General features: G+C 45.1%; 4 protein-coding genes and 1 pseudogene across 5 annotated transcripts; 1 reads left to right on the forward strand and 4 right to left on the reverse strand.

The window, feature by feature from the left end:
* Positions 1-6,770: 6,770 nt before the first annotated feature.
* On the reverse strand, positions 6,771-11,567 carry LOC310798898 (cilia- and flagella-associated protein 74-like; the record flags this gene model as incomplete). Its single annotated transcript, XM_083661458.1, has 1 exon — positions 6,771-11,567. One exon carries the CDS (start codon positions 11,565-11,567, stop codon positions 6,771-6,773), a length of 4,797 nt encoding a protein of 1,598 aa, XP_083517584.1.
* A 7,161-nt stretch (positions 11,568-18,728) lies between these two features.
* On the forward strand, positions 18,729-21,591 carry LOC310798900 (nucleoside diphosphate kinase homolog 5-like; the record flags this gene model as incomplete). Its single annotated transcript, XM_083661460.1, has 2 exons — positions 18,729-19,376; positions 21,541-21,591. 2 exons carry the CDS (start codon positions 18,729-18,731, stop codon positions 21,589-21,591), a joined length of 699 nt encoding a protein of 232 aa, XP_083517586.1.
* A 364-nt stretch (positions 21,592-21,955) lies between these two features.
* LOC310798901 (cytochrome b5 domain-containing protein 1-like) lies at positions 21,956-22,609 on the reverse strand (the record flags this gene model as incomplete). Its single annotated transcript, XM_083661461.1, has 1 exon — positions 21,956-22,609. The coding sequence occupies one exon, from the start codon at positions 22,607-22,609 to the stop codon at positions 21,956-21,958; it is 654 nt and encodes a 217-aa protein (XP_083517587.1).
* A 10,997-nt stretch (positions 22,610-33,606) lies between these two features.
* LOC310798902 (zinc finger C2HC domain-containing protein 1A pseudogene) lies at positions 33,607-34,464 on the reverse strand (annotated as a pseudogene). The gene has a single exon. The product of its transcript is annotated as a zinc finger C2HC domain-containing protein 1A pseudogene (transcript).
* Positions 34,465-56,449: 21,985 nt separating this feature from the next.
* Positions 56,450-60,505, reverse strand: LOC310798611 (protein S100-A6-like). Its single transcript, XM_083661154.1, has 3 exons — positions 60,346-60,505; positions 59,000-59,154; positions 56,450-56,791 (listed from the first exon to the last, which is right to left on the reverse strand). Exons 2-3 carry the CDS (start codon positions 59,144-59,146, stop codon positions 56,615-56,617), a joined length of 324 nt encoding a protein of 107 aa, XP_083517280.1. The 5' UTR covers positions 59,147-59,154; positions 60,346-60,505; the 3' UTR covers positions 56,450-56,614.
* Between the last annotated feature and the right edge of the window lie 11,584 nt (positions 60,506-72,089).

Below are 72,089 nucleotides of genomic sequence, written 5' to 3' on the forward strand. Positions count from 1 at the left end.
TTCGTCTTCCCGGGGGAGACAGGAAGTCACGGCATCTTGTCCCACTTGTAAACTTTCTGTGCTTTTTAAACTTGTGTGTGAGAGCAAGGCAAGGTTCAGTCCCCAGCGGGACGTCCCATTATAGAACTGAAAGTCTCCACGCCACTGTGAGGCGCTTTGGAAGAGGAAGCCGTTTCATTTTTCACAGCTGGCCTGGGAAAATAGCAAATGCGCAAGAGCGAAGCATCAGAGTTTAGTTTTTACATAAAAAATATTTTATCTGCCTAAAGCACAAATTGGGGGGGGGGGGGTGACATGAAAATATCAATAAACAAATTGATCTGTTCTCCATCATCAGTCAACGTAATCTCAGAAAAAACAGGAAATGAACACGACCTTGAAACCGGCGATTTACGTGTTGTGGACACAAAAACGTGCCTTCATGACAACCTGAATTGCGTTCCTCCACCACGAATGTATATTTCTCCACCACGGATTTGAAAACACTATAGATTTGAAAACACTATAGATTTGAAAACACTATAGATTTGAAAACACTATAGATTTGAAAACACTATAGATTTGAAAACACTATAGATTTGAAAACACTATAGATTTGAAAACACTATAGATTTGAAAACACTATAGATTTGAAAACACTATAGATTTGAAAACACTATAGATTTGAAAACACTATAGATTTGAAAACACTATAGATTTGAAGGGCAGTTCGGAGCCCGGTCGTTGTTGTGGTGTGTGTTTGTTAGGGCTGGGCAATATAATCGATACGGCAATATATCGCAATATTTTATTTCCCGATACTGTATCAATACTTGGATGCGAAGTATCGCGATATTACCTCTGCATCTGGTGATTCCCACCCCTAATCGATACTGTATCGATATTTCCCATATCGATGCGTTCAGTTAACACTCAACACTCAGTAGTTTTGACTAAATTTGTCCACTAACTTATCAGTATAAAGTGATGTACATATTATTACACTGATAATGGTGGTACACAATGTGTTGTATCTTTAGCTCTATTATTTAATTTTGAGTAAATTCTGTAGAATATCGCAATATGTATCGCATTGCAATATATCGTGATACAATCGTATCGTGACCCAAGTATCGTGATACGTATCGTATCGTGAGATCCTTGCCAATACCCAGCCCTAGTGTTTGTGTGTGTGTGTGTGTGTGCGTGCGTGTGTGCGTGCGTGCGTGCGTGTGTGTGTGTGTGCACGGTCATTTATACTGTAACAGCAAAAGTAAGTACTTTTACTGTTCCAGTATAAATGACCGTGTCATGGTTCCCACTAGTCAAAATGAAGTATAACTTCTATCTTTCTAGAGACATATCGTTTGAATGATTCATCTTAGATGTGTCTTTACCACAGTCAGCAGAAAAAGTCAAGGAAGTCAAAGTCGGTAAAAGGACGCCATTTAGCACGTTCATGGGGTCGCCTGGCTGGAGTGAGATTTTGATGGCATCAGCTCAATCATGCACGCGTTTCATCACGTGTGCGTGACTCCATTCATCATCAGGCTTCAAACAGTATGCAGCTTGAGGTTACACGTGGCAGGAACACACACACACACACTAGGGATGTCACGATACTAGAATTTCTACTTCGATACTGATACCCAGGAAAATATCGATACTCGATACCATTTTAGATACCATGCGGCGGGATGACAACACATCAAGAGGCATAAAAGATAAACAAAGACTTTGACCTTACACAGCAGATTGCACCTGCTCTAGTCATCAGCCTATCAGATTCAGAACACAGCAGATTGCACCTGCTCTAGTGATCAGCCTATCAGAATACTTTGAATTTGTTGAAGCAAAAGATACCCACCAATGACAGGGAGGGAGAAATCAGTGGCGTGTCTGATTTTTCATTAAGAGAAAGCACTGCTGATATTGATACAGCTGCAAATGAGTATTGTATCCGTTTCAAATTTTTTGTACTGATACTTATCGATACCTGTTGCAAATGAGTATTGTATCCGTTTCAAATTTTTAGTATTGACTTTTATCGATACTATCGATACTTTTGACAACCCTAACACACACACACACACACACACACACACACAAAGGAAGAGGTTTATAGACGGCGTTCACGGAATTGTGTTGCTAGGCAACAGTTTGAAACCTAGCTTATTTCCTGTTGCACTATGTCTCGCAACGGGGGCCCCGAGCATACGAATTTCACACGTGCATATACTTCTCCAACGGAGCGACAATAAAAAAATCATCCTAGTCAGATTTGTACTGTGCAATTTTCACTGCAGTTAGATTCATTGAAGAAAGTTGATTTAACAAAGCGATGAATCACTTTATTCAAATTGAAGATTTGACTTTTTATTTTATTTAAATTTTTTAGTCATGATGACATCATGGCAGACATTCAAATATTCATAGAAAAACCTCAATAGAATATTGAGTTTTGGCCCGTGCAGGATCTGTGCTTCTTCTGGCCCTCCTCAGCCATCTCAAGCTGCGTTCACACCGACCTATTAAAGTTTTTCGCTGGCATCGAGTTTACATACAAAGTCAATGCAAACGAGCGATTGAGCGTAGATTCGCCCGGGAGAAAAATCGCTGGGCGTCCGAGCGACAGAGACAGAGCGATGGGGAGAAAATACGCTCGTTGCCCGAGATGAAATATCCCAACTCGAGCGAAATTAAACGCTGGCATCAGTCGCTCGCTGTTCAACGCTGATTGGCTGCCGTGTGAGAGTGAGTCAAGGATCACACTGGCTTGGAACAAACCGCTGGTTTATTGTGTGGCAACAAACCGCATTGACAGCTGATTGACAGGCTGACAGCTGACATGAAGTGAAGTCTGTACTACCGGTATAGAGCTCGCGTTAGGAGCACGCTGATAGGCTTAGCTTGTAAACAGCTACGGTGGCTCGTAGTGGACAAATATCATGACATTGCATAACGCTATAGCCCCCAGATGTCCGTCAATTATTCGAGCGACAGAGCGAAAATTAAATATCTCGGTGTGAACACAGCTTTACAGACCCCCCCCCCCCCCCCTTCTGGCTTCCTTTTTCGCAATCTCCATTTCCATTGGCTGTTGATAATTGTCGTTAGGATTCAAGTCTTTGGCGAGCGCAAAGCACCGCAAAAGCATGTGACATCATGAATACAGCTAATGGAATCTACATCACAGTTCAAACCCACTTCTCAATGTCAGATTACAAAGGAAGAACGAGAACACAAGGACAAACATCTGACCCCATATCTACACTCAGCGCCAGTCACTTTATGCATAATTAGAATTGCCGCTTTGTTCATTTTATTGCACTTTTCTGCCATCACTATTTGCACTATCTGACTTTTATTACAGTGATTACAGTGACCTTATTTATGACCCCTACGTAGTAGTATTTTATTGTATGTTTTTTTATGTATTTTATCTTCGTATTCTTTGTCATGTGTTGTCTCCTATCTGTATATTGAGTGCACCGTGGATCGTGAGATACGGAATTTCGATGCTCTGTATGTCTTGTACATATGGTAGTGATGGACAATAAAATTGACTTTGACTTTGACTTTGACACGCACATGTACACACACACACACACAGACGCACACGCACACGCACACGCACACACACACATCATTACAAAATTGGTGTCCAATCTCACGGCAGTTTGTGAAATAGTTGTGGTATTTCATGTGCATGGACACACCATCTGTCCATTTTTGAGTTTTTTTTACCCTTCAAAAAGAGCCAAATTAATGAGTGAAAAAGAAAATGCATTAGTCCATTCATCAGACTGTAGGCAGATGTGACTGTCAGTTTATTAGTGGTCCAGGGAGGGAAATATGAATAGCTTTAATTTTAAAAAAAAAGTGTTAAATTGGCAGCAAATACTATATTACCCCTAATACCTCCTGGAAGAGAGACGTCTGCATAATCCAGAGATGAAAAGACAATATAACAAAGGGGAGGAAATATCTGCTAGACTACACAGCTGCAGAGTATTTAATGTTCAATATATATGCAGTATTTGGGAGATAATAGACTTCACACTGACTACGTTTACACGCACACACTATTCTGCTTTTTGCCCTTATACCCAAAAAGACAATATTCCTGCTAGTACATGGCTAATGAAAATGAACACTCCACTAATATTCCCCTTTACATCCAGCCTTTCAAGCTCCAATTACTGTGACGTAGCCTCCTCTTCTCTACTCTCTCTCGCTCCAACGTGTGTGTATGACCTGCTGCTCTCACACGCACGCCGGGGAGAGAGAGAGATAGAAGATAGAAACAGCCAGGGAGAGAGAGAGAGAGAGAGACGCAGATAGAAACAGTCGGGGAGAGGTAGAGATAGAAGATAGAAACAGTCAGGGAGAGAGAGAGATGCAGATAGTCAGGGAGAGAGAAAAAAGAAGAAGAAAAAGAAAGAAAATGTACCATGAGCACACTGTGGGTCCAAACAGCCAATTATCTGCTTTATTTCTCTTCACCTCCACAGACGTTACTCGAGCTACCGAGGAAATCCCAGGAGTTGCTGTACGTTTTTCTAAAGTTGATTGTGTTATTAAACGAAGCCAGGGGCTTACGGGTCATTTTGTTCCAGGGACGAGCTAATTGGAGGCTGATTGGAGAAGCCGTCAGTCTCTCATAAAAACCTTGGTCCCACCAGGCCCGTCTGCACCAGGCCCGTCTGCACCAAGCCCGTCTGCACCAGGCCCGTCTGCGCGGCTTTGCCCTGTCCTCTGCACGGCGGCATGCCCCACCGTACGCGTTTCAGAAGCGGAGCGCTTCCGAGCGCTGCCTGGCAGCTAGATGCAGGATCGCGCGGGATTTACGAGACCGCGCGATCCTGTGTGTACAACGGGGGTGGATGTAAAGAGCACAACACACAAACAACAGTCTGTCGTTGACTTGCTTTTGATTTGGTCATTTTCCCTTGATTGCTGTGCTTCTACCATGGGTAAGTAGGCTGAAATTATTTATTTATTTGTCATACAGACAGTGCCTGTTAGCAGGAGGAGAACTCTTGCATTTCTTCGTCTACTTGAAAGACTACAGGGGGGGGGGGGGGGGGGGAGAAGGAGAAGGAGTCGGTATGGGTCTGCACACTGTGTTTTATTATGAAAATCGACCGGATTCTCGTGCAGTTGCTGTGTCTGACTTCCGGGCTGAACCATCTGCTCTGTGCAGCTTGACGCAGCTTCCAGGCGTCATCCGTGAAAAATTGAACTGCCGCGTATCTTTAGCGGAGCGGGGCGTCAAGCCGCTTCTGGGACGCTTCTGATACGCTTCTGATACGCACCGTTGCGTGCCTGGTGGGATCACACACGTTGACTAAAATGCCCGCGAGCAGCTCCGACGACCGGACGACAGAGACGGAAGGCGTACGTGACGGAACGCGTACGTGACGTGCCAGGTGGGATCCAGCCGTTAGTCTGTCTTCCACACCTGTGTCTGCAGCCTCCTAAAAAGGCTGTTGGAGCCGCAACGGTTTTACCGATTATCAACCCACCTTGTATCATTATAATCTCGGTAATATAAGCGCATGGGCAGTGTTTACCTTCTCTCTCTGTTTTCCTCACAGCAAAAAAAGCCTCCATTTCTCGAGCCCTCCCCCCCCGCCCCTGCCAGCAGCAACTCATTAAAGCTGCGATGCAATTCTGATAATAATGTTATCACAGTGATATCATTGGCTTCTTTATTTCCTGTCCTACACTATTGGATGAACTGATTAATCAGGTGGGCCTGATCATTGTTGTGACTGCAGCACACCTGACATTAATCAGTTCATCCAATAGTGTAGGGCAGGAAATAAAGAAGCTGTACTAATTTCAGGAAGTAGTGGAGTTGTGCATGTAGCCCATTGCTAAACCTAAACGAGTGGGCTGGTTTACAAACCGTCTATGGCAACGATCCAGCAAGGACTGGTAGGCAGAGAAGGATTCTTGTAGGGAGATGCTAATGGGTGGTGATGAGTGATGATGACCAGCAGGTGTGATGATTCTCCTGATTAGCAGGTGTGCAGAGACTCCCACAGGTGTCATGGATGTGGAGTTGTGACAGAAGCTCCGCTCCCCCTGTCAGGTGAAAAGAAGCGCCTGGCAACTGCGCATGTGTCGGAGGAAGCATGGTGCTAGTCTCGGCTGATTTAATGAGACACGAACAAGACAGAAGTGATAAACAACATTCACTAAGATGTTGCGCGGCGCAGCCATCTTGGATTTTTAAGGTTGGGGCTGCTGAGGCTCCTACGAGTTCGGAATGGGAAATACCAGCTCTGGTGACGTCACCGTCCCACCTCATGACCTTTGAACCGAAAGATGACCAGTTCCCAGTTATAAAGGAATGCACGATAAGTGACATACTACAGAATCTCCACCTCAAATGTCTCATGTCTTTGTCTGTTGTCAGTGTGTGTGTGTGTGTGAGAGAGAGAGAAAGAGCAGCAGTGGGAAGCCATTGGCTGGCGTCCAGGTGGGGGGGCAAGGTCAGGAGCGAATCAGGTCAAGGCCAGCAGTCTCACATAGTCAGTCAGACCCTCTGAATCAAGTCAGCATTTCCAGGTTTTCCCCATACAAAAAAGTCTGATTGGCTGGCCTGTAACGGAAGTCCCGCTGTCTGCGTGCACTGGTGAATTGTTCAAAAAATACCGTTCCACAAGTTGCGTCACGCAGATAAGGAGGTCCGTGGGTTGGTCAATTCATACATCTATGACGCATTTTGTTTTGGTTCTTAGACACTTTTCAAAAGTTGAACCACAGACGTAGATATTTATCTACGGCCGTGAGACAAAAGCCAGCAGGGTGACGCTGTAGACGTCCGTCTCATCTCCCTTTAAGGTCAGATGCACACACGCCTGCACCACCTCGTTGGGCCTGTATCCGCTGTGTGGAGTCCATGTGATGGTGACGGTAACTCTCTGTCCGGCCTCCACGCTGCCTTTGCTGGGCTCCACGCTGAAGCATTTTGCTTGCTTCGCGGGCGCTACGCTATCCCAGACGAAATCACCATTCTTCTTGGTGGCTCTTGTGGTGAGGATGCAGCCCACCTCCAGCACCCTGACGGCAGGCTTGACGGCCCCGTCGATGTAGTCCGCCCGCAAGGTCACCAGTGCAGGGATGCTGCTGCTGGGCTTCTCCGGCCGCTCTGACTCTGCGAGGTGAGGTTTAGCAGACTTTAGCGGAGGGAGGAGGGACTCGTCGGTCAGCTGGTCTCCTCCAGACAGATACATGTTGTGCGAACAGGCCCCTCCCTTCAGATCCATAACGCGCACTTTACTCTTATTCGTGAGCTCCACCGTGAGTGTGTCCGAGTAGTTGTCAGACTGGTGGTCAGGCTGGAAGGTGACAGTGATGGCCTGGCTCTTCCCGGCAGCGATGGCACCTTCTAATGGCATCACACTGAACACACTCAGGCCACTGTGGTTCTGGGTTCCCACAGTGGACTTGTTCTGGGTACAGTCTGGGTACAGGCTGGCCAGCAGCACCCTGAAGCCCACCGCCACCGCACAGTAGTTCTGCAACTTGAGGACCTTCGAGATGCTCTCTCTCTCCAGCGTGTAGCCGAAGTTGAGCGGGCCCGAGGCAGGGGAGGCGGTGATGATGGGCAGCACGCCCTCGCCCCACACAGTCACCTCCATGGTCATCGTGGGGCTACGCACCTCGAGAGTCTCACGGTATTTCTCCCCTAGAGCTGGACTGAAGGCCAGCAGCAGAGTGTGTTTCTCTCCAGGTCTTATACACCTGAGAGCATTGAGCACGCAGAAGGGACCGTTTACATCCAGCATTGACGACGTCAGTTCCAAAGGTTCCTTGGAAATATTCTGAACTGTAAACTTTTTCACAACTTTCTGTCCGACCGCCACTTGATTAAAGTGTATGGTGTTTTGTCCATTGCTCGGTGCCGCAACTAGGGCGGGCCGTGTGGTAGGGCAATGCAGCTCCAAGTAGAGAGTATTGAGGGGACTCCATGCTGGCTGGGCCTGTGGGTCTTCAGCTAGAGGGTCTCCATCTGACACGAAGCAGGGGATGATGTACTTTCTGTAGCGCGGGGTGAATGAAGAGAGCAGAGAGGCACGGCCTTCCTCATACTCCTCTGACCCTGGCTTTATGGAGGCAGGGTCAGGGGACGTGGTCGGCAGTTCGGTCCTGGGGCTGACGGGCACCTTGCCGTCCTTTGGCTTCACAGCCTGTTTCCCCTTAGTACTTCTACTGGCCTCTGCCGCTTTCTCCTGTTCGATCTGTCGCAGTCTCTCTAACTCCTCCTGCTCACGGAGCAACTTGGCATGATGGAGACGCACCACCTCCTCCCTGATCTCCTGGTCCAACACTCTGGGTCTAAACGTTACCTGGACCAGGCACCTCTCTCCAGGCAGCACCGGTCCTGCAGACGGGGTGACACTGATCTCAGAATCCTCTGGCGGGGTGAAGGAGAAGAGCCTGGGCACCGCAGAGGCCACAGGGTTGACCAGGTAGAGTAGAGCACTGGCCTGGTCCCCTACTGCTGTGGCCCCAAACTGCAGCAGGGAGTGGGACAGCTCCAGTGGAGGGCGGACGCCAACTCCTTGGCACGATAGAGGGAATTCTCTGTTAAGTCCAGATTTGCAGTTGAGCTGAAAGTGATACTCTTTAGCCTTCTTGGCACTGAATATCAGATCAATCTCCAGGGTCTCTAGTGGGAGGAGAGTGCCAAAGCCATCATTCGGTTGTACCTCAATAACCTCTGGAATGCCCAAAAAACCAAAGTCCTGAGGCAGCAGGGAGAGATTTGTGAGTTGAACACTGGTCTTGACTGACTGGTAGATGGAGCAGAAGCCAAAGTCCACCTGAGTCCTGTCAAACTGCAGGTCCGAGGAGGTGATGACTGCATGGACCGTGAAGGGCACAGGGCGCACCTGATCTGATACTTGCACTGTCAGTGGGACCTCCAACACTGCCGTATCTCGGTCGAAAAACGTCTTGGCGTCCGTGGATAAAGAAAGTCTGGGCAGGAACTTGAGTTGGGCATTAAAGCTGGAATTAGCCTGAATGAAGCCCATCTTTGGTAAGATATCCATGTGGTTCCGCATTTCCTGAGACACCTCAAACATCAGCTTCAAGGCCATGGTTGCTCTGCTTTGGACCATGATGTTGGCTTGATAGAGGCGGTCAAACATGCAGATCTTCAGGTCAATGCTGGGCTGAGCCACCCATACAGGGACACTATCCGCCACACCCATCACCGTGATAGATATTGGTTTACTAGTTAAGTCAGAGAATTTGATGGAAAAGTCCATCTTCGCCTCCCCTGGAATGGTCGGTGTGAACAGGACCTCCAGCTTGACGCTTTCAAAAGGTCCAATCTCCCCCTCTCTCACCTGTCCTAGAGTGAAGTCATTAGAGTCTGATGTGCTCTGGTCCATCTGGGCTTCCACATCTGATGGCAAATCAGCATCTGCAACAGCCTCTGGACCTGCAGCTGGTGCCTCTAGCTGTTTCTGGTGCGAGGCCACTGAAAGCTCCTGACTCTCTTGCTCTGATGGGAGTTCTTTGGTGCTCTTTGACGTAGAGCTCTTCTGGTTGTCAGATGATGCGTTTTTACTAATAGCCTCATGCTGTGTGTTGGTAGAGGCCTGCGATGGCATCTGGACTCGGCTATTTTCTGGACTGAGACACGTAGAGGTGTCCAGGTTGAAGAGGGTAGCCAGTGCCCCACTGTTGGTCAAGGTGATAGTCCGTGAAATAGTCTGGCCCACCACGTGCGTACCGAAGTCAATGAAGTGGCTATCGACCTCCAGGTGACATCTCTTTATGGTGCATCTGATGGGCACAGAGAAGGGCCCCACTGCTGAGGCAAACTGGACCTCTCCTTCCAGATCTGCATTGATCATAGGTTGGAAGACAGCCTGCATGTCACAGGCCATCCCACTTGACAGAGCCCCAGGAGGCTCAAAGTTGATGGAGATAAAGTGCACCAGCTGTGCGGAGACTCCCAGGAGCCTGCAGTTGTTTGTGCAGTAGCTGATGTTCGTCAGAATGATCTTCTTCTTGTATGTTTTCCCTACTTCAAAATCCTTGAAGAGAATAACCTCTGGTTTACTGATGAATGCCGGTCCTTTCAACTCTTTCCCACAAATAGCTCTTTTAGGCAAGTTGACCTCAGCAGCTATCAAAGGCACTTCCTGCTTTACTTCTTGCAGCAACTTGGCCTTCTCATCCAGGCTCTTCTTGTAGTTTTGGTCCCACAGTCCAGAAAACTCGGGCTCAACCAGGTTGTCGGTGGGACTTTGCTGCTCCTCGTCCAGGTCATCAGTGTCAGAAGGAGCTGCTGAGGAGGAGCTGCTGTTGTCACTGACCTCTCTCTGTGTGCTGGCTCTCTGCTCCGTGGCTAAGGCTGGGCTCGGATCCAGGCAGCACAGCAGCTTCTCTCTGGTCCTCCCCATGTACGAGGACTTGTCTGCGGTTGTGGGCTCGGACAGCAGCACTCGGTGTCGCTTCCTTCTCTCCACCAGCTGCTCCTCCTGCTGGATTTTGGCCATGATCTCCACCCTGTTTGACTTCTGCCTCTCCTTGAATTCATCTTTTGTTCGTTGAAACTCCTCGAGTTTTTTCTGTTGGTACACATGCTTGTTAGTGTTGATGCCTTGGTCCTGCAGGGATTCTCTCAGTTGTCGTTCTTCCCGCTCTTTCTTCTTGGCATTCGCCTTGGCTCTTCTTTGCTGCACCCTAAAGTTATCTTGGGTGGCTGCTATGTTAGATTTCAGGGACTGGACAGCTTGCATCCTCTTTTGCATTGCCTCCGTGTTCTGCTGCTCCTTCTCAGCCTCTTGCTCATGCATCCATTTAATGGTCTCTTTCAGGTACTTGTCAAAGTTCTTGCGGCTTGCCCGGGCCTCGTCTATTTTGTTCTGACATTGAGTCTCCTCTTTCCTGTGCATGGCTGCCTGTTTATCCATGAGACGCTGCATCTCGAGCTGTCGGTTGTGGCTGGCATGTTTCTCCTGCTGCAGCCTCACCGCTGCACTCTGGGCCTTCAGGTCCCGAAAGACCCGCTCCTCCTCCTCCACCTCCCGTCGAAGTGAGGAGAACCTGCCGAGCTTCACCTCCACCTGATACAGCACCAGTTCTTGTTGCTTCAAGTTGGTGTCGATGAGGCCCTCCAGCTCCTCTTCTCTCAGCAGCTCCTGACACAGACGGTTATGCTGGTCTCGCAAACTAAACACTTTCACACTATTGTCTGCCTCTTTCTGTCGTTGCAGCTCTTCCTCTAAGTTATCCCTCTGCTTCTCCAAGTCGTCAATGTTCTGATGACAGACTTTAAGCTCTTCTCGGGCCTTAAGCAAATCATGCTCCTTCTGTCGGTGAAAGCAGTCCAGCTGGTCCAGGTTTCGTCTCATCTTGAACATCCGCGCTGTCTCGGCATACCTCCTCTCCCTGCCATCACCGGCCACCACTGCAAGCTCACCGTCACTGTCCTCCTCGTACAACTGTTCCAACCAGTCACCTGTCCATTCATCCCCAGTCTCCTCATCAGTCCAGAGGCAGACTCTGTTGTTGCTACTTGCAGACCTGTGTGATGAGTCTGTTGTGTCCATTTCTCCTCACTTAGGCCGTTTCCTAGCATTAACTTTGCAAAATATACCAAAGATAACTGCCATCAGTGAATGATGTCATCAGATGTTATCAGATGTTATCTCGAGCAATTGTGATGTAATCAGTGATTATGTCATCAGTGATGTCACTATATAGATATACTATAGGGCAGTGATACTCAACTGGCGGCCCGAGGGCGCGGGCGCCCCCTGTGTGGCCCGCGATGGAATTGCAATTTTTTTTTTTTTTTTTTACAGTGGACCTGAACGCAACATGCAAGATACCCGCTGAATAAGTGTCCAAATGTTCATGTAATTTTGGCCAATACTCACACTTCTGTTATAGCATTTCAGTCTGGAATATGGAATCTCTTTCAATAATCTATGATTTAGCTGCTAAATTGTCAAATACCGCCGTCTGTTCGCTATAGGCACTTATGTATGTACTTAACCTAAGTAACTATCCGGTGTGCACAACATGTATAATATGTAATGTATATTGATTGTTTATTAACTGGCCCCTGCCTTCTATCATTTCACGAAAGTGGCCCCCGGGCAAAGCAAGTTGAGTATCCCTGCTATAGGGTATCGGCCCCTTCGGGGCCGAAGCCAATGCATGGGCGACGGGCCTCACTGATGACATCATCACTGATGACTAGGGGTGGGACAAAATATCGATACTCACGATATCGCGATATTTCCACTTGCGATACGTTATCGCTACACTGGCGCCAAGTATCGATATTTTAATAAAATATGCAGAATCTTGAAACTGATTCCCCGCAAGCCATTTCGATAAACAGAGTCACTACTTCATAGGGTTGTCAAAAATATTGATACTTCTGTACTTACTCGATACTAAACATTTTAAGCCCATACAATACCCCTTTGCTACAGTATCGAGTTTATCGATACCAGCAGCGCTTCCACACTGCATCCTCCACACACACCCCAGCACCGCTGCAGCTGAGCTGAGCTCAGCCCCACCTCCCTCCTCTCTGTGCTCTTGTTGTCGCTAGCAAAACAGTGTGTTTACCCAATGAGTCAATGAAAGAGCCTTGTCAACATGGCAGCAGATCCTCCGCGACCAGTTTTGGTCTCTATTAAGGAATTTCAAGAGGTAAGCTCCTGTTTCAACGATACCTATAAGCACATTTATCATAAATGTTAACGTAACATAACGTTCCCTCAGAATTAGCCGTTTAGCCACATTTAGCTGCCATTTGCTAAGCTATTCCAAATAATGTTACATAGAGCTAGCTGCTACCGGCTTGCCCGGTTAATCAAATGTTAATTTAACAAGATCCAAAATGATTTTGCGCGCCTGACAAGTGTGATGTTTCTCTTATAGTCCCAGACTGAAGCTGAGGAAAGTCATCCTGCAACAACTGATCTGAACACACAGTATTTGAACACACAGTATTTGAACACACAGTATTTGAACACACAGTATTTGAACAGCAACGAAAATAGTCACAAGAAGCAAAGGAGATAAATGGGGATGTAGGAGAGTATTTATGCGCATTTATTATTATTATTATTATTATTATTATTATTATTATTATTATTATTATTTAGATTGATAGGTTTTCTTTTATATCAGACACAGGTTTGTAAACAACATCAGCTGTTAAAGACACGTCACACACCATCTAGTGACACCTCTGAAGAAGACGGAAGTATTACCGTCGAAACATGTCAGGTAGGAATACAAACCTGTGTCTGATATAAAAGAAAACCTATCAATCTAAGTAAAGTATAGACACTATGAACCTTTTTGGATTATTATTATTATTATTATGGATCAGGCCTGTTTACACCGTGTAGAGACCTCTGTTCCAACTGGACCACTGCTTTGCTTTGGAGCAGCAGAGACAGAAGCACACTGATGGTAGTAACTTTACCCTGCAATTTATAACTGAGTTCTGGACATGCAGAGCTGGTGTTTGGACTGTGTTGGACTGAACTCTGAGCATAATGGCTACTGGGAGCAGCAGCTTGAGGGAGGCTTTAGAGGAAATTGTAGCCTACACAAAACATGGAAACTGGAACCCCCTGCCCCCACTACTTAAGACAATTAAAAAATATATATTGTGAATATATGCCATTGTTCTCATGTTTTAATAAAAAAAAGCCTCTTGTTGTAATTTTTCGTCTGTGGTATTGAAAATTGTATAGAGTATCTATTTCCTGGGTATTGATAGGCTATCGAAGTTGAAATTCTAGTATTGTGACAACATGACGCCTCGTGGTGGCAAAGTGAGTGAGTGATGTCAATCAGTCATGTCAATTCTGCTAATACACGCATAATACCTGCTTTTTGCCTTTTAGGGGTATTTTTTCCTCTTCAGTTACACAGATATCGTGATGTATCGTAGGTGAAATTTCTTCCAATATATCGATTATCGCAGAATCGCTGTATCGTGATAATATCGTTATCGGGGGCTAAGTATCGTGACCACATCGTATCGTGAGTTACTCTGCGATTCCCACCCCTACTGGTGACGCGTATGGTGATGAGTTATCCAGCCCCGATTCAGTAGGGCCTGTAGGTATTCTTTGACTTCTTGATGTAACGGTTTTGGAACAGACATATACAGTATGTCCTCCTTACTGCGGTGGTGTCATGTAGTGTGATGTGGAGCTTCAAGGAAGGAATTAATCCAATGTCATCATCATTGTAAGCGGGCGCATGACACTCCTCTCTCAGTAGCTGTCTCACAGTCTCTCTTTGCTCATCACTTAAGTGACTGAGGTCGACTGAACCGGCTTCTTTGTTTTTGTCTCTGCTTATTTGACTTGAGGTGGAGACAGCGCAGAGGCAGGCAGGCATGATGGAGCCCGTGTATGTCGGTCGGCAGCGAGCACAGTCATTTGTCTGCCACAGTGTTGGGAGGTGAATGAATCTGCCTTCTTTTCCTTCCACCACATTTGTCTGGGGGGAGAGGGGTTAGGAGCCGGTGGCTCCTGTCATCTTCAGGCTTGCTGGGACCTCTGTCCTTTTCAGATTGCATGGTGGAGGTGCTTGTTTGGGCCATCATCACAAGGGACGGCTGGTTGGCTGTTGGCTCTGTTTGTCCATCTACTTGGTCATCTGAAGCTCCCTGTCGAGGAGTGGGTTGACTTGAGCTGGAGGTGTAGTAGTGTATATAACGGGCACACACCCTTGAGCCCAGGAGTCTGCATTCGCTGGCAGAGGCTCCGAGTCTTCTGTCCTGGAGGCCTCCTCTGGTCCTTCTCCTTCATCTCGGTGGAGGAATTGCCAGTCCAGGACGTGAAGCAGGCAGTCCTTGGCCCAGGACGTGGAGAAGGGCAGCAGCTGTCTCTGAATGTACGCCTTGAAACAGGCCTCCATGACCTGGCTCAGCAGCTCCTCCATGACCTCTGCCACTGCCTCCTCTGCCTCCTCCTGCCTCAACATCTCTACCCACTGGGCTTGAGTGAGGCGATCTGGGACCCTCTCGTCCACATCCAGGTCCTGGGGTCGAGCTTGAGCAGATGGCTTTTGCCCACCCTTGTCAGCACGCTTGCCTGCAGCGGCGGGCATCTTGGTTCAGAGGCTTTTAAGAATAACACCTGCAAATGACCCCAAGTGATATTTATCACATCACCCTGGCTTTTCTGTGTGGTGTGTATCGCATCACTCGCTGATGACTGCACTCACTGAGTGAGTGACATCACTGATGAGATCACAATTTCTCCAGTAACATCGCTGATGACATCACAATTGCTCAAGTGACATCCCAAATTACAGTATCACTGATGAAATCACTGATGACATCAATCACTAATGACATCATCACCAATGACATCACAAGTGCACGAGTGACATCACTGATGATGACACAATCACAGAAGACATCACAATTCCTCGAGTAAGATCACAGATGACAACCCATGACGTTTCAACCTCTCGCTCATCTTCAGACATAAAACATACATAGACAGACGGCATCTTAAATAACCCTTCCCCTCGGTCACATGACTCACATGGTCATCACATGACCTTGGTGGAAGTGATAGAGAATGCACTTAAATCAATACATGCCAATAAATATATACAGATATGGATCTATAGCAACGTTTCAGGGAGGGAGACCTCTTGTCACGCCCACTCATTCATTCACCCCCTTTTCCCCGCTTCCAACTGGTGTCAGCTGTTCAAGGGCGGCAACGTTTTGCTTAAACCAATCAGAGTAAGACACACCTTGCTATTCCGCCTATCATAGCCATCCATAACTGTCAAAGTTAAAAGCGCTCTCCTCTTGTGCTGTCTGCTGCTGTCTTTCAGTGCGTTCTCTGTGACCCTCCTCCATCCCACTCACATCCAGTCCTCTCTGAGGTCTTCAGAAGCCTTCTCCATCAAGACCACGACCTTCTCCCCCACCACCACCAGGTCTAGACTCCACGGGGGGGGGGGGGGGGGGGGGGGGTATTCCATCCATGATGGAGTCTAATCGCCAAAGATATTCTTAATGTTGCCTAAAGGCTCATGTTTAATCATTGTTACTAAATCATTGTTAATCTAGAAATGTGTCTCTCCTGATTGAAATGTACAAATATAATACAATCAAATATAGAAAAAAGCCCTCACAGCACATAAGAAAATCCCGTCAGGCCAGAAGGCCGTCATACCTAAAAATGGCCAGATATAAAAAAGAGAGATGTCATTGAGTCATCAAAAGAGGAAACAACAAAATCCACAAGGTTACACTATATCACCATATGGACAGCACAGGAATCAGGAACCACAGCCAAAGAAAGCATCACAGTAATATTTAATTTCACAAAAAAGGTCTGATACTAAAGTCCTCATCCAGACCTCGGGGAGTGAGTGTGTCGAGTGTATAAATCCAAAACAATTCTCTCCTCAGGAGCATATAGAATCAACAACCCCTCCTCTCCTAGGGCATTTGAGGGCCTCGATGCCAACATATTTCAGAGTGGATATGTTATGGCAGGCTTCTGCAAAATGGACAGCAACTGGACCTTTAGGATCCTGGTTGTGGATGGCACTGCTGTGTTAATGGACAGCAACTGGACTTTTAGGATCCTGATTGCGGATGGCACTGCTGTGTTCAGTGATCCTGGTTTTGAGGGCTCTTGTTTTTCCAATGTATTCGAGGCCGCAGGCCAGAGCCATTTAAGCATATATTACACGCGTGCTCGATTCCTACTGCAGCTCGCCAAGCTGGCCCTGCAGTAGTGATGTGGTGTTCGGGAACGATCCAAATCTATTTGCTATGAACGAAGGGAACCATATGCCTACTTGAGAGTCGTTCTTTTGATCAGTGTGCCCAAATTTCCCTGCCTGCCGCTCCCCAGCACCACACACAGTAGACCTCCCTCCCTCCCTCTGCTAGCCCACACTGAGCAGGGAGGATAGGTGCACTCGTTAATTGCTACCGGAGCATGCTGTAACTGGCCTGGGTGGGCGGACTCAGCTTAATATCAAAACAGGCTACACCGTGGAGTGCATCTGAAGACTTTCTGAGCAGCGAAGTGTTGCATGAATTGCATTCAAGGAAAGCCAACTTTATTTACACAACACATTTCATAGAAGTAAATTCACTGACTAAGCAGATGGACCTTGTGTCATGTTTACAATGCAGATCATTGACATTAGGTCTGGAAATATGAGTAGCAGCGCTGGAGCGGGTGGGAAGAGCCGCTCCGTGAGCGTGGAGCGTTAACTATCACTGCTCCACTCCGCTCACATGCTCTGGTGTACAGTATGTGTCCTTCGCGTATCTCGAGAACGGTCCATCAAACTAGGCAGATGCGCCGCTGGGGAATTTTGTGCGATTCCACCGATTACAACACGGTTTTCCTGCATAAGTTTGCATCCATTAACACCCATTATCATGATGACATATTTGCTTGAATGACATCACAAACCCCTGAGTGACATCACTGATGACATCATCATACACTCGATGATGACATCACTACCATTCCCAGTGATGCCATGATTCTATGCACTAGCAATCTCACGCACCACGCGCGCTCGATTCCTAGCTAGCATCACAGGCTCGCAGCCTCGCCCACTGCGCGTCGCATACGCAGCTTGGCCGCTACGCAGCTCGGCCGCTACGCCCCATCACTTCTGCATTGCCTGCAATAGCCTCACCCAGAGCAATCTACAGTAGTATAGAGTGGCGTCAGCAGAGGACCAAAATGCATGACTCAGTAGCCAATGAATAGCCAGGAAGGGTGCTCGCGCTAAGTTTGAATGCTAAAATAACGCCGATAATATACAATTTGATTCTTTACTTAAACGTCGGACCCTTTTAAAGTACATCACAAACTGTCCATTTTGGTGCAACTTGACAGCGCTGCTTAATCCAGGACCAGTGGCGGACTGCATAATCGGGCACGTCGGGCAAATGCCCGGTGGCCTGGCCTGGCATGGCCTGGCAAAAAATTTTTTTTTTTTTTTTTTTTTTTTTTTTTTTTTTGCAGGCCAGGCCAGGCCACTCACTAAACAGCAGGCCAGGCGCCGCCTACTGGTTTACTAGTGGTTTTATTACTTTATTCAGGTTTAAAGTGGGTGCATCTCATTGTAAAATTGGACTTGGCCCAAATTGGGCTTCAAACGGGCTTTAAACGACCCAAATCTGGCTTCAAACGCCCCAAATTGAGCTTCAAACGCCCCAAATTTTTCGCCGCCGCCCTCCGGACGCCGGCACGTGCGTCGGCCCGTATCGGCCTGGCCTGCTTGGTATCTAAATGCCCGGCCTGAATTATGATCCCAGTCCGCCCCTGTCCAGGACCTTACTTCCGGGAACTCTTGAGAGTAAAAAAACTGGTCAATTGGAGTGAACGGAGATGTCGCGACTCTTCTATATAAATGGTTCTGGCCTGAAATTACCGAATTAAAAAATCTGGCTCCGTCAGGTCACCCGCATGGGTGCTCTTTACACTTCCTGAAAGTTTCAGCCCGATCACACATAAAACGGCATAGCTGTGGCCGGCCAAAATTCTGCTCACACACACGCACGCATACACACACGGACACTTCTTGCACACTTCTCATTTTTTGATATTGTCAGTCATTTATGACAGACACTGATGATGTCATAGAGATTGTGACATCATCAATGATGCCATAAAGGCTTCCCTTCAGAGGCTATATAAGCTAACAGATCCTTTGTGTTGAGCAAGATGGACGAAACTCAACAGATGAACATACCATGTTCTCGCATATACGTGGAGAGAACTCTGGCACTAATCAAACCAGATGCCGTCAACAAAGCACAGGAGATCGAGAACATCATCCTCAAATCTGGCTTCTCTATTCTGCAGAGGCGGAAGCTACAGCTGAGCACAGAGCAGTGCAGTGACTTCTATGCAGAGCAGCTCTTCTTCCCCACCTTGACTGCCTTCATGAGCTCCGGTCCCATCATTGCGCTGACACTGTCCCGGGACAATGCCATCGCCCACTGGAAGGCCATCATCGGGCCGGTCAACAGCGCAAAGGCCCGGGAGACCCACCCCGAATGCCTGAGGGCAAAGTACGGCACCGACGAGCTGCGTAACGCGCTGCACGGCAGCGACTCCTTCGCCGCCGCCGTCCGGGAGATCAAGTACATGTTCCCCAACACGGTGATCGAGCCCATCCCCCGGGGAGAGGCGGCCAAAGAGTACCTGAGCAAGTACGTCAACCCAACCCTGCTCCGTGGACTCACCGAGCTCTGCAAGCAGAAGCCACTCAAACCCTGCATTTGGCTCGCTAACTGGCTGGTCGCAAACAATCCAAACAAGCCACACATATACGACGGAGTCCTTGCAGAAGGAGCAGAGGGAGAACAGGTCAGACAGAGTGGAGAATATGTCATTTCACAGACGCGCACTTGTCAAAAATGCTAATAAACAGCTTAAATTTGTGAAAATGTAAATACCCGCTTCATAATTTCCCATCTATTCCAATACTCAATGGCCATGTGCAGTTTCAGATCACTGGGCCAACCTGTGGCCGAAATAAATGGATTCAGACAAGTTCAGTGAGTGATATTTCAACCCGTTCTCACTCCGAGCGCGTAGCATATTGACGCTTTGTCACGTCCCTTGTGCGTTGCTTGTTACTAACACGGTACCCTTGAGCGACCCATGAAACGACTTGGGTGTGGCCCTGCTGGAGCTAACCTCTCCCAGCCCCCATGCCTAAACCTAACCTCCCCCAGACCCTATCCCTAACCTCTCCCACCCCCCACGCCTAAACCTAACCTCCCCCAGACCCTAACCCTAAACTCTCCCACCCCCCACGCCTAAACCTAACCTCCCCCAGACCCTAACCCTAAACCTAGCCTCTCCCACCCCCCACGCCTAAACCTAACCTCCCCCCAGACCCTAACCCTAAACCTAACCTCTCCCACCCCACCCCCCACGCCTAAACCTAATGTCGGCATTGCGGGCGGGTGGACCCCGTTGGGACGGGGGAGCAGTTGCCATGAGCGTCAAAGATGACTTCCATGGGTTTACATTGGAGTTTAGTTGGAAAGTCCAAGTCGTTTCATGGGTCGCTCAAGGGTACCGTGTTAGTAACAAGCGACGCACAAGGGACGGGACAAAGCGTCAATATGCTGCGCGCTCGGAGTGAGAACGTGTTGGATATTTCAGTCACTCACTCACTCGTTTTATACCCTGGGCTAGTGCAGTGCATGTTCACTCGAGGAATTGTCATCAGTGAGGTCATCTGTGATGAGTAGCAATTTGATGTCATCCGTGATATCAGTGATGTCATCGGTGGCCGTCTACGTGTGTGGCCATTTCGCCACTCAGTGTTGGACTGCCCTCACTCAACTCACGGTTACACAAACTCTACCAGTCCTACTTACATGTATAGCCTATGCAGGGAAGGATTTGTGCCATCACTGATGATGTCACAGTGCATGACAGAATGCTCAGTTATTTGCACCAGTTTTGGCGTTCAGCGCAAACCTGTGTTCTGAGCACTAGTTCACACCCAGGGATGCAGGCACTACAACTAGCAGATTGCCAAAAATTGCAAAAATGCCAACAGATTACATTTGGGGAAATTGCTTGTGCTCAATGCTCATGTGTACGCGACGCGTGACTTCTGTGTTCACACGTGACTTCTGTGTTCACACGTGATTACATGCAAAGACTGTTCTGAATGGTCGGATCACACACAATTCGGCATTGCACTCCATCAGAACCAGTTCAGTGGTCTTGTGGTCTGAGTGTCCGCCCTGAGACTGGGAGGTCGTGAGTTCGATCCCTGGCCGAGTCATACCAAAGACTATAAAAATGGGACCCATTTGCCTCCCTGCTTGGCACTCAGCATCAAAGGGTTGGAATTGGGGGGGTTAGATCACCATGTGATTCCCGAGCGCGCTCACCGCTCCCCCAGGGGATGGGTCAAATGCGGAGAACAAATTTCACACATTGTGTGACAATCAGTGGGACTTTACCTTTACCTTTACCTTAGCCCCCAGTAGCGCAACCACTAAGGTCGAAGTCAATTAGATTCTCGAGATACGCAAAGGATACATATATCACGCGGATGGTCCCAGAATTAACCCAGCGGAGTTATGGGGCCACCCAGTGTGAAATCTCCACTGTAGCCGCGAGCTGAAAGTCCTGCGTTGTTGTCACAGAATGGGGGCAGTATTGCCCAATTTATGTTTCGTTGCTCGACACTTTTGAAACTGTCTCTTATAGACAGATATGCACGTCAGAAGAAAAAACGTGTCGTACCTGGAGAATGTAATGTTCCCGAACACTGTCATATTTTGTCGCGCACTGATTGGCTAGAGAAGAGTTCCGTCAGTGTAGCGGTGTCTGACAGCCAGCCTGCCCGGGGGAAAACCGGCAGGGGTCATTATTGTCGGCGGAGTGGAGGTCTGGAGGAGCGGAACGATTCTCTGAAAAGAGTAGTGAGCAGTTGTCTGTCAAAACCGATGCGTATATACACGACATTCTAAATTGAACCCCTGCTCACTTCCTGTTGTAGTGTTTGCTAGTACAGGACATCTCCGAAAACATCGAGGCAGAGCAGGACTGACAATTCTGTGAAAACTGTCTACAGATACGAGCGCCTGTGGTTGTTTTTGCATTTAGGACTCAGGCAGTTAACAAAATGTTCCTCCTCGGATCGATTAGAGCCGAGGGGAGATGCTGTTCCTTCAGGAGGGGTGTGGCGGGAGGGGCTGGCTCGTGGTTGCTACGGAGACGACTGAAACCTTTCGCCGAAGTATGAATTAGAAACGTGCGTCTCTTTTATTGTTGTCAAGAGACACTTATCAAAAAGGTTGAGCGCCCTGCTATAAATCAACCTATGGCGGCCGTGGCTTTACCATTCTCAGTAGAGCCCTCCTGTCTGAAGGCGTCTTCCTTCTCTACCCATCCCGACACGAGCAGGTGGGGGGTCAGCACTCGGTGAGGTCGTCGTTGAAGTGGAGGCAGAGGGACGGGGTGAAGAGGTCACAGTCCATGCGGTTCCTGCAGAGCTCCTCGTCCTGGTCGTGCATGCCGTTCTGGCCCAGCGTCTTGCTCATGTCCAGGCAGACTCCGTCCTGCTTCCAGGTGTAGCTGCAGGCGTGCGAGTTGTAGCGCAGGTAGCGCTGCAGGATCTGCTCCAGCGTCTCCTCCGCGCACACCTCCAGCCGCTGCTCCTGGCTGCTCAGGGTGTTGATGATGCGTATCCACCTGGTCTTGGCAGAGAGCAGTCCCACCTCGTACTGGGCGTCCTTCCACCAGGGCTGGCCGAAATCGTTGACCCAGTCGGTGCGCGGGCACGGAGGGGGCACGTGCACAAAGCGCCCGCGGGGGGTGTAGTACTTGACACAGCAGGTCAGGGGGTCAACGTGTGTCAGGACATCTTTGGTTTTCGGGTCAAACCAGTGGCTGATGTCTTTTCCCGCACACTCGATGATGGGCATCAGAAGACCATCGCCTTTGTGTTGGTTCATCAAAGGGGTGAGGTCACACACCGTACCCAAGAATGACACCCACAGGTCTTCGATGGTATTGTGAGCAGACACTTCCCTGGGAGTGAAATACTTTGGTCTCAGCGATTGCATCTGCCGCCTGTACGTTCTGTCCACAACGGAGACATGACCTTTATTAATGAGTTATGACATCACTGATGTCACAATGTCTATGGCATTGATAGTATAAGAAGGTCTATGACATCATCGGTGATTTAAGAGATAACTGATGATGTCACAATGCCCATGGAATCATTAGCATCTATGCCATCATCAGTGTGCTATGACATCACTGATGATGTCTCTGCCCACTACAGCACCAAGGACTTTCACAGGTCAGTTTTAATTTATTTATTCATCAGGAATAGCCCCATTGAGATTAAAGAATAGCTTTTTAAAGGGGGTCCTGGGCGGGTTCACACCAGAAAGTCCGGGTCCTTGGTTCGGGCCAGAGAAGAGGATGATACATTGTTTCGTTTTTCAGCTGGTTGGGTTTGCGTTCACAAGACCAAAATCCACTAGTCCTGCCCACACCAACCAAAGTCACGTGGGCAGAAATCTCCTTCTGTTATCCACCTTATATTTTTGTGAGGCCCCGCTGTAAAATAATTCTGGGAGCAATATCCAGTCTAGAACGTGAGCAGCTGTGTGTTTATGTTGGCTTGACGCTGCCTGGATACTACTCTGCACTGTATGAGCGAGAAGCGCCCGGCTAGCGGGGTAATCTGCACTGCAGCCCATGACTGCAGCGCGTGCCTCCTCGCATCGCATTTCCTTGTCGAACTCCGACGTTAAAAGTTTGCTCGTTACAAAATAACACTAGTTTTGGGAATGTAGCCTAATAATGTTTTCTATTGCATCCGCTAACCTGTTGCTCATTGAACAAGTCGGCATTTATCAGCTCAGCTGCAACGTTTACAGACGGGTACATTAGACGCGCTGTGTTGTGTCAAGCTAGACGTAACGGGGGAAGAGGACAGCAGAAGGAAGCGGCACCCATGGTGCATCATGGCCGCCAAAAATAAGGTGGATTGGCCATACAATTTGTCGGGGCAAAAGTAAACAAACCCTGCCACTAGTCATTTTTGTCTGTTTGTGATGTCGCTGGTAACGAGACGAGATAAGCTAGCTAACTGCAAGCAGCTTCTTCTTCCGCGGTAGCTTCCAAAACAGGAAATCAACATCAAAAAATCACGTGCTTCCTCTGACTAGTCCGGGTGGGGTTCACACCAGAAATGGGCCGCTCCAGAGTTCGAGCGCGATTTTTAGTCCACACCAGAGATCGAGTAGGAGCGTTCACACCGACCCTACGGACCGTACTAAAGGGGAAAGATTCCGATAGACCGGACTAAACAAGGCTGGTGTGAACCCGCCCAAATAAAGCCAGGGAAAGGGGAGTTGGAAATCCGGGGATCAGACAGGGCAGTCTGAGGCATGGATGACAAGGGGGTCCAGGCAGAGGACTGACTGGCGGAGAGGTCCAGGGGCAGGGGAGGAAGTCCAGGGTGGGTGGCAGGCCGGGCAAGACTGGGGCAGGCAGGTGAGGCTGGGCAGGTGACTGATAGTAATCCTGTCTCTTTGTGTAAGGGGCCGAACACACCATACCCCCAACCTACGCTGAGGCAACGCAGCGGTGAGGCAGTTTCATTTCAGTGTCCTTGTTAACAGGCGAGATCGATCACACCAGCAGCGCGCCATGCTGAAGCCATGCTGAAGCTATCCTGCAGTGATAGCTTCTGTTCTATTTTTCAAGCGTGCAGCGTGCCACACGGGAGCAGCCATGCAGGCATTGTGTTTGTGAGCGGGGGGCAGGGCAAGAGAGTGCTTCTGGTGTGGCAACAAGGCTCCTGCTCGAAGCTTCCGTGAAGCGCTGCTTCAGTGCTGCTTCTGAGTAGCGCCCCCTGTGAACCGAGCGTGAGTGGCTACAGCACCTGAGCTTTGCGTATTGGAGATTTAGTTGACCTTGCCGTGTGCCTGAGCCGTGTGCCTGAGCCGGCCAAGTAGCTCTATATTTCCTGCCCTCTTTCGCAGTAGTTTGTTTTGTTTTGTATTTTTGCTCTAAGTCCAGTACTAAAACGCATTTCCTGCCTCTGCTGCCTCTGTCATCTTTGTGTGGGTCCACACCTTCACACACACCGTTACAGTCTGTCTGTCTGTCAGTCAGTCAGTCTGTCTGTCTGTCTGTCTGTCTGCCTGTCTGCCTGCCTGCCTGCCTGTCTGCCTGCCTGTCTGTCTGCCTGCCTGCCTGTCTGCCTGCCTGCCTGTCTGTCTGCCTGCCTGCCTGTCTGCCTGCCTGCCTGCCTGTCTGTCTGCCTGCCTGCCTGCCTGCCTGTCTGCCTGCCTGCCTGTCTGTCTGTCTGTCTGTCTGTGTCTGTCTGTCTGTCTGTCTTTCTGCCTGTCTGCCTGTCTGTCTGTCTGTCTGCCTGCCTGCCTGTCTGTCTGCCTGTCTGTCGGTCTGCCTGTCTGTCTGTCTGTCAGTCTGCCTGCCTGCCTGCCTGCCTGTCTGTCTGCCTGCCTGTCTGTCTGTCTGTCTGTCTGCCTGCCTGCCTGTCTGCCTGCCTGTCTGTCTGTCTGTCTGTCTGTGTCTGTCTGTCTGCCTGCCTGTCTGTCTGATTGTATGTCTGTCTGTCTGATTGTATGTCTGTCTGTCTGTCTGTCTGTCTGTACAGTAACTAACGGCTGAAATAGTGTCACACGGACGTGACGTGTCACTGAGGCAGAGCGTTTCTTTTTGACCTGCTCAGCAGGTGGGCTGCGTGCAGCTGTGGCTTTCTGATTTCAATTGAGTTTTGCCAATCAGCCCCCCCATGTACCCAAATGTTTCACAGCTAATTTCTCAATCAATGGCAACAACTTTCCTATTTAGAGGTTTTCACTCAATTAACCATCTCAATACAACCACTGCCATGTCCCAAACGACTGAACATGAATAGCTCATGAGACTCTGACATTAGATTGATTTAGCATTTGTGACTGTGCCGGATAGCTACAACCCCCAGCCAGAGGGGGGAATTAGCTTCACTTGAATAAAAGTTCACTGAAGTAGAAGCTTGATTTAGCAGTCTGACAAACCCTGCTGCTGTGAGGGAGATTTAACTTACCATACTGTTGAATTCAATGTGAGAGAGACAGTTAAACATGATTACATTTAGTTAAATACGGTTCAAATTAAGCTGTTAGACCCGGTCGGCAGTAGCAGCTGCAGATAATTGTGGCTGGGGGAGCTAACTCATTTACAGCAGGTGCTAACTTTTTTCTCTACAAATTATATATGTATATAAATTATACATATACATATATACCGTTTGACGACCCAAACAAAAGCTCCTGCGACCCACCTGTGGGTCCCTGGGCCCAGTCTATGGGAAACACTGAGTTAGCTAACGTTAGCCACACATAATCCGAGCCTAGGCCAGACGGGATCATGTCTATGTTCCCCGGGTGCTATGTTCCCCGGGTTCTATATTCCCCGTTTTTCACTAACCTCTCCCAGCCCCCACGCCAAACCTAACCTCCCCCCATGCCTAAACCTAACCTCCCCCAGACCCTAACCCAAAACCTAACCTCTCCCACCCCCACGCCTAAACCTAAGGTCGGCATTGCGGGTGGTCGGCATAGCGGGTGGACACCATTTGGGAAAAGCGGGAACATAGGACCCGGGGAACATAGGGATGACCCCGGCCAGACAACAGCGGCTGTAATCTCCCAGTTGTACTAACCAGAGATAATACCAGACTCTGTGTGAACATCCTCCCCCACCCCCATTAGGTAACTTTTCACAACGGGCACACTCTGTGTTAGCCGATGCTATTGCATTGCTACCATAACTAACGTTAGCGTTAGTTACCGCTATCGAGGTCCAGATGAAAATCCCAAACATACACAAGCACAGCGTGACATATTATCAAGCTCCTTACTTGGAATAACACATAATACAACACAAACAGTATTATGCTTCTATTTGTTTATTTTTTGGGCTGTCTTTGTGCAGAGCAAATTCCCTGAGGGGCAACCAACGTTTCATTCATTCATACAACCTAATGTTAGATATCACAAAGTGGCTAAACACTTAAGCTGCGTTCACACCGACCTATTAAAGTTTTTCGCTGTCATCGAGTTTACATACAAAGTCAATGGGAACGAGCGATTGAGCGTATATTCGCCCAGGAGAAAAATCGCTGGGCGTCCGTGCGACAGAGACAGAGCGATAGGGAGAAAATTTGCTCGTCGCCCGAGATGAAATATCCCAACTCGAGCGAAATTACGCTGGCATCAGTCGCTCGCTGTTCAACGCTGATTGGCTGCCGTGTGAGAGTGAGTCAAGGATCACACTGGCTTGGAACAAACCGCTGGTTTATTGTGTGGCAACAAACCACATTGACAGCTGATTGACAGACTGACAGCTGACATAAAGTGAAGTCTGTACTACCGGTATAGCATTAGGAGCACGCTGATAGGCTTTAGCTGGTAAACAACTACGGTGGCTCGTAGTGGACAAATATCATGACATTGCGTAACGTTATAGCCCCCAGATGTCCGTCAATTATTGTGCCTGTTGAGCGATTTAAACAGAGCGACAGAGCGATTCCAAAGGGTTGAATCGAGCAACAGAGAGAAAAATAAATATCTCGGTGTGAACACAGCTTAACCGTTTGTACATCTGCTGTTGGGTCACATACTGTTGGTATCGATCCATCAATAAGTCTCAGTTTACTATCTCAGCTTTGTACTGTCCCTCTTTGTTGAAGCAGTCGGACGTGAAGTGGTTCACACATACATACAAATTAGCAGCAAATCTGTCCGGAATATTGCCTTTGAAAATAAAAACGAACCACTCTTTCTTTCTTTTGAGGGGGTACAGGGGTGGTGCAGTGGTAAGTGCTGTCGCCTCACAGCTAGAAGGTCCTGGGTTCGATTCCCACCTGCGACGCTGTGAGCGCTGAAGGAGTGCGTGCGCGTCCGCATGTCCTCGAGTGCCCACCGCCCGGGTGAGGTCGTCAAAAAGGGCCTTTCTGTGCCTTTCTGTGTGGAGTTTGCATGTTCTCCCCGTGCCCCTCCTGGGGGTTTCCTTCATATAGGAACCCCTTCACCAAAACATGCAATATCCTGGTTGCTGAAGTGATGCCTCCTCTGGTTGTTCGGGGCGCCTGTTCGGAGGGAGGGGGAACTGGTTGGAATAGCGTGATCCTCCCACGTGCTATGTCCTACCGGTGAAGCTTCCCCTGTCAGGTGAAAATAAGCGGCTGGCTAACTGCCCATGTCTCGGAGGAAGCATGGAGCCAGTTTCGGCTCTCCCCAGATCGACAGAGGGTGGAGCAGCAAACAGGACAAATCAATTAAAATTAGCACTAACGGGATAAAAATGGGATAAAAAAATTTGGAGGGCAAAAGAGAACCACTCTTTCTTTCTCTCCTCCGATGCTGGGACCTGAAAGAGAAAGCAAAAGAGAAAAAACGAACACAAAGCTGTGTTGGTTTTTACAACTAACAACAGAACAGTTACATTGTCTATCTATAACTTTCGACATGTTTCGGTACTTTAGATTAGGTTTAGATACTACTAGTGCGCTGCGGACTGAGAGTGAAAAAGTACTGAATTAAGTACTCTATGTGTACCGGTATCACTTGAAGGGTTCTGGTACCAGGCCTCATCCTGAGTACGGATATTGACACATTGTACTCGGATGATAAAAGAGTACATTTATCTGTACCGGATACTCGTTTCATCCGAGTATTCGGCTCAAACGTAGTCGGTGGTTCGATCCTGGGCTTTAAACTTGATGAAACACTCGTTATCCAACAGCAGCTCCTGACTCTGTGCTCGGAGCAGCCTCTGGCGGTCCTTGAGGGCGTCAGTTCTCTGGATGATCTGCTGCAGCTCGAACAGCAGACACGGGTTCTCCTCTTCTGCCTTTCTGATGTAGGCCTGCAGGAAGTCCGACGCTTCCCTGGTGGCTTCCAGCGCCTCGGCCTCCACTCGTTGTTTGGCCTGGCATTCGTAGCTCCGCTTCTCCGAGAGGAAGTGCGTCTTCAGATCGTACATGGAGTCCCAATTCTCCTGCCGCAAACGGACCACCTCCTTCTCCAGCTCCGCTATGCGGCCCAGCTGCTGCTGCTCCAGCTCCTTGAACTCTTCCAGCTCGGAGAAGTTGGCGGTGAGCTTCGCCAGCTCATCGCGCTTCTCTTGGAGCGACCTGCTCACCTCGTTGGCCTGGCCCTGGTACTCAGCCAGGGTCTCCTCCCTCTCGCTCTGCAGGCCCTCCAGTTCCTGCTCACTCTGCTTGTTGAGGCTTCCGATGAGATGGGGATCCTTACACTTCTCAATCTGCCTGTGGAGATACGACATGTAGACCTCGCTCTCCACACGATTCTGAGTCGCCTCATTTTGTAGAAAGTCATTTTCACTGAGCAGCTCGTCTCTTCTCCTCCTCAGGTTGTTCAAGACGGCAGTCCGCTTGTCATACTCCCTCTGCAGTGACTCTCTGTCAGAATCCTCAGGTTCCTGCATGGAACGTGTTTCCTCCCTCAGTCCTCACCACCTATATATAGCCTCAGCCGGGACGGGTCACTGATGATGTCACAATGTAGTCCATGACACCATTATAACCCGTTCAAGACATTTCAGAACACCGGAAAAAATGTGCCCCACCCTGTAAAAAATGAATTGAATGGTTGTCGAGGTTGGAATGACAGGACGCACGCATGTAAACTTAAGGGCAATAACATTTGGTGAGCAACACACACACACACACACACACACACACACACACACACACACACAACAAAGTGCCTCCTTGGAGGACATTAAAGTTTTCTACTGCAGGGCGGGCGAACCTAGGAATCGAGTGAGTGCGCATGCCTAGTTTTTTATATTTTCACAATGTCCGTTGAGCTAATGTTCAACTGATGTCACCTTTGCGACATTGTGACATCATCAGTGATACCCTAACTGATTACTGTATGTCATACTCACTGATGTCAGACATTGTTGTGACATCATGACACGAACACCAATGCCACCGATTGATGATGTCATGCTCCACAATCGTCGAGTGATGTCATACCCACAGATGATGCCATTATGTAGATCAAGCAAAATCGCTTTAATCTAGGAAAACTCTGATGCCATAGAGACACTGCATGAAATAGGCCACGGCCATCACGGGGGAAAGCTCTCCATTCACTTCCACACACCAGCGTAATTTTCCTTGAATTAAACATAGCTAAAAGCTGTTGTGTGGTGGGGCTGCGCAGACAACAAAAGTAAAAAATCGCCAGTTAAAGTTTTTTTGTACTCCCGAGCAAAACAAGGAAGCCATTGAGAATTGGCGAGAAGATAAATGTGGATCTAGCTGTCAAGGAAGGAAGTTGGAGTGTTCATCTTCTGTTTATATGATCTTTGTGTGCAACACGCAACCATGCACGTGACATAGGAGAACGCCAGGATTGGGGGCGGGGGGAGTTTTTGTTTCCTCCTGTTTTGGGCATGGTTTCTGAATGATCCACCTTAGCGGGCCAGTAACTCCACCTCCTTCAACTTCTTTGGATGGGGGAATTATATTCCAAATCTGAAAAGAATTTGATAAGACCGCTGTTTAAATTAGATTAAATTGCTACTCCTGGGAGGATGAAACCGCTACTCCAACAGTATCAGGTTACGGTGCTCCTACTCAGAAATGCTCAAAGCGAGAGGGGTCTGGCTTCCATCAATAGAGGGTCATTTTGCACCCTTTGATTTACTGAAAACCAAGTTTGAGTTGCCCGGCACGGACTGGCTCAGATTCCTACAAATCAGAAACTATGTTCGATCTAAGATTCAGGCCTTTGAAGCGCTCCCAAATGAACATGCTCTTTTTTATGTTTTGCTGAGCCCTCCTCACTCCAAGCACCTCATCTCTAAATTTGTGTGTCTCTTTGATGATTGTACCATGGCCTCTACTGAGAGGATTAGAGAGGCATGGCAGGAAGAACATGGAACTGAATTATCTGACATTACAGTATATGGGAAAAGAGCCTGTCGGTTGTACAAATCAGCTGATTCAATTTAAAGTCGCTCACCGTCTCCACTACTCTAAGCAGAAATTACACAAGATTTATCCTACTATCTCACCACTGTGTGAAAGGTGTCAAGTGTCGGAGGGCACACTGTCTCCTGCCTTCTGGTTCTGCCCTTCACTGACGGGATTCTGGGCCAGAATATTTGACTGGTACTCTAAGGCCTACGGGGTGGCCCTTCAGCCGGAGGCAGAACTCGCCATCTTCGGCTGCTCGGAGCCCTCTCTGAACTTTCCTACAGCTGTGCAACAGTCTCTGACACTGGGGACAACTGTCGCCAAAAAACAAATTCTGAAGGAATGGAAATCTCCCTCTCCACCCTCTTTCCAATTGTGGTCTACCACAATTTTTGGTCTACCTCAACGAGGTGACGGGTGACTCACCCGGCTGGCTTCCCATAGACCCCTTGAGTGAGATCCCAGGTATATCGTTTACAAGAACATAAGAACCTTAGGTGGCTGGCGGCACCACTTTGTAATGTTGATTATATTTTTTGTTTTGTTTTTTGTTTGTTTTTCCTTTCCTTCCCCTGTGTCTGAGCCTGTTTCTCTGTTTTGTCTTGTTTGTGTTCTAAAAATTGATGTTGTTGATGTGTTCGAAAAAGTGATTCGGTCGCAGGCACGAGGCCGCAGGCCGAGTGCTGAAGATAATCGCAGCAGTGCCAATATTAGACAACAACAGCACGACCTCGAGTGTGATATTGCTTTTATACAACAGTTCTATTAAACAAAGCTGATTAAAAAAATGACAAAAAGCTGAGAAAATATATGATTTCTGTATTTATTCCTCCGCCAACAAAAATAGTCCCCTCAGCTTTCTGCTTTGCTGAAAATGTAGCCTAATCAGCCTAATTAACTGCAGGCTGTCTACTTTACTACTGTCTACTCTACGGCCCAATTCCAATCCGCCCCCTTACTGACTCAAGCCCTTAGAGGCGCGTTCACGTGAAGGGAGTGAGGGCTTAGGGATGTCCCACAGTGAAATCGCAAAGTGAATGAGGGCTCAGAGTGAGCCCTTTCTGCCCCCTTACCGTAAGGGAGCAGCTATGGCCACTTAGGGAAAGGGAATTGCCCACAATGCATAGTGTTGTGACGTATAAAACGGGGAAGGCTGCAAATATCTGTCAAAAAAATAAAAGAACACACGCGCGAAACGAACGGGGTGTTTGCGAGTGCGCTGGAATGCCTTAATTGACAATGAAACATTACATTAATAGGGATTTCAGATTAGACAAAAATATTATATCAGAGGAATGCAAGTAGTTATTTTACACAATCCTAGAATAATCATCGATCATTTCTATTACAATTGCAATCCACAACTTTTTTGATGAATGAGAAATAGTTTTACCAAATCTGTATTGTACAGTATTGACATTGTGTATAATGTTGGGTGACATGTCATTATTAAGCTTATTTTAATTAAAATTACACATGTTGCAGATTGCAGATTTTGCAGTAGGCTACATTTATTTTTAAATGACCTGATGATCCAGAGCCTGGATGAGACCAGACTCATCAGGGATTATATCCCTCAAAGCGTCTTGACAATAAACAATATATAGCGAGCCCCAAACCTGCCAGAGTCAACATCATCTTGTCAAGTGTAAAGGGCTCTGCTGTCCCAATCCTCTTATTTATCCAATGTGGATCCCTTCCACACTTGATGACTCAACCACTTTCAGATGGCGGCCATTAGAGGGACTGAGGGTTCAGGGCTTGAGTCTTTAGGGGGCGGATTGGAATTGGGCGTACAGCTGTGAAGCGTTTTGTTGATTAGAGCAGCTGTGAAGCGGAGTGATCTACACACAGTGAAGCACCAGTGCATTATCATGAAATAACGGCACCCGTAGGATCCCTCTTGTCCAATCAAATTGCTCGGCCGGAACTACCTGTTGTATAAATATATATATATATATATATATATATATATATATCACATATATATATATATATATCACATACCGTATATTTAAGCAATATAGCATGAGAGCTAGTGTGTTGTGGCAAATATATCCCGCTGATCAGTTGTTATCCCACGAGGCCGCTGATCAGCGGGATATATGCCACAACACACGCTGCTCGAGTGCTATATTGCTTTTATAAAACTGTTTCCAAGTATGATAATATAAATATAATAATAATACTATAAGTCCGACTGGCATGGTATTCTGATAGAGTCAGTTGAAACACTACTGTAAGGCGGGACCTCTAGCAAGAAGATAGACGTGCGGGTGATTTGATTGGATCGTTCTGGAGACTGAAGTTGACATTGGCCAATCCTGGCGCTTGCTGAGAAGCTGAGAGCTTCCTGGAAACCCCGACAGGCAGCTCGAGCGCAGCGCTGCATTCTCAGCGCTTGCTGAGAAGCTGAATGCTTTCTGCAAAGCCCGACACCAACTAACGTTACGGGGTTAAATGCGGGGTTAAATGCGGGGTTAACAGCCTTTTTTTGCAAAGAAGACATTAGCCCGCATCTATTCTTGTACAAAACAATTTTCTGCGAAGTATTAGTAAAGTTATAAGTGAAGATCGATTCACAAGGATCTGACAGCTGTCTCCGCCATTTTTTTTGAGGTAACCAAAGGCTTTTAGTAAGAGAGTTGCCATGGCAACCAATATAAATATAAATATAAATATATATATATATATATATATATATATATATATATATATATATATATATATAAATATATATATACATATATATATATATATACATATACATATATACATACATATATAACATAATAAAGTTGCGTGACTGATGTATCCACAGTCTAACACTGCCTGCCTGGCGGTCAGGAGGAATGTAATTGAACAGTCTGTGTGTGAGTCATGCTTCTTGGTGATTTCTTTCTGATCCTTGGATTGTATCGGGTTTTAGTTTGCTTGGATCGTATCGGGTTTTAGTTTGCTTGGATCGTATCGGGTTTTAGTTTGCTTGGATCGTATCGGGCTTTGGTTTGGGGGAAATTCTCTGATGCTAGTGTAAGTATTGACGCATCCCTACACTCTCTTCTATTCTGTGCTCCTTCAGATACACATCCTCCTGAGGCCGCACTGGCAGCAGAATTTGGCGGAGTCGACAGCATACTTGGTCCCACACTCGTGACAGAACAACGTGTGCGTCGTTCCACCGTTATTATCCCCTCCGTTCCAACTATTGGAATCATTCCTCGACTTGTAGTCGTCTACTCTCTCCTTGTTCAGTGCTACTGCAGATTGAGTGTTCTTCACAGAGCCGTAGCCTCGTGTCTTAAAGCCCACAACAGCACCTGACGGAGGAGGGCCTACATACCCGCTCCACAGCGGACCTGCAGAGCAGAGCATACTTCCAGGCGACTGTACAGAGCCGGATCTCCGGGGTAAACAGGAGGAAGCGGAGGGGATGGTGGAGGTAACGGGGGAGTTGTCCTTCACGGGCGTAGGAGCCTTGCACCGTGTGAGAGCAGGTTTCTTGGCATCTCCTAACTTGCCCTTGTTGGGTAAACGTGCAGCCTGCTCCCCACAGAAGTTGATGTGTCTGTCCGCCGCGTCCTTGCAGAACCTCCTCTGACAGTAAGGACACTGGACGTAGTTCGGAGGGAGCGGTGGGGGTAATGGTCCCCCATGCTTGGCGGCCCGGATAGATGTGACGAACTCCTGTTTTCTGTGGTGTTTGGATGGCTTCTTAAGGGGCTCGGCCACCTTCATTGCTTTGATGGGTTTGACAGTAGGGATGTCTGGGCCCTGGGCTCTTTGTCTACTGGAGTCAAACATCTTCCTCTTTTTGGCCGCTGCCTTCAGGCAGACAGGAATGTGCTTGTCCAGGACTTTGGGGAAGAAGGTTCTTCCACAGATGTAGCATGGTTCCATGTCAGGAAGAGCTTTGCCATTTTCAAATTCTTCCATCGTCATCATCCAATGTTTGACACTGCCACTGCCACAAGCGACCAGGTGTTACTGGTCCTACTCCTCTGCAGGGAAGGAGTTATGGCATCACGGATGATGTCATAATGTCTATTACATCATCATTGACATCATCAATGTCTATCCACGATAAATCTCTGATGTATAGAATTGGTGATGTCACGAGTGATGTCACTTGAGCACTCAATCAATTTTATATAGTGCCAGGCACTTTACAAGTAGAGCAGGTATAGGCCATGCTCTTTATTTAGACCATTTAAAAAACAAAACAAACTATAAAAAAAAACATGATTTCAGACCCGTCTTTATTGTCACACGAACACTACAACACATGCATGCGGCCACAACACACACTCATGCTGACGGTGGCCGGTGAAATATGTCCTCTGCATTTTACCCATCCAGGCTTGTCCTTTCCTCCAGGGGGGCAGGCCAGGAGCAGTGGTCGCTATTTCTTTCCAGCGCCCGGGGACCATCATTGGACCAACATTGGACCAACTTCAGATGTTGTCGTCACTGGTCGGATGACGATCTTCTGCATGTTTTTAGTGGGGGGGTTATGTACGGAGGAACCCCCTGGGGGGTACGGGGAGAACATGCAAACTCCACACAGAAAGGTCCTTTTGACGAGATAGCCCACCTGGGCAGTAGGCACTGAAGATATGGGGGGTCACAACTCCAGCACCCACAGCGTCCCAGGCGAGAATCAAACTCAGGACATTCTAGCTGTGAGGCGACAGCGCTACCGACTGCGCCACAATACCCAATTATGATGTGCACTGGTGATTATACTGCAAGGTCGTGTGGCAATTGAAACAATTTCCCAACAAGAGCAGCACTTTGTGATGGCAGCTTTAACGGGGAACGAGAGAGAGAGAGATGCACAGCAGTGGCAGTAATATTGATTCTATTAACAAATGAAAAGAAAAGAAAAGCATTGCATTGCGGATGGAATCTAGCCTTGTGCTAAATCTGGCACTTTTGACACTTTTACCATGTTTCAGGTGACTGTATCTGCTTCATGTTTTATGTGTTCATTAATTGTGCATTGTCCCGTCCAAATCAACAAATAAAGTAAAGTAAAGTAAGCAGTAATAGCAACGCGCAGTGAGAGCAGTAGTATAGGAAGCAACTCTAATAAAAAGTAGAACGACCGCACTGCGGATATATGCCTCCGCCAGTGGGGAGAGAGAAAGTCATGTAATGGAAAAATAGTGTGCGTTGAAGTCTGACTTGGAGACTGTTATCAATTGTTATGGGACACGATGCACCTGTCCAAGGTTTCAGCAAAAGAGGGGAAAAATCTCAGTGTCTCTTCACAAACATTAATAATGAAAAGTGCTACAGTCATCTGCTAATTATGATTTCACTTGATTTATGGAACAGAGTCGATAATAATCAACAACCAATTAATAAGCGATCAATCAATCATTTATTATAACAGTTAAACGAGAGACTAAAGTGGTCTGGTAATCCAGAGGCTCACTAAAGTTTGCTCACTAAAGTGGTAAACCCCACAGTTAAACGAGCGCAAACGCTAAATTACTGCTTTTACCAAGATAGGGCCCCTAGCCTTATATAATAGAACACTGCATACTATGAAATGGGTTGGTGTAATGTGGGGGCACATTTAAGATTAGACTTAAATATTTAATGCGTTGGCATGAAATATTTATGAACAAAATAGTCTGTAATTAATTTAAAAGTTTTTAAAATGACTACATTAAAGCAGCAGCAACACATCCACCCACTTTTTGTATAGTTTTAGGCTAAGTTTACAATAATGTTTGGTTGTCACAAAATCCCAAGGCACACCTGCACTATTGGCTCATGGCACACCAGTGTACCTAGGCACAACATTGGTGCTATGAATCCAATGGAAAAGAATTGCCTAAAATGTCCCAATTCTTTAGGATCAAATTGCACAATCTCTACAACCCAGCTTTCACGGGTTACCTGAAAAAGCCCATTTAATGGACATGGACAATGTGCAGGCGTTTCGGTGGGTGGCCTGGTTAGGTTTAGGCGTGAGGAGGGTCTGGTTAGGGTTAGGCGTTGGACCCTATAGGTACTTAGGGTCTGGGTTAGGGTCTCTGGGTTAGGGTTATAGGGTCCGAGCCCTGGGGCAGGACACCCGCCAAAGGGGATGACATGCCTATGACATCAGTGATGTCATCGGCATTGTGACATCAGTGTCAGGGATGTCATCAGTGATGCGAAGTTGAGCAATTGTGCGCTGTGCATGCCAATAGAGCAGGCGAGGCCACGCAGCAGCTGAGTTGCCGGCGAGGCCGTGTAGCGGCTGAGCTGCGTGCACCTATAGGGTTTCGCCCCCCGAAGGGGAAAGTGTAATTCCTTACCGAATTACACACCAAATTACACATAATTGGGTAAGGAGCTAAAAATATGAGTTTTTATTGTATGATCCCACAGACCCTCGAGGCCGGGATCAAAGTGCTTCTTAGTGTGGTGGCAGCTCTTTCCATCCCTATTAAATCTATAAACTCTTCCAACCAACTGCTCAAAACTCAAACAGGATGGAGTTTTTATCTTCCAATTCATAATGCTTTTCCCTTTAACGGCAGACAACCCCAATGTCACAAATCACATTTTCCTTACAGATAACCCATCTATTTTGTTTTTCCGAGTCGACACAATCCAGGACTCCTCCACAGTGACGAGAGCTGGCGGTGTGTAATGTCTGTCCTCGCGCTGCGTCGGGGGGAAGGTGAGTGACGGGCGCTTCGGCTGACACCACATTATTTCCTCCTCTGGCGGAGCGGCTCCAGGCGTGACCTCCCTCGCTCGCTCCTTTTAAAAGCAAGAAGACAATGAGAAAAATCCCCTCCGCCGCCTCCTGGGAAGCCACAATCAACTTCACTTCTTCTAAAACCGAGTTACAGAGTGCTTAGATAGGGCTTTCACACCGGCAGGGCTCCGTGCCGGTTCCAGTTCCAGAACCCTTATCTGAACTGGCCGGCGCGTTCAGACCGAAAAAATAATTGGTTCGGAACCTGAAAAGTTGGTTCTCAGCGGAACCAAAAAATAGTTGTTTTTTCCTTGGGAACCGTGACATCATCAGTGGGCGTGTCTCATTCTAGGCTGTGAAAACGAGCAGGAAGGAGAAGAAGGCAGTGACAACACGGAGAAAAATAATTTGCAGTGGTCTGCTGAGGAAACCAAATGTTTAGTGGCGATTTGGGCATCTACCGAATCTCAAGAAAAGCTAGAAAGCAGTACAAGAAAGAGCAAGTCATATGCCGAACTTGCAGAAGAGAGGGCCAAGGCTGGGTTCACTCGAACGCCAGACCAAATAATTAATGAACTTAAAAAAATAAAAATAAACTGAAGAAGGACTACCGAATAATGTCCTCCCACTTTGGTTCCGCTTGAACTGGTGTGAACACGGGCTGGTTCGCCAGAAAGCACCAAGGTTCTGAGACTCCAGAACGGAGCCGGAGCCAGAACCAGAACCGTGTCTGTCTGAAAGCGCGAGAAGCGTTTTCAAAAAATCGCATTTACGCTTCAAAAGTCATCAAAACGGTCCTCCTCATTTGTGAAGATTATCTCGCCGAACACGAAGTTCGCCGTTTCATCAACTTTTGGTAGCCACGGAGCTTATTTCAGGCGTTTAACTCTTTCCCCGCCATTGATGTGTTTTTACGTCATTTACGAAACGACGCTTCCCCGCCATGTGATATCACGTCAATCCGTGTTTTCACCGTCATGTGATAGATGGCTCTTACTCTCGAAATGCTACTGGACTTGCAGAGTTGCACAGAAGCAACGGTTATTATCCACCAAAACCAGCAAGTGGAGAAAAGCAAGAGTCATTGGAATAGAGTTTGTGGTCAGATATAATGCCCTTTTTATAATTGGGGTAATATTTGGTGTAGTAATCAGAATGTTATATGTTAGAACCGTATCACTGTATTATTCACAAGACTGAACAGACAACACGGATATAGTTTAGATACACAGCCAACTTACTAAGACAAGTACAGGAATGTACCTAAAAACGTACAAAGGCTACCCTAGTAGAGTACAGCACTGTACCTTTAACATTGGTACATTGTTGTACCTTCTTGTTTGTACCTCTAAAATTGCATTTCTGTACCCCTAGTGCCAGAACTGTACCTTCTTGTTTGTACCTCTAAAATAGCATTTCTGTACCCATATAGTGGCAGAAATGTACCTTCTTGTTTGTACCTCTAAAATAGCATTTCGGTACCCCTAGTGGCAGAACTGTACCTTCTTGTTTGTACCTCTAAAATAGCATTTTGTACCCCTAGTGGCAGAACTGTACCTTCTTGTTTGTACCTCTAAAATATCATTTCTGTACCCCTAGGGGCAGAACTGTACCTTTATGAGGCAAAAACATACCTATAAATTCAGAGAAAAAACATTTAAAAGAGTCGTTTTATACTTTGAATGACACCCGAATTTTTTTTGCCTGAGTTTAACAGCTGCCGGGGTCCCCATGCAAGTGGATGGGAATTTTCCTTTCTGGGCTGCATGGCATCACGTGACTTGCAATACCGAGCTTCGCCACCATGTTCAAATGGCTTCACATCCCAGCGCTATTCCTGGGCGCTTGTCCTGAACGCGCAGAACGTCACATCCGCCAAATTTGCCGGGAAAGTATAAGCTGCGACCATAGGCGATTATAGACCTTCCAAACAGGGGTTGCTGTGCCCCCCCCTGGATAAAGAAATTTTGTAAATTTTCAAATAAAATGCATTAATCTGGGGCATTCAGAGCAAAATGAAGAGGCTAGTAGATATGAAGAACTACACACATCACATTAATATCCTCTTCACTATGCTGTGGCTTTACAGTGATGAAAAAATAATTGTCTCCTTATATATAGCCTATTCTATCTGCATGATAGTGTTTCCCAACCACTGAACCGTGGCCCACTGGTGGGCCTCAGAGCACCATCTAGTGGGCTCCTAAAGCAGGTGTTTGCAGTCAACTACTTGAAATTAATATGTGGCAGTCAACATCTATTTGTGGCGCTCAAAATCTATTGTGGTGTACCTCCACAAATAGATAACTGTATAGGAGACACTGAATGCTATAGTAGGATATGACAACACATTCTCCAACAACATATCACAATATGCTGAATGACACCTACAGTAGATGCAACTTTACCCAAGCTGCAGTCAGGTGATGTCTCGATCTGTTCTCACACTACTGTCTGGAGAAATGACAGTTCAATCTAAGCAGAGGTGGAGCTTTCAAACCGCCACATTGGTGTTATTGTTGCAGTCATGTTTCTCTGTATCAGTCCTAGTTTTCTTAGAGAAAAATCGGTAGAGAGTTTGGTTTACCCTTTTAGCCATGTTAAATATCTCTGTCTCGTCTGTCTCGGTATGTTTCCTTTGTTGACAGGCTGTCGCTGACGTCTGACGCAAGCACGTAGTAGCACGTAGTACCACGACCAGCGCGCATCACGTGAGCTGAGTTGACAGGTCAAGTACAGATTTATTTTCTTCACAAATACAATGAATCGAGAAATTGCATTGAACAATGTCGAATACAACACGACATATAGATATCTACAACACATGATATATATAATATATTCGATTAGATTTGGTTTAAATCGTTTATGTGGCAGTGGTGGCCCAACGGTTAGAGAAGCGAGCTTGTGACCAGAAGGTCGTCGGTTCAATCCCCGGGACCGGCAGGATGAATCTGGGTGGGGAAAGTGAAAAGGCAGCGCTTGCCCCTCCCTCATTACCACCACTGAGGTGCCCTTGAGCAAGGCCCTTAACCCCAACCGCTCCAGTGGAGCTGCTCAGTGGCTAGACTCAGCCCTCAGTCTTAATCCGTTTCTCTACTGTAAGACTGAGAATATTACTATTTAAATCTTTTCATACCGTTAGGTGGTGCTGTTGGAAGCCTTGCATCGGAGAACCAATCATGAGTGCTGTGGGCGGGCCTGCTTTCTGGGGGCAGTTCTCATGCAGAACCGGTGTCTCGCAAAACATCGCCGCGTTTGCGGAGAAACCACAGACCTTATTTGAAGCATCGCGGCAAAAACCCATTCAAAAATCCCATAGGCGAAAACAGTGAAGAACCGGGAGTGTTAGCATCGATGTTTTCCGGACTCGTTCCTGCGGCTCTCTATTTCCCTCCCACTCTGCTGACGAGAAATCGAGATGGCGACGGCCACCACTTCAACTCAAAGCGCGAGCGCAAAGGGATATAGCTCTGTTCATATGTTTAGGTCAGTGCTTTCAACCCTATAATGTTTACTGTAGCGAATAAATGAGCAGGGCCGTCCAGTCTCTCTCCATTAGGTCATGTCAGGCATGCTGCTTCCTCAATGAGAGCTGGGGAGAGGGGGGGGAGGGAGGGGAGAGGGAGGGAGGGAGGGAAGCGCGCTGCATGTGGAATGCCATTGACACATTCCTCAACAATGGACTAACTGTCATACACTTTGGCAATGCGGTTTTCCAATGGTTGGCGCACAGTTTGCCACCTTGCCAAAGTGCTGCTCTAGGCAATAGTTCACCTGCAAATATGGCCGACACTCCAACTGAATGAATGATTCAGATATTGTATGCTTTTTGAATGTATATTGATGGTGAAAGTAAATCATATCGACTGTAATATTCCAGTTGCCAATGCTATTGTTTTCCTCTGGTGTGTGTGCGCTATATTGGCAGCAGCACAGTGATGACTATGAAGAGGAGATTCTCCAGAGAAACGTCCGTCCGTCTCTCTCTTCCTCTCCTCTACCTCCCTCCTTCTGCTCTCTCTCCCTCTCCTCTCTCTCTTTGCTATCTCTCTCCCTCTCCTCTCCCTCCTCTGCCTCTCCTCTCCCTCTCTCTCCTCTCTCTCCCTCTCCTCTCCCTCCTTCTGCTCTCTCCCTCTCCTCTCTCTCTTTGATATCTCTCTCCCTCTCCTCTCCCTCATTCTGCTCTCTCTCCCTCTCCTCTCTCTCTTTGCTATCTCTCTCCCTCTCCTCTCCCTCTCTCTCCTCTCTCTCTCTCTCCTCTCCCTCCTTCTGCTCTCTCCCTCTCCTCTCTCTCTTTGCTATCTCTCTCCCTCTCCTCTCCCTCTCTCTCCTCTCTCTCTCTCTCCTCTCCCTCCTTCTGCTCTCTCCCTCTCCTCTCTCTCTTTGCTATCTCTCTCCCTCTCCTCTCCCTCTCCTCTCTCTCCCTCTCCACTCCCTCCTTCTGCTCTCTCTCCCTCTCTTTGCTATCTCTCTCTCCTCTCCCTCCTTCTGCTCTCTCTCCCTCTCCTCTCCCTCCTCTGCCTCTCCTCTCCCTCTCTTTGCTCTCTCTCTCCTCTCTCTCCCTCTCCTCTCTCTCTCCCCTCCCCCCCCTGCCTGTCCTCTCTCATCCCGGTCCAGAGTGCTCCAGTGTGAGGAGTCACCAGCTGCTGTGACACATGGCCACTGGCATTGGTTCAAACCCCGACGATCAGCCCCGCTGTCACTGCTGCTGGAGGAAAAACCTGATTGTTTTGCTTTTTAATTACAATTTCCCCAGTGACAGTCAAGCATTATTTATTTATTTATTTATTTCCTTTATTTCCTTTATTTATTTATTGTGTGGGGAAAGTATAGGACAATGGGTTTAATATGTTATTTATTCAGCAGATGTAGCTTCTATTTCACATTAAAACTAACAATTAATCAAAAGGATCTATTCTACGTTCGCTGTGTGGGAGTTCTGTTTGATCCTCACATACAGCCATTGTACCCCTAGAAAAGTAATTTAGTTACTTGACTTGTTTCATTACTTTAGTTTTATGCTCTAAAATTACCATGGTAGCTGCGCTTGCATGCACAGCCAATCATTATTTACTTATTTACTAGCAATGTACCTGGCGTTGTCCGGGCTAAATAGGCACAAAGCAAATCCAACTGCGCCTTTTTCTTGGCCGGAAAGAAATGATGGTGGTGTCCAGATGGTTTCCAGGATTATACAACCTGCCTATGACCGTCCCCGGGTCATAACCCACTGCCATGCAAATTAGGGCTGTGAATCTTCACTGGCCTCACGATTCGATTCGATTACGATTCAGAGGGCTACGATTCGATTCGATAACGATTATCGATGCATCTCGATGCATCCCGATGCATCTTAAATCGATGCATCACTTTTTTTCCCGAATACATGATTTTTTTTCTCACTTTCTTTTTCTCACTGTGTGGCTACTTTTAAAATAAAAGTGCATTGTATTATGATCCATAATTAAAATAAACAACTGCATGTACTTCCATTATATTTTATTTGATTATATAATTATTTTTTTATTTTTTTATAATCGATTTTGACATTTGTGAATCGATGCAGAATCGTGCAGGTCTGCATCGCGATGCATCTTATAATCGATTATTTTTGACACCCCTAATGGAAATGTTCAGCCCAATACGACCTGGGGTGTGGGTGTCAGGTGGCTTCCAGGATTCTCCAGGACCTTCCAGGTGGTTCCAGGACCTGATGACCTGGCCATGACCTTCCCCGGATCATAACCCACTGCCATGCAAATGTTCAGCCCAATCCCACCTGGGGAGAGAGGGCGTGAGGTCTTTTCCAGGACTTTCCAGGTGGTTCTCCAGGACTTGATGATGTGACCATGAGCTTCGCCGGATCAGAACCCCCCCGCCATGCAAAATTGCAGCCCAATCTGACCTGGGATGAGGTGTTTTCCAAGATTCTGCAGGAATGGAAAGGAAAAGTGCGTTATCCTGTAACAGCATGCATGAGAAGAGGGAGAGATGTGTGTAACCCATATGAAAATAGAATGTAGTACAGCAGGGCTCTAACTGTGTGTCATACAGTATCTGTGTAAACGTTGCTGTGAAAAGCTTGTGATATCCAGCAGGGGGGCTATGCTATAACAATGTTTTCCCACTCAGTTTACCTACCTGTATAAGCCTAGTTGTGAAAACGTAATATTTGAATCTGATATACACAGTGTTGGGGGTAACTCATTACAAAAGTAACATATTACATGTAATATATTACATTATATTACATTACATTATAGCAGTAACTCAGTAATATAACTTATTACTTATAGGATTTCAGTAATATTATACCAGTTACTTTGTCAAGTAACTCAAGTTACAAATTGAGTTACATTTGATTAAATCAAAGCACATATTTCAAAAAGATACAATCATTTCCTAATCAAACTGTGTGTTCTTGTGCAAATAACCACTATAGATGACAATAAGAAAGGAAAATAATAACATTTAGAATTTTGGATTGTTTACACTGATTTCAAGGTGGTTGAAATTATTTTTCGGGATGGTTCCGGGGTGGCGATGTTATTCTGCTACTGCTGTTGTTTTGGTAAAAGTAATGCAAAGGTAGTGTAATAAGTAATGAGTTACTCTACACAGAAAGTAATATTGTAAAGTAACTTATTACTTTCAAATGAAAGTAACTAGTAATATGTAGTATATTACATTTTGAAAGTAACTTGCCCAACACTGGATATACAGCAGGGCCGTACATTATACTCTTGGCAAATGACCATGGTATAAGCTTCTTCCAGAGAGCTGGGTACCGCTGGGCATGTTGGAGCCACTTTTTGGCATGAATAGGGCAGGATGTGTTTCAGTAATGCTGTAATGCCATGCCTGTCTGTACAGTTCTCTCCCTCCAGCAACAATTCAGATCCACTCAACCAATCACATAGGCACATGAAAAGGAGGCGGGAGCAAAGAGAACATGGACCAGTATAAATGTATTTTGGTTCTTAGAAAGGTTGGAAGCGAGTGAGTTCACTCTTTGTAGAGCTGATGAACTCATTGAACTCGCATGAATGACAAATCAATATCTGACTCTTTATTGTATATTGGGCGTACATAAGTTTGTACCAATCCTGGCTGTCACGGGTGATATGGGGTGGGAGCCTAATGAGGTACGTTGGAGTATGTGTATGATGCGACTTTGGAATAGGATACTGGGTCTGAATACCAACAGAATCTCTAGAAAGGTCTTTGAGTGGGATATGATGGTAAACGGAGCATGGGCTAGGGACATGCATGATGTCCTTCTAAGAGCTGGGTTGGAAGATGTTTTTCACAGAAAGCAACTCATAGTTATTAGTGTAGTGAAAGACATTATTTTTCAGAAAGTAAAGGATAAATGGGCATCAGATATATGTTACAAACCAAAACTTTGCACCTTCTGTGAAATAAAGCATGTGTACGGCACAGAGAATTATGTTTTGTATAATCTGTCTAAGAAAAAGCGGTCTCTATGTGCTCAAATCAGAGCTGGCATACTTGGCCTTCATATTGAGACAGGCCGATTTGTGGACACTGCTGAGGAGGATAGACTGTGCAGTCTGTGTGAACTTAAGGAAGTTGAAAACGAACCACACTTTGTATTCTATTGTCCCTTCTATAATACTATCAGGCAGAGTTTTTTTTAATAAGGTAGACAAAGAAAATTAATTTGTGTGGTTGGAAGACTCTGAAAAATTCATACGGCTCTTCCAATATGAAACTTTTGCATTTGCCACTTTCTTAGAAAAGGCTTGGTTGATGAGGAGGAATGAAATGTATAGATAAAATAAGAAAAAGAAAATGTATATATTGTGTGTAACTGTGTCATATAATCCCATGTGGGATGGGCCACAATGTGGCATGACACGCAAATAAAATAATTATTCATTCATTCATTCATTGTATATAGGCCTGTTATGTCTGTCTGTCTGTCTGTCTGTCTGTCTGCCTGCCTGCCTGTCTGTCTGTCTGTCTGTCTGTCTGCCTGCCTGTCTGTCTGCCTGTCTGTCTGTCTGTCTGCCTGCCTGTCTGTCTGTCTGTCTGTCTCTCTGTCTGTCTGTCTGTCTGTCTCTCTGTCTGTCTGTCTGTCTGTCTGTCTGCCTGTATGTCTGTCTGTCTGCCTGCCTGTCTGTCTGTCTGTCTGTCTCTCTGTCTGTCTGTCTGTCTGTCTGTCTGTCTGTCTGTCTGTCTGCCGGGTCACTAAAACACAGTTTGCATCGTGGGGCACATAATGGGTAGGAAAGGTAGCAAAAGTTAAACACAATTACTGTAAAGCACAGGTGTCACAGGTGCTTAAACACAACCACTCAAAACTGATCACACTTGTTGCTAAGGATGTGATGAAACCAATTTGTATGGGTTTCATCACAGTTCAGAGGTCACAGATTATTTCATCACAGTTCAGAGGTCACATATTGTGGAAGGTTCATACAGTTTTTCCACAATCGCTAAGACCCATTTCTTTTTCCTTTTTTATATATTTTATTTTTCATTTTTTATATGCAATAAAGACACACAAGAACAAAACAAAAAACAAAAACAAAGACACACAAGCTCAGTCACAGGAAAGGAAAAGAAAGAAAAAGCATACACATATCAACATTACAACATCATAGTGAGGTGCTACCATTATATAGAATCCAGTGTGAGGAGTAAACGAGAGATCAGTTGGGTGAGTTACCCGTTGCCCCTAACCTCGTCCAAGTAGTAGGCCATGAATGGGTCCCAGATGGTAGAAAACTTCCTAAGTGAATTGGTCCTCAGGAACCTGAGTCTCTCCATACGTATAACAGATATATATTATTATAATATGCACTATTAGTTAATTGTATTGTACATAATATTACTCTGTAAATACGCAAATTGGTATACATATTATTAATGGTATATTATATTTAACATATTAATAATTAATAATTTATACACTAGAACTATAAATTATATTTATTATGCAAGGTATGAATGTATTTGTATATATATATATATATATATATATATATATATATTTGTATATATGTGTGTATGAAAATATATGGTTTATTGAGAATGTAAATAGTATAAAAGTGGAAGTCATTTGATTAAGAATGTGAACTGTGGACTGGGGGTAGGACTAAATAAGTACAGTGTACTTCATCCTACTCCTTTTCGGACCTCGTTGCTGTCACGTATTCTGCTTATTATTGTTTATTTTTTTTCGTTTATTTTTTTCGTTTTCTTTTCTTTTCTTTTTCACTTATAAATATATATATTTTGTAACATTGATACTACTTGTGTATATTACTATTTCTTTTTTTTTTGAAAGTCCGAAATAAAGCTTTCATTCATTCATTCATTCATTCATTCATTCATTCATTCATTCATTCATTCAAAACATGTCTGACAGCCATAGCTGAAAAGAAGGTGGGGAGGGGGACTTCCACTCCCTTAGGATGAGTAGCTACGCTTCTGTAACCTGTGGGAACTCCGTCTCGAAGTAGGACAGAAACAGATCTTAAGGTACTTCTGGGTGGAGCCTCGGGCAGTGTGTTTAAGCTGTTCTAGTTTGAGATGGGACATTACCTCTTCTACCCAGCGCTTGTGGGATGGTGCCCTAACCTTCTTCCAGCTGAAGAGTATATAGACATCTAGCCAGTAATGTAGAGAATGCTATAGCTTCAGCTTGGTGAGTTGGAATTGATGTCTCCTGTGGGACTACACCAAACAGAGCGGTCAATGGATTGGGATCAATGACTCTGTCGCACATAAAGGAAAATGTGTTAAATACACCTGTCCAGAGTGGGGTCAGTTTGGGGCACAGCCAGAACATGGGTAGCTGGGTCTCGACTGCACCTAATACAGTTTGGGTCTAAACCAGGATATAGCTTGGCCAGCTTGCTCGCTGATAAGTGGAGCCTATGTAGAACTTTAAACTGTACCAACCCGTGCCTAATACATATTGATGATGAGTGCACCAGTGAGACCGCCTCTCGCCAATCTGCTTCCGACAACTCAATTCCCAACTCCTCTTTCCATTTCTCTGCCAGGTGTGTGAGTGATGGAGAGGCGACGCTCTGGATAATATCATACAGTCTAGACACCACGCCCTTGCTAGCTGGATCCCCACTCAGACAGTCATCTATCCACGTCTGAAGGGTTACTTTATAGGCCTTGGAGTACCAATCAAATATTTTGGACCAAAATGTAGATAATAAAGGGCAAAACCAAAAGGCATGGGACAATGTACCCTCTGACACTTGACACCTATCACAAAGTGGTGAGACCGAGGGATAAATCTTGTGCAACTTAGAATAATGAAGACGGTGAGTGACTTTAAATTGGATCAGCTGGTGTCTGCTGTTGATTGAGCAGAGTTGGACCACAGATAGACTCCTGTCCGATATAAATTCTGATAAATCAACACCAAGTTCCGTGACCCAGCACGAAGACATGATGTTGAGGCCGAATGACCAATCACTTGTTGAATTTAATTTTGTAGTCCCATTTACAATGTCCTGTAGTGGGCTTCTTCTCATTTACCTGTTGTCTTTGTCCGTTTCCAGGACTTTATTTTGACTGTATGGAAGAGCTGAAACCACTGTATGTGTGTAATGCAGAGGTTTTCAAAGTGGGAGCCCAGAGGGGGCTCCAAACAGTTTCAGGGGAGGCTCAGTTTTACTTAAGTTATTACCAAAGGAGATGACATCGAATAGCTGAAATGTTTGAGTCAGAAGTTGGGTTTCCATCCAAAGGTATCACAAATTTGTATCGAATTTTCAGAAAGTCGGCACAAAAAAGCGAAATAATGCGCATTTCCATCCGCTGCTATTATGCGAATTATAGAGCTGTCAATCACCTGGTGTTTGAAGCTGTCTGCCCCTGCTGATCACCTGCTAGACCCGATACGTGCCCTGCAAGAGGGCACGACCAAGCTCTATTAAACACATCTAACATTATTCATTTAACGTTTCTTGATGATCTACAAGTAGACAAAGGTACCATAAAGCGACTCGGCAAGCATAACGTTATAATCCACGGAGCAGATAGTAAGCGAATACAATTTCATGCAATTCTAGAAATGAGTCGCCTTAAAGTTAATATCCCAGTCTTCTTCTGTTTAACCATGGTGTGTACTGCGTATTTACCATTATTTACCGTCTGTAGCCCTACTGTGTAGCCTACATGGGCAGGTCATGTTTTGCAGTGATCAAGGCAAACTGTGGTTTTTGAATGGAGAGACAACGGAATATCGTTTAATAAGAGGTTCTCAAATGTTTTTCAGCCAAGGACCCCACAAGATAGAAAATATACCGCGGACCCCCTCATTCTGATTTGTGATTTTGGGCTAAGCTTAATTGTTTCCACGGTAACGTGCTTGACTTTTAAATTGATAGGTTTCTTAGATTAGAATGTAATCCATGAAGCATTTTAGATTTAAAGCATAAAATATGTGAAGCTTTTGCACACAAAAGAGTCCCCGGGACCCCCATTTGAGAACCACTGGCTTAATCTGTTGCCACTGCACGTATCACATTTTCCGATTTTATCGATACACCCGACTTTTCCACCTCCCTCAAGCGTGAAAACTTTTTTGCGATATTTGGAGGTTTTTGCATATTTTGCAGCATCTCCAACCCTTTTTTTTATGCGCAAATTGAAATTTCGCATAAAAACTGGTGGATGGAAACCCGACTCGAGTCAGAAACAAATAAATGCCTTCGGCAGACCTGTTTATGTATTTGATGTAGTCTAAAGTCAAATAGCAATATCAGGCTATATCTTGGGATGAAATAACAATCATGATCCCATAGGCCAGTGGTTCTCAAATGGGGGTCCGGGGACACCCAGGGGTCCGTGGGCACTTTGCCAGGGGGTCCGCGAAAAGTGGGCTTGTCCGAGGGCCGAGGGTAGGCCCGCAGTGTCTGACTTTGAAGACCTGTAATGTAGCAGTAGTGTTGTTAGTGTCACTGGCTTGGAGTCTGGTCTGACAACATGGTTTTGGTTTTGAGCAGAGATGAAAATGTTTTGAGGCGAATGTTCAGAGGTTTGGTGAATGTCATTTGAAAAGTGGGGTTTGTGTCCAGTTTTGAGAAGAGGGTGGAAGGTTTGAAGAAATGTGTCTTCGTGATTGTGAAAAGCTGTAATATCCTTTCCACTCGATAGGCTGAGCCAGATTCGTTGCACCAGCTGAACGTAAGTTCTGTCTTAAGTTAGGGTGTAAAGTCCACACTAACTGCTACGTTCAAACCAGAGCCGCATAATAGAAGAGTTCCGACATCTCCATTCACTCCAATGGACCAGTTTTTTTTTCAGGAAGTAGAAAGTGGAACTCTTGAGTAAAAAAAAGCAGCACTGTCGAGTTGCAACAAAATAGACAGTGTTGTACTTTGAAAGGGTTTTTCATCCCTTGAAATGAATCAAATTGTACATTATCGGCTTTATTTTCGCATGCAAAAGTAGCGCGAGACCCATTCCTGGCTGTTCATTGGCTAATGAGTCTGGCATTTTGGTCCTCCGCTGACGCCACTCTCTTACTAGAGGACACTAGTTCAAACTAGTTAGTTTGGCACTAAAGTTGTGTCTTTGTTTAGTTGCACCACGGAGACGTAAGGTACATCTTAACTAGTAGCCCTTAAACCTCACACTAGCCAAAATAGTGTCGCAGAAAATGACGTGTACAATATCTGTGACCAATCAGTGAAAAGCGCGGTGGAAACGGTGTTTATTTACCGTTGTTTAATTAAGTGGAGTGAAAACAGTCGGGACTCGGGACATGTTGCCCACCGCAAATTAGTGCTTTCATATTTCAACACTAACCAAATGAGAACGTTATTGAGTAACGTTCGTATTACTGTTAACGTTTATCTGTGAGCCCCTCATCAGTATTGTAGGCTAATTTACCACCATCCTGCCTGGCTAAATTGTTGCGGTTATTTTAATTTGTATGCAGTGCTGCAGCTTGTGGGAAACAAAAGCGTGAGTCATAAATATCAAAGGGTGTAATAATTGATCACGGAGAGCGCGTCGCGGACGCAAAACAACGATGCGCCAAGTTGCAATCCGTGCCAACTGCTATTTTACGGAGGACTTTACACCTAGTAAGACGTAGGTGTAAAATGTAAGTTCTAACTTAGGCCTACGTTGTAACTATTTCACTTGGTGCAACCCAAATATTTTTAGTAGTGCGTAAACGTGGACTTAGTGAGACTTTGCGTTCAAACTAGCTTACGCGTTTCAACTTACGCACAGCTGGTGCAACCCACTGCAGATCACCATATCAGCTCCACTTCACATTGGAACATTCTTATAAAAATGCTTGCTGAAAGAACGGGATAAACCAAAATGGCTGCAGCATAGGGGTTTGATATAACCTAAAGCAACATACTTGCTGAACACATCTTTTTACCAAGACAAGTTGTAACTGGAGAGAGCTGGGAGCCGTCAGACCAGCTTTCATTCTGCTTCAATTGGCTGTCAAATGGATGGATGGAGGGTGTGTGTGTGTGTGCGTGTGTGTGTGTGCGTGTGTGTGTGTGTGTGTCTGTGTGTCTGTGTGTCTGTGTCTGTGTGTGTGTCTGTGTGTGTGTGTACTTTTTCGACAGCAAGATCACAATTTGTTCTGTTTGTATTTTAAAGTTACTTTTACTATTTTTTTATTTATTTGATTGCAACGTTACAGAGCTCTGTTGACACATTTCTTTATTTAGTATTTCTCTAATTGTCCGTACAGCTTTTGGCAGTGTAAATGTATGTTTTTTGAGAGAGACTCTCTTATGTAGCTATATTATGTTTTATTGCAATGTTACACAGCTGTTCTTTATTCTACTATATCTTTAAGTGTACACTGTTTTTGTTTGCTTTTATTTTATATTTGCCATCTGTTTCACATGGCAATAATTTGAATTGAATAGAATTGAGAGAGAGAGAGAGGGAGAGAGAGAGAGAGAGAGACACACACACACACACACACACACACACACACACACACACACATTACAGTAATCTGGGGAAGATTTCTTTGTAATATTAGAAATTCTAGACTGCCACACCTCCTTATGAAGCACAATGTCTTGAGTAGAATCCAAATTGGATTTTCACCAAAGTAATTGGAGCTGCAGCTAAGTCAGAAGAGGGGAGGAAGATGATCTGAGCACGATGTGATATCAGCAGCTCAGAGACAAAGCTTGGAGCTGTGGGAAGACTCCTAGCAATGGATGGGAAAGAATGGCCCAGACCAGCCCCATTGTGGACGCCCTGACAGTGATGGATGCACCAGTGAACAAAGGTGACCTGTGTGGAACGTGTGGTGAGGCCATGTTTATTTCCTTCCACGTGAGAGTTTTTTTAAACCGATTATATTGAGAAACAAGTACAGATCCTGTACAGGCCCAAAATCTAAAAAGTATGTCACATTACTGTCCCAGCTGTTACATGGTTATTACACCACAGGCTCTGTCCATTTGAACCACACATGGGTGCAAAATGCGGCCCCAGGGCCCGACCTGACCCCGACCCCTGGACCATCTCAATCCGGTCCCCAACGTCCTAAAAGAAAGACAAAACAACCCCCACAAACTCAATAAAAGGCAGAATTATGTTAGTAAATCTCATCTGCTACAGCCATTGGATTTGTATCACTCGGGAGACTAAGGAGAAATTATACCAATCACAACGGGAGAGAGGGTTAAAAATAGGGAGACTCCAACGACATTCGGGATTGTTGACAGGTATGATCTCCCATGTGTGGCCCTTCGCTTACTTGATGTAAGTCAGTATGGCCCTCTGGAGAAACATCAGCCCACCGCTGATTTAACCAGGGTTGACAAAACTTCTTAGTTTGACTATAGCCTAGCCCTAGCCCACACAGCCTCCCTGAACATGCAAACACGTTTTGTGATCATTGGATAATTGGGCATTGGGTTATGACAATTTAACAGACAGGCCACGCCCTCTCACAAATGTAAAATGTATATCTTCAAAGTGACAGTAGCTACATATCAACAACCTTTTAACAAATTGCAAAGAGATAGGTCTGTCGACAGGGGCGGACTGGGATCATAATTCAGGCCGGGCATTAGATACCAAGCAGGCCAGGCCGATACGGGCCGACGTGGGCGGCGGCGAAAAATTTGGGGCGTTTGAAGCTCAATTTGGGCCGTTTGAAGCCCAATTTGGGCCGTTTGAAGCCAGATTTGGCCCGTTTGAAGCCCTATTTGGGTCGTTTAAAGCCAGATTTGGGCCGTTTGAAGCCCGATTTGGGCCGTTTGAAGCCCAATTTGGGCCGTTTGAAGCCCAATTTGGGCCAAGTCCAATTTTACAATGAGATGCACCCACTTTAAACCTGAATAAAGTAATAAAACCACTAGTAAACCAGTAGGCGGCGCCTGGCCTGCTGTTCAGTGAGTGGCCTGGCCTGGCCTGCAAAAAAAAAAAAAAAAAAAAAAACATTTTTTTTTTGGCAGGCCAGGCCAGGCCAGGCCACCGGGCATTTGCCCGACGTGGCCGATTATGCAGTCCGCCACTGTCTGTCGATGTTACATATTGTAATGAGATAGGTCTGTCGATGTTACATATTGTAATGAGATAGGTCTGTCGATGTTACATATCGCTGCTGTCGTTCCAGGACCTTGAATCTCCAAAACAGAAACTTTTCAGGAAGTAAAAAAAACCTGTTTGCTCTTAAACTACTGAACCAAATGTCGTCAAAGTTGGCACATGTCTTAATTATAGTTAGTTTCCCGCTGAATGTGTCATTACTTTATAAATATCTGACCTGGATAAGCTCAAATGATGTTGTTTATATTATCAGTCCGACTTGGAAGCGCTTTCTCATGGCCAGTCAAGCGGGAGGCAGCCGCATCCTCATGCACGAGCCCCCAAGCTCCAGGCCGCGGGCGCGCGCGTAGGAGCAGCAGGATTGCCCCTCGCCTCTCATGGCCGATTTGGGGCTTTCGCATGGGGTGAGAAATAGTCTGACATAACGTAACGTAAACGTTACTTTATTCTCGTCAGAAAGCACTCCGATTTGCATGTTAAAACAAGTTTGCAGCCTAGGAATAACTGGAAAACATTTGATTGATATATTAACGTCAGAGGAAGCCAGGATGAGTCAAAACGATATGAGAAATACACAGCGCGTCTGCCGTGTGTCTTTTCCGGGTTTAGTGTCCTGCGTGGGGGGGTACACACGGAGGTAGGGGGGGAATTTCGTGGTTTGACTGACAGATTGAGGGCGAATGGTGTTACGAGATTTACTCACAAGCTCGTTTTAATGCTTTTCCATTGGTTGCATTTGTTAAAAACCACACAGAGACGTGAAGGGTGACCAATGGCATTGATTCATGACAAAAAGTAAGAAAGTGAAAAAAGTGACATTCGAGGTCCTGGCCCGACACCGACGATATTGTAATGAGATAGGTCTGTCGATGTTACATATTGTAATGAGATAGGTCTGTCGATGTTACATATTGTAATGAGATAGGTCTGTCGATGTTACATATTATAATGAGATAGGTCTGTCGATGTTACATATTGTAATGAGATAGGTCTGTTGATGTTACATATTATAATGAGATAGGTCTGTCGATGTTACATATTGTAATGAGATAGGTCTGTCGATGTTACATATTGTAATGAGATAGGTCTGTCGATGTTACATATTATAATGAGATAGGTCTGTCGATGTTACATATTGTAATGAGATAGGTCTGTTGATGTTACATATTATAATGAGATAGGTCTGTTGATGTTACATATTATAATGAGATAGGTCTGTCGATGTTACATATTGTAATGAGATAGGTCTGTCGATGTTACATATTGTAATGAGATAGGTCTGTCGATGTTACATATTATAATGAGATAGGTCTGTCGATGTTACATATTGTAATGAGATAGGTCTGTCGATGTTACATATTGTAATGAGATAGGTCTGTCGATGTTACATATTATAATGAGATAGGTCTGTCGATGTTACATATTGTAATGAGATAGGTCTGTTGATGTTACATATTATAATGAGATAGGTCTGTCGATGTTACATATTGTAATGAGATAGGTCTGTTGATGTTACATATTATAATGAGATAGGTCTGTCGATGTTACATATTATAATGAGATAGGTCTGTCGATGTTACATATTGTAATGAGATAGGTCTGTCGATGTTACATATTGTAATGAGATAGGTCTGTCGATGTTACATATTGTAATGAGATAGGTCTGTTGATGTTACATATTATAATGAGATAGGTCTGTCGATGTTACATATTATAATGAGATAGGTCTGTCGATGTTACATATTATAATGAGATAGGTCTGTTGATGTTACATATTATAATGAGATAGGTCTGTTGATGTTACATATTATAATGAGATAGGTCTGTCGATGTTACATATTATAATGAGATAGGTCTGTTGATGTTACATATTATAATGAGATAGGTCTGTTGATGTTACATATTGTAATGAGATAGGTCTGTCGATGTTACATATTGTAATGAGATAGGTCTGTCGATGTTACATAGGAAGATTGGTGGTAATCAGTCAAACGGTGGAGGAAATATCTCAAAGAACTCTCCAGGCAGACCTTGAGGGAAATTTGTAGAACAAGGTCAGCTGAACATTTGTTAAAAAGTTACATGACAATCGGAAGTTAAAGTCAAAGTCTGAAATTGTAACCTTTAACTATAGTGCCAGCCATCAAGCTGATTGGGAAAATATCTCTGGAGCTAGAAATGGTTACCAATCTGTCCCAACCACCAACCACTATCTGTCATTGGCCCAAAGTTCATACCTCTGAGATGTACCAACCCACAGGAATTTGTGCCAATGCGGACCCCTCAGTAAAGTGTTGCATAGCTATGTCCAGGACTGAGTGACTGACTGTGTGTCTGTGTGTCTGGCTGACCGACTGGCTGACTGACTGACTGACTCGAAAGTGTATTATTTATTTATTTTATTATTTTATTTGACAGGGACAATGGACAGTCAGAAACTGTCCCAGACTTAGCTAGGAAGCTAAATTTCATCTGCAGTCCCTCGGTCCCTAGATGATACAAGGACAATCAAAAACACAATAAAACAGTTACAATGTAAATCTGATACATGTACATGAGCATGTACATAATCTAATTTAAGTAAAAAAGCATAAAATAGAACACCTACAAAATAAAAATATATAATACCTAAGCCAGTAGTTCTCAAAGTGGGGTACGTGTTGGCGACCTCCAGGAAAAATAGGAATAATTTATTTTCACTGATTCATCCATAAGTAACACAATGACAGAGTGTATGACGCTTTCTGTAATAAAACATCTAAAAGCAAAAATCTTATCAGATGGGGAACCCTGGGACAAAATATTATCAGATGGGGGGACCCTGGGACAAAATCTTATCAGATGGGGGACCCTGGGACAAAATCTTATCAGATGGGGGACCCTGGGACAAAATCTTATCAGATGGTGGACCCTGGGACAAAATCTTATCAGATGGTGGACCCTGGGACAAAATCTTATCAGATGGGGGACCCTGGGACAAAATCTTATCAGATGGGGAATCCTGGGACAAAATCTTATCAGATGGTGGACCCTGGGACAAAATCTTATCAGATGGTGGACCCTGGGACAAAATCTTATCAGATGGGGGACCCTGGGACAAAATCTTATCAGATGGGGGACCCTGGGACAAAATCTTATCAGATGGGGAACCCTGGGACAAAATCTTATCAGATGGTGGACCCTGGGACAAAATCTTATCAGATGGGGGACCCTGGGACAAAATCTTATCAGATGGGGGACCCTGGGACAAAATCTTATCAGATGGGGGACCCTGGGACAAAATCTTATCAGATGGGGGACCCTGGGACAAAATCTTATCAGATGGGGGTCCGTGGTCTAATTTGTGCCAGTTTAGGGTCATTGATGTGAAAAAGTTTGAAAACCACTCATCTAAGCTATCTGTGCTCTATGTCCGCCCCGCATCATTATGGATAGCACCACATTTCTTGTCAAGACCTGCCCTATTCTGCCTCTGAACATCCTACTCTGTCTCTGATTGGCTTACCCTGTTATTATTACCCTTACCTTAACCAATCATCACTCCTCGTGCTTAACCCAACCTCACCATGCCTAAAGCCAACCCAATCAAAGGCAGAGTAGGGCAGGTCTTGTATGTCTGCAAAACTATAGTCTTCAGTGTGAGGTCATGTGCGAAATAATTCAGCAATGTTTTTCAGTGAAGTAGCCCTTTATTTAATTTCTACGCAAATTCACAAACTTTCAAGGATTCCAAGGACTGGTGGGGAACCATGCATATGACATCTATAATACGCCAGATGGCCAGAATAGAAAGTGTAGATGTTGATTTTGAAGAGAGAAACTGTTTGGTGGTGGTTACTCGTGACCATCGTCCTCCTTGCCCTTTTTGCCCCCGCGGCCCCTCTTCTGCTTCCACAGACCTTTGGCCAGCAGAGCCACACACCTGGAGAACTCGTGGAACTTGATCTCACCGTCCTTGTCCTTGTCCAGCACAGCCATGGCCGTCTCGAGGTCGTCTTTATGGATTTTCCCCTGGGAGAACATACGCTTACAGTTAACAGAGAGCACCAAACCTTTGTAAAGCCAAACTGGCCCGGATATATCCTGGCTCAGACCCAAATTGCATCAGATGCCATCAGTTTCCGGGTACTCTAGGCCAGTGGTTCCCAACCTTTTATGTCATTATGTACCCCTTAAGCTGTTTTTCCATGCCAATAGTACCCCCTCACTCATGCGTGTTGATGATTCTCCTAAATTTGTTGTTTATCTTTTAGTTGAAATGCAGACAAACAAGTAAATCCATACAACATATTTGTTTCACTGAACTGCTGGTGTTTGGGCTTGGCCTTTTTTTCCCTTTTGTCACCAAGCCTCCCAAACCTGTTTCTGGAGCGACAGCAACTGAATGTTTTTGAGCCATTTATCAGCATAGCAGTTGACACTTGCCAGGGGGAATAGTTGCAGCGCGGACGTAGCATTTTAACATTGGGCTTAGGAAATGACTTGGAATGCCATATATATATATTTAAATCATTTTGGAAGTAAATTGTAATCTCAAATCTTTCCAAGTACCCCCTGCAAGCTGCTCAAGTACCCCTAGGGGTACACGTACCCCTGGTTGGGAATCACTGCTCTAGGCCACACGTTTTGGACTTGCCCAAAATTGTACACATTCTGGTCAGACATTTTTAATACATTCTCATATATATGTCAAAAACAGATTGACCCAGATCCAATTACTGCAATATTTGGGGTTGCCCCTAGCAACAGTGGGATATCCAGACATCAATCAGATCTAATGGCCTTTTCAACATTACTAGCTCGCCGGCTTATTCTTTTTAGCTGGAAATCGCCCACACCTCCATCACACTCACGCTGGATTCGTGAGGTAATGTCATTTCTTAAACTAGAAAAAGTCAGATGCACAGTCCAGGGCTCTCTGGAAAAGTTTCAAATGACTTGGCACCCCTTCTTAGATTATTATCATAAGGAATTTGACGCAAGAACTTTAGATTAGTAGCCCCCCAACATCTCTACCCTACCCTCTTCCCACCCCCCTCTTGTTCTTTCCTTGTCTCTATTATTTTGGTTTTATTTTTACACTTGGTTGTCATTGCATCACAATTATTCAGGAGATTGTATACATGTATGACATCATGCAACCATGCACCTATTTTGTATTGTCTGTCTTCTACGGGTTTTGTTTTTTCTTGTTTGTATTGCCTAAAAACGAATAAAAACAATTAGAAATAAACAGAGAGCACCAAACCCCAAGCCTGTTCCCACTCCCAACTCGTCTCAGAGTCCCACTTTGGCGACCTCCGTAACACTCCACGGAGTCTAGATCGTGAACACGTGAATGACAAACTGGATAATATATGGATGCTGTATCGACAGTATGCTAGGTGTTTCACTGCTGCAATTTGTGAAGTTTTATGTGACATTATTATTATTATTACTATTAAACTTAGGGATTTTTTTTTTTACTGCTACAGTACCCAATGGAAACTTTTCTCAAAAGTTGTAATGCAATTTGCACCTTATTTTCTTGCAGGAAAATTTGGGGAGCTGGCAAAAATCACAAGTTGAGGACCCTGGTTTGCGGTTTTTGCAGAGAGATCACAGGAATTTTTGAAAAATCGCACATTGCAATTGAATTGTCATTTATTATAGCGATCGCAAGAGGGTGAAATCCTGGAGGGGAGTGAGACATGCAGGCTTAGTGTCGTGGTAGTTTGAGGCCAGTAGAGGTAGGTGTTGAGCAGGCGCGGACTGCATAATCGGGCACGTCGGGCAAATGCCCGGTGGCCTGGCCTGGCCTGGCCTGGCCTGCAAAAAAAAAAAAAATTTTTTTTTTTTTTTTGGTGCCCGCAGTCAGGCCACTCACTGAACAGCAGGCCAGGCGCCTCCTACTGGTTTACTAGTGGTTTTATTACTTTATTCAGGGTTAAAGTGGGTGCATCTCATTGTAAAATTGGACTCGGCCCAAATTGGGCTTCAAACGGCCCAAATTGGGCTTCAAACGGCCCAAATCATGCTTCAAACTACCCAAATTGGGCTTCAAACGGCCCAAATCTGGCTTCAAACGGCCCAAATTGGGCTTCAAACGGCCCAAATTTTTCAGCGGCCCTTCGGACGCCGGCACGCACGTCGGCCCGTATCGGCCTGGCCTGCTTGGTATCTAATGCCCGGCCTGAATTATTTTCCCAGTCCGCCCCTGCATGGTGTTGAGAGTCTCACCTCAAAGTCGGGGCCGCTCATCTCCTTCTGGATCAGGCTGGCGAGCTCGGCCGTGCTCATCGTGCCCTTCTTCTCGTCGGTGCCGGCGTACTCCTCAAACAGCTCCACAATGGAGGTGACGGTGTTCTTCAGACGGTCACTGGACATGGCTGCAGCTGCACCGCAACAGACAAACCGCATTTCATTATGAGCAATGTTGTGGTCAAGTCACTATATCTCCAGTCCAAGTCGAGTCTCGAGTCCCTATAGTGTTCGAGTCAAGACGCCAAGTCAAATCCCCGTTTACCCGAATCCGGAGTTACTGAACATGAGCATGAATCCACATGTAGGTGGAACACACCTACCTGCCCTTGCATGAAATTGAATAATGTCCTGGTATTAATTATTATTATTATTATTATTATTTTTTTTAATCATTATTATTATTAGTAGTATCATCATTATTATTGTTATTAGTGGTATTATTATTATTATTGTTATTATTGTTATTATTATTATTATTGTTGTTGTTATTATTGTTATTATTATTATTGTTATTATTGTTATTATTGTTATTATTATTATTATTATTATTATTATTGTTGTTATTATTGTTATTATTATTATTGTTATTATTGTTATTATTATTATTATTATTATATTATTATTATTGTTGTTATTATTGTTACCTTTATTGTTAATAATAATAATAATATTATTATTATTTATTAATTCTTATAATAGCTTATGCCGACGACCCGCTCTACCTCCTGAGCTACAGCTGCCTTAGTCGAGTCACGAATCCAGAGAGGGACTTGAGTACGACAACACTGATTGGGAGAAACTAAAAGACGAGCATGGGAGTCAAATGCATTTGAAGCATCGATAGATGGGGAAAAAAGTTGTGTAACACTTTATAATAACGGCACATTATGAAGCATTATTCAAGTGTTACGTATTTCATCTTTTAGAAAGCACTGTTCCTACATTAATACACATTAGCATGCAGTTTCCTTTTTCTGTTGATCAAATCATTTTGAGTTCAAAATAGGTATTACAATACAAACACAACACTTTGTGCAGTTGACTCAGTCATGTCGACATCCCATTCTCAATAAACACATAATGCCACCTCATGCTTGTGTTGACAAATTTGACCCACACAAAGACAAGACATTTTCTGTATATTAATACTATACTATATAATAATACTATATAATATTTTTTTACTTACTTTTGTAAGTATATAATATCATTTCAGTTAGTTTTTGTTTTTTTCTAAAGTCTAGTTCACTTAAATGTTTTTTTCCCCCACACCCTTGTAGATTTGGGTTTAGCTTTAGTTACTGTATAACCTTGGTACTCACTGTAGAGTAGCGTTGGGCAGGAGGAGGCGATAGTGTGTGTCAGCAGCTCGGTCCCAGGTGAGAGTGATGTCAGACTGAGGAGAGAGACTCTTAAAGAGTAGACACACACCAACTCACACACATGCACGCACACACACACGCACACACACACACACACACACACACACAAAACTTGCCCGGTGCTCTTCCACTGCCGTGCGATCCCACCCCTTACTTATATGGTGCCTTCATGTTTGTTTTGTCGAAGAACAAGTGACTGCTTGCACTAGTGAATATTTACTGCACCCATGAATATTTCCTGCATACCATAGCCTAGCCCAGTGATACTCAACTTGCGGCCCGCGGGCCACATGCGGCCCGCGCGCGCGCGCTGTGTGGCCCGCGATGGAATTGCAATTTTTTTTTATTTTATTTTTTTTGCAAGATACCCGCTGAATAAGTGTGCAAATGTTCATGTCATTCTGACCAATACTCCACTTCTGTTATAGCATTTCAGTCTGGAATATGGAATATCTTTCAATAATCTATGATTTAGCTGCTAAATTGTCAAATACCGCCGTCTGCTTGCTACCCAGGCACTTATGTATGTACTTAACCTAACTAAATTAACCTAACAAACTATCCGGTGTGCACAACATTGTCAGACTAAACTCTGGCTGACACGAAAATGGCCCCCGGGCAAAGCAAGTTAAGTATCCCTGGCCTAGCCCCATTATCACCTTTGGCTCTGGGACTCTGTTACATAACGTGAGGTACCGGGGGTATAATGGTATTTCTTTAACCCGTTTTCCAATGTCTTATTGCAAATTTGAAGATATTCACATGGTCTTGCAGATGTCAGTAGTTATATAGTAAAACTGTTTTGAGTATTTTGACAACCTGTGCTGAATTTACAACAGATGCCCTATCGGTCGAATGCTGTGTCAGATCTTCACAAAATGACAGTTTGCACACGTAGGCTCCATTAGCCTATCCCGGATTCGTTCAGTTGTGTTTGTAAAAACATTGGTCAACAACAACATTGTGATTAACTGGCGCAGATTCAGCTAGCTTATACAAACTTTATTTGGTGGGTTAACAAACGTTGATGAAATGGCGAGCTTTGTGTTCAGCACGATCATATTCACAAACCACTTTTATGACTTTTGAAGCGTCAAATCGCAATTTCCAGAAAACTCTTCAAAAGTTATAAAAGTGGTCCTTATTTGTGAAGATTACAGGATACTAGAAATATTGCACGTTACTCGCGCCCGATTCCTCGGCTCGGCCGCTGCGCGGGCTTCCTAGCACGGCCGAATTTCACTTGTCGGTACCAGTCAAGGTGCCAACACTTGCTTATAATTTTTCATAAGATACATGTCTGTAGATGATATTTTGGTATGATAGCCATTCCTGAGTGGTAGCTGGGTGTCAGGTATCAGCTGGGTGAATGTAGGCACATTGTAAAGCGCTTTGGATAAAAGCGCTATATAAATGCAGTCCATTTACCATGAGGTGAAAAAGTTTGAGAAGCACTAGATAGCCTATGTGTGCATGATGGGTGTGTGAGCCGTTACCTGAAGTGACCTGAAGCAGGCACGTGCACACATAGACAGCAAAGGGGGCCTGAGCCCCTGCCCTTTTTTCCCCGTCTGTAAAAAGTGCCCTCTCCGGACCCTGAATGCAGCATTTCTAAAGGCGCTCTGTATGAAAATGCGCCTTTCCAAGCCGCACCTGAAGGCAGCAGCCAAGAAACGACAGCGTCACACTTGCGCCAACGTGCCCTTTTACGAATTTCAGCCCCTGCCCCTCTAACATTCTCTGCACGTCCCTGACCTGAAGGGTTTGAGTCAGAGCCTTGAGAGTGTGTGTGTGCGCGCTCGTGCATGCGTGTGTGTGCGTGCACGTGCGTGTGTGTGTGTGCGTGCGTGCGCTCGTGTACGTGCATGTGGGTGTGTGTGTGTGTGTGCGTGCGTGCGCTCGTGTACGTTCATGTGGGTGTGTGTGTGTGTGTGCGTGCGTGCGTGCACGTGCGTGTGCGTCTGCGCGCGCTCGTGTACGTGCATGCATGAACATGTTAAGTTATTTTAGATCACGAGGAAACGAGGCTGGCAGAGTTTGGGACATGTTTTTCATAACGATGAAAAGCTGGTTCATGATTCTTTGTGAGAGAGGGGGTGACAGCAGTGTTGCAGGCTGGTGCAGACAAGCCCAAAGTATGTGTACCTGGCCAATAAAGCTGGTTTTCCCCCAGACAAGCACACAGTCCTGTATCCCATTCACCCTGCCAGCCTGACTTTTGTGTAACTGAACTCATGTTCCAAAAAACGAGACATCTCCAATTTCCAAGTCAAGGAGGACAAAATACTAATATTTCACTTGTTTGTTCTGCATAACACAATAGACAAAACACAATAGACAAAGGCGTTTGTCTATTGTGATGTGGGCCAAATCAATCAGATTTTGTCCTCCTTTGACTTGCACATTTGAGGTGTGCTCCCCTTTTCATATCTTTTGGAACGTGCTTTGGATTTTGGATTTAGCTCCTTTTTCAAATGTGTTTGGTAACTCAGCCAGCCTCCAGTTCCCATCATGCCACTGGCAGCCTTTTCTTCTACTGTTCCCTTCTCCTAGCCTGATAAACCAGCCCGCCACGTGAACTCACATTTCATTCGGTTCTGCGTGATGGTCTGGCCCCAAGCTTTCTCCCAGTGTCTATCACAGTGGGCGGGCATACCTGCATTGACAGACAACTCCTTCAGCCAATCAGCGTTGGATCCAGTCAAACCCAAATCCACTCGGGAGAACGGGCAAAAACATATTTTCGCCGAGAAACTCCGCGGTTGCGGCGATACTCCTGTACTTGTTTAATTGTTGTTATTGAGTCTATTTCTGCAATAACTGCACTTTATGGCTGTTTATAGACAAACGTTGACATTACTCCTCGAGGTGGACAGGCAAGGAGGCGGCCATTACTGTTTTGTTAGTGCACTGCTAGTGGCGTGCCTGATTGGCCAACTTGCGCTGTCAATCACAGGGCACCGAGCGCAGTCGCTGATTGGCTCTCTCGCTTTGCAGCTTCTGCTTAACACCCTCCCAGGCCTTGGGGCAAGACCATCGCACAGAACCAGGGCCGAATCAAGACCTACAGCGTGTGTGTTAGGGCTGGGTATTGGCAAGGATCTCACGATACGATACGTATCACGATACTTGGGTCACGATACGATTGTATCACGATATATTGCGATGCGATACATATTGCGATATGTTGCGATATTCTACAGAATTTACTCAAAATTAAATAATAGAGCTAAAGATACAACACACTGTGTACCACCCAGGTAGTGTAATAATATGTACATCACTTTATACTGATAAGTTAGTGGACAAATTTAGTCAAAACTACTGAGTGTTGAGTGTTACTGAACGCATCGATATGGGAAATATCGATACAGTATCGATTAGGGGTGGGAATCACCAGATGCAGAGGCCTGGCATGGCATGGCCTGCAAAAATAAATAAATAATAATAACAATAATATCGCGATACTTGGCGTCCAAGTATCGATACAGTATCGGGAAATAAAATATCGCGATATATTGCCGTATCGATTATATTGCCCAGCCCTAGTGTGTGTGTGCGTGTCAGGCCCGGCGCCACGAGGGGGCCTCAGGGGGCTTAGCCCCCTCAGTTCAATTTTCGGCTCCCTCACTTGAAAAAAATTAAAAAAATTTTTTTTTAAAGAACAGTTAATCTATAAAGGCCAGTTAGGCATAGGGATGTCAACCGATAACCGTTTAACCGATAATCGACCGTTAGAACATTAACCGATTAATACTATCAGTTAAACGGTAAAAAAAAAAAATCACGTCTCCTAAACACATGCAGAGAGAGAGAGAGAGAGAGAGAGAGAGAGAGAGAAGCGCATGGCCTGAAACCCGACACCTTGCTAATCTCACAGCGTTCAGCGCGCACTGATCAAACAGTAGTTTTTACCGTGTCCTAAAGATGCAGACATGAAGCGGTCTAATTGACGATTGAAAAGTAACAATTAACGTTAGTCTTTACTGTCCAACACATCGCAGTTCGGAGAAATTGTTTCAGAACGGGACAGAGACGGATTGTTTGTAGACTGTATTCATTGACACTTTCAAGGCCGGTGTGAAAGCGGCTACTGACAGCTGCGTGCGACTCGTCTTCATAATGTACACACAGAGCAGAGCCCTCGTCGCGTGTGTGAAGAGAGAGGAATAAGGGGTGAGACCAAAAGCAGGTAAACCACTGTGGGATTAGTGAGGAGAAGATACTGTAGTGATGCTGCGCACTTTGTCAGTGCGCCCTGCAGCCTGGGCTGTCGTCCGCTCAAACACTACTTCACCGGGCAGCTGCGTGTGACGGTACGTGCACATCATGAAGCGCTCGGCGGCTTGCCTGCTGAAAAAGCCGCTTTGACGCTGCATCTTGATAGGCTGTCTTGCTCTATTTCCGTGTCTGATTGGTCCATTTACCTCGCGCCCCCTGCCGCTGGAACCGCCCACAGCGTTTCACGCTCTGCGGCAGTGAAACGCTGTGGGCGGTTCCAGCGGCAGGGGGCGCGAGGTAAATGGACCAATCAGACACGGAAATAGAGCAAGACAGCCTATCAAGATGCAGCGTCAAAGCGGCTTTTTCAGCAGGCAAGCCGCCGAGCGCTTCATGATGTGCACGTACCGTCAATTGACGTGCCTATAATATGCAATGCGTGCAGCTCTAAAGTATAGCCTATCGGAGGAATGTTTTTGTTTAGATGGCTGGAGGCTTCAACTTGTTTTTTTCTGCTTGTAGATGTAAAAAATAAACGCTTTCTAATGAAAAAAATCAAGCATTTGTTGTGGTAATTGTTTAATGGGGCACAGACAGTCAAATAGCGCATTTTAATCTTCTCGGTTAACCGACAGTTGTCGGCTAATGAGTGTCGGTTGTCGGTCAAGAAAAATTATGATTTTCGACATCCCTAGTTAGGCAATGTTTGTACCTGACATGTTTAGGCTGCTGTTTCTGCAGTCTTCATCAAATTTGATCAGTTTAAGTTGATGTAGGCTACCCCCTGTAAACATAGCTCTGTTGTTTCAGAATTGGCAGGGAAGCGCTATTTGCTGTGCTTTGGTTGTCACAAGGTGTCAGAGATGTAGCTATTTATTAAATTTGAACCTATGAACCCTTGAACCTCTATTAATGCCTTAATCTGCTGCTGTGAAATACATGTTTTATTTGATTTTGAATAGTAGTCTTTCTTGTGTTATTGTGCTTTTCAGAGGTTATTATGGTTAAAAAGTCCAGAAATAGGCATAGCGGGTATATAACCTATGTTTTACGATATAAAAATATCATATAAAAAAAAAAAAAAAAAATCAGCCCCCTCGCCAGTTATAACAGCCCCCTCAGTCATTTCATCCTGGCGCCGGCCCTGGTGCGTGTGCGTGTACACACAAGTGTTTTAGTATGTGTACATGGTATGCTACAAATGTACTAGGCACAACTCTATAGTATGTGTGATATTATTATGGATATAATGTGAGTATGCACACATCTCTTATATATTATTACAGTAGTATAACATGTTATTACAGTATAATTATACTTTCATATTAAGCCCTATAGATATAAAACAGGACTTGATAAGTATTAACTTTTTCCTACTCCTTTTCGGGCATGATAAACAAATGTAAATTGATTGTGAATTTGCTGTATATTGTATGCTGTGAATTCCAATTGACTATGATTGTTTGGCACTTCTTGCCTATATTTCTTTTATTCTTTATCTTTGTTTTGTTTTTGTTTTTCACCATGTTCGAAATAAATCTAATCTAATCTAATATTGTGATCTTGGGGGAAATTCTTAACGTGACAAGAACATCAAAGCCAAATGTATCCTGTGTCCAAGTACTAAGACTCTTTCCACTGTGAAAAACACAACCTCAAACCTCCTAACACACAACCTCAAACCTCCTAACACACAACCTCAAACCTCCTAACACACAACCTCAAACCTCCTAACACACAACCTCAAACCTCCCAACAGACACATGCACCTAACATTAACGTTACGACTTATGAGGACAGCACAACAACATGAAGCTCATGGACTAACGTTACCACCAAAGGTAAGCATAGCAACAGCAAAACTGTTCAAATACAGAGAAATGGTTACGCCAAGATGTACAATGCATTATTAAGAATGTGTTGGCAGTACTGAGTTATTGAAAACAGAAGGTGTTTAAAAGATTGCGTCTTGTCGTCACTTTGAGCCAGGTGTGCGCTCTTCATCAAGCAGGTCACTTATTAGAGTGGATCACAGAGGAACGGAGAACGGGAACGCAATTACCAATTTTGTGGGATGTAACGGAAAAGTAATACTGTATAACGAGTAATATAACGAATTACGTTTGGCAGGGAGTAATAAGTCAAGTAATAGTATTACTTTTGAAATGAGTAAAAAGTAATGAGTAATATATTACTTTTTTAAAGTAACGTGACCGACACTGTACATAACATAATGTTACTGTACACTAGAGATGTGCGGATGAGCTTTTATGCCATCCTAATCCACGTGTATGCATGAACCGTCCGCCCGCCATAAATCCGCAAAAATTATTTCATACTATTTATAGAGCCGTGCCCGCCATGTACCGGACGATATAAACGCTATAAAACGCTATAAAAGGAGCGAACTTACGGTTTCTGCTGCCGTTGGTGCGATCGCTGCAGTCCAAGACTCCAAATAAACTTCCATGCTGTATTATGTCCAGTCCACCACTTGCCCTCATGTAGTTTACTCGGCTAACGCTATAGCTTTAAGTTTAGTTTACTGGATTGCCTCATTGTATGGGAAAATACGAACGGTTCTTCTCTTCAAACACGTCTTCAGTGGAGACTCATTTTTGAGGGTGACATCATTGACCATATATGGACGACAAGTGGAGCGTAGCGACCTAGCACATGGCTATTGTTGTGTTTACGGCCGTGGGTCCTTTGGGGGATCTACAATAGGCCACTAAGAAATGTGCCTGATGAAAAATGTAGCTTAAAATACGTTCATAGACTAGAGAACGTAATTAATATTATTTTTCCTCATTAATGATACATCGTTTCAACCGCCCGCAACCCATCCGCTATTAATCAGAATGTTTATTTTTATGATCTGGCCCGCCCGCGGGGCGGGATATCCGCGGTCAGCGCGGTTATAACTGCGGCCCGCGCATCACTACTGTACACACACCTGGCTAACAAGAATGCAGACTGTAACCGACTGGCTGCACAGCAGTGCCAACATCAAGGCTGTACTTGTACAGCATTCCGAAAGGGTGACTCACGCAAGATGCTGAACTTTGACTAAGTTGGTTTTGATCCCTGTTTGGGTCACACTTTATCTGGAGAGTCTGCAGAGTATTTGTAACATTCCAACAGCTTATTAGTTTACATTCAACAATGTAACCCTTTGTCTGAAGATGTTTTAACAGCTTTAGTTGAGTTTCAACAAACTTCCCGTTCCACACAACTGCACCAAGTGTAGCTAATATGTATGTTCAGGAATTGTCACGTTGACTCTGTTGTGACGCTTTGAGCCAATCCCAATTTTATTATATTATATTATTGATAATTTATTATCATTATTTATTATAATTGATTATGGTTATGGTTGTCTAGGGGCGGACCGGATCAACACTCTGCATGCTGAAATATGGAATTTGTCAATGAAAGAGAGTAGGTACTCACTCAGGCTAGCAGGCCACTCCTGGCTTGGAGACCTCTCTTCTCTCCGTTTTACAGGAGGCATGCCTGTTGTAATCAGGTGGGTCCAGAAGTGGACCAAAATAATAATCCTTAATATCTATGTTAAAAAGTTCTCACCATTCTCATTTTAAAGAGGACCGTCTGGTTGACTGTTTTCCTGTCAAAATCATTTAACCAGTGAAGGACTTCATGTCATGTGTGATGAGCTGCTGACTGGGAAAACCTGCTCACCTCAGCCTCCAGTGTTTCCCGCAGAATTCAAATCTACTTGTGGTGGTACTGTAGGTAGGTTGGGCAGCACCATTTCACAATAGTTTCTAGCACTCCAAATCTCGGGTCACTGAAATGCGTCCTGTACTGACCAAGTGGTAATTAAAAGGAAAAAAATAGATTTTAAGTGCAAGAAACTAGCAAAGGTTTGCCCTTGCACTAAGACTTGGGGGCAGGATATGGCCCTTAGTTAGAACCTTCACAATAATGGCAATTAAATAAAGTATACAGTAGATCCATGTTACAACATTTTTGTTTGTCATCCGAAATACACAGAACACAGACAATTAAAGGTAAAGTTTAACCATAGTGAGTCAACTGCTCCATTTTTTATTTACCAAGTAATAAATCATTGCTTTTATTTTGAAGGTAAAAACGCCTAGCTTCCTGTATTCTGTCTATTTCTAGCGGGATTGATGCAACTTTAGCACTAAACTTTAAATTAATTATCCACATCATAGAGTGGCATAGATTGGTTGCAATACAGAATAAAAAAACAAGTAAAACACCCGTTTTCTTTCTAGTCCTTGGCACTTGAGGAAATTGATGCATCTGGCCATGAGTTGTAGGGTTGTTTAATTAATAACGTTATGCATAAATTATTAATTAATATATGTGAACAATAGTGGGCAGTTAAGGCCAATTATGTATTTCTAGCAACTCATCATACCCTGATGATGTCATGATAGTTTGTTGAATGTCAATGCGATTCTTTTTGTGCCATTAAAGCCCCAATCAGTAATTTTTTTTTTTTTTTTTTTTTTTTTTACTGTAATATAAGATCTTTTTAGTCATAGGACATGGTAGATTGACTTGTAATAGGGAGACTCTCGCCTTTATTTATCCCACACCACCCTCCATTGGCCAGCCCTGGGACTAAGCAGTTTGCTGCCAGCGTCCCGAGGCAAGATGCGCGCATGCGCTCTACAGCGGCAGCGTTGTGTTCCTGGAAACCAGGAAGTAACTCGATTCGGATTTGCTACGAAAATGACGTTTCACGGAACTATGGATTATTATTTCATCACGTGGTGTGTACCCGATGTCACAACATGTACATAGAGCTTTCTGGTGCTGTGTTTTGTTGACCTTGAACGGCGATATCGTTATCGATACTATTGCACGCAGAGGGCGCAGTTTCTCCAATAGCAAAACTTGGAAAAGTTGCTGAATGGGGCTTTAAGGCTATATTGATAGGCTATAGTGAATGCTCAGACTGTTGTCTTCCATGCATGAACTGGTGCCATGTCGTTTTGACAAGAATTGTGTTTTACCACTTTACACAGTGAGGGTAAGGGAAGCGTTATCAAAGAATTTCACTCTGGGACCTGGTTTAACTTTTTTGCATTTTCAGGCCCCAATAACGCCATTGCCATGGAAACAGAAGCGGCAAACGCAACAAAAGTTTCAGTGAAAATCGTGTCGTGTAAACTGGGCATCTATTTATTATATTTATTTGTATATTCATTATTTCTATTTTACCTTTAGCAGACTCTGTTAGCTGGCTTTGGCTTATTTTTTTATTTTTTTTATCCCGATTTTTTTAATCCCCCATTAGTTCTAATTTTAATTTATTTATCCTGGTTGCTGCTCCACCCTCTGCCGATCTGGGGAGAGCCAAAAACTTGGCTTGTTATCTTTGCCATTGGACTTTGTTATTTGTAGCCTCTAGTCTATAGCCTGTAATTCTCTTGTGGGCCCAGTTGTTATTTGTATTGATTCCTGCTTATTTGATTCCTGGACTACCGATTCCTGATTATTGATTCCTTGAAGGAAGACCTGTAGGGGCGTGTTACCCTTTTGTTCTAGCGCCCCCTTTCTCCTGTTTTGTTGTAAGTTATGTTGTTGTGTTGAACCCAGTTTAGTTTCTTTTATTTGTCGGCAGCTTTGGGGGTTTTTGTTATTTGATTTGGGCCTTGGCCACCCTGAAGTCATTTTAGCTTCCTGTATTATTTAAACCAGCATTTGTTCAAATAAATCACGTTTTTGTTCACTTTAAACTTTAAACTCACTCTCCCTCCCTCTTTTCCTCCACTGTTTGTGTTGCACCTTCTCACCCTGGGCGCTATTTAAACGGATGTAACCCAGCACAAAAACAATAGGGTTTTTCAGCCCATAGGCTATGGAGCTTGAACCCCTAATGAATGAATGACTGAGTGTCTCCAAAACAACGTAATCACTGTCAAAGCATTATTATTTTATTTTTTATTTTTTTCCAGATTTTTTTATCCCATTTTATCCCCCATTAGTGCTCATTTGATTTCTCAATCCTGGTTGCTACTCCACCCTCTGCCGATCTGGGGAGAGCCGAGACTGGCTCCATGCTTCCTCCGAGACATGGGCAGTCAGCCAGCCGCTTCTTTTCACCTGACAGAGGAAGCTTCACCGGTAGGACATAGCACGTGGGAGGTTCACGCTATTCCAACCAGTTCCCCTCCCTCTGAACAGGCGCCTCTAACGACCAGAGGAGGAACCACGTTAGCAACCAGGATATTGCATGTTTTTGTGAAGGGGGTTCCTATATGAAGGAAACCCCCGGGAGGCACGGGGAGAACATGCAAACTCCACACAGAAAGGCCCTTTTGACGACCCCACCCGGGCGGTGGGCACTCGAGGACATGCGGACGGGCACGCATTCCTTCAGTGTTCACCTCGTCCCAGGTGGGAATCGAACCCACGACCTTCGAGCTGTGAGGCGATAGTGCTTACCACTGCACCACCGTACCTCCCTCTGTCAAAGCATTATTATTCAAAGAAAAAAAAAAGGGGGGTTTCAGTTCAGGGATTTGGGATTTTCCCTCAAAGGTTATGGCTTCATTTCTGTGCGAGTCCTCTCTTTAACTGCAGGATGTGTCACTGTATGATCCCTGCTATTCCCTCTTTTTCCATGCATTTCCTTTATTATTGACATTGGCTGAGTTTCCCAACAAAGAAGCTTCTTAAGAGTTAAGAAGCTTCTTAAGGAGTTAAGAAGGCTCCAAAGAAGTGTTTCCCAAACGCCTTCTTAACAGAAGAGAAAAATAAAAAAAATAGAAGGCTCTTAAGAAGCATCTTAACTGGAGCGGCTCACCAGATGGCACTCTGAGCCCACCAGTGGGCCACGACTCAGTGGTTGAGAAACACTGTTGTAGAATAACCTAATCATGGTCATGTTAAACTTTATTAAACATTATTTATTTCAGACATGGACTGCAGTTCAAATTGCTTTATATACACAGCATACAACAAAACAGAGAAACACTACAGAATTTAAGCGACCTTGGGTTCTGTGAAAGGTGCTATATAAATCCACAACATTATAAAAGGAATCCATTCTGATTAGAGGAATATAGCCTACGGTAAAACATTTAAAACACAAGTAACCATACATACAGGGGAGATTTTCAAGTGTTCCCTAATTTTAAACACTAAAGGGTGCATGAAAGAAAGGAAAAAGGGAAAAACACAAGAGGAACAGTGGACACAAGTATCTCCTTTTGCCTGACGCGGCTGGATCTGCCAGTGTTTTGTCATTAAGAAGGTGTTAAGAAGGCTCCAGACCCTTCTTACAAAACCTTCTTAACGAAAGATCATCTTAGCGCTAAGAAGCTTTTGGGAAACGCAGCCTTCTTAACGGAAGATAATTGGAAGATAATTTTAGGCTAAGAAGCAATCGGGAAACACGTTGGCTTCGTTGGCTTCTTACGGGAGCCTTAAGAAGGGTCAAAGAAGCTTCTTAGCGCTAA

Source organism: Poromitra crassiceps (assembly GCF_964638095.1).
Source record: "Poromitra crassiceps genome assembly, chromosome: 26".
NCBI classification, from domain to species: Eukaryota; Metazoa; Chordata; class Actinopteri; order Beryciformes; family Melamphaidae; genus Poromitra; species Poromitra crassiceps.

What these genes read in the sequence shown, in the direction of transcription:
- LOC310798611 (XM_083661154.1), bottom strand. Translation starts at nt 59,146, where the DNA reads ATGTCCAGTGACCGTCTGAAGAACACCGTCACCTCCATTGTGGAGCTG. An exon ending in TGAGCGGCCCCGACTTTGAG is followed by an intron (nt 56,792 to 58,999) that starts GTGAGACTCTCA and finishes ATGTTCTCCCAG; the next exon opens with GGGAAAATCCATAAAGACGA.